Raw genomic sequence first — 63,040 nt, 5'->3', positions numbered from 1 at the left:
AGAGACAAGGGAACTTTAAAATCCCCTTTCACTGTTAGTGAAAATGGAAATTAGCATAGTTGTCACCGGGAAAAGCAGTACTGAGGTTCATCCCAAACTTAAAAAAAAAACATAACGAGGGTAGAGCCGCCCATCCCACTAGTGGGTAATTCAAAGGAAATAAGACACTAATGTTGAAGGAGACACCTTGCATGCCCGTGTTCGTTAGGCATGCAGACTGGGCATAAGCCTAACTAGCTGTCCATCAACAGACACATGGATAAAGAAATGCCACAGGCTGAGCCTGGTGGCACACGTCTTTAATTCCAGCACTCAGGAAACAGAGGCAGAAGTTGGCAGATCTCTGTAAGTTTAAGGCCAGTCTGGTCTACACAGAGAGACCCTGTGTCAGGAAGAACTGTCCATATACACATTAGAATACTGTTCCATTTACTTTATTGTGAAATAAACCATCAGATAGTTTTGTTTTGTTTTGTTTAATTTTAGGCTTGGTTTTTATTTTTTATTTTTTCTTTTCCAGTAAGTAAGACTTGTAGGAGCCAATGCCCTTCGCTTGTTTCTAAGCTTGCTTTGCTGTAAAGAACAAATCTTTGGGACGGGAGCTCAGCGAGGCAGGAAGACTGGCCACATACTGATGACTGAGACCCTGCCTCTAGTGAGGGCCCAGCCTGCAATTCTGAGTCTTACATGCAACAAATGCTTATGCTTTTATCTTAATCTTATTCCCAGTGCTTTTCTTCCGATACCTTTTCAAACCAAGTATTTGATGACAGAATTCTGCTGTGCCCTGTGCCCTTGTCTTGTTGCAGGAGAAGGTGAGTTGCCATACTGGCCAGTAGCTGCTTAGGCCTTGTGGCAGCTCTGTTAACTAAATTAATAATAATTAATCCCATGGCACAGGGCACGGCAGCGCCCAAGTTGTTTTTCTACACTTACAGCTCTTAGGTAACAGGGAATTTTCTTTCTTTGCCTTTGGTTTTGTTTTTGTTGCAAAGAGGGCTCCTGTGTCTCCTGAGCACCTTCCATTGCCAGCCAGCCACAGCTGTGCGTTCGACAAGGTCAGCTGGCTCCCGGAAGGCAGAGTGTTCAGCAATGTCCAGAGAGATAAGATCATCTCCAAGTTTCTCAAAGGAAGTGTCCTGAAGAGAGTGTTTGGCTCACAGCAGCTGAAATGGGAGGGCCCCAACTCCCAGAAAGAGGATCCACGCTCCGTCAGCCCTAGCACCAGAAAGTAAGTCCTTATCGAAAACTAGACCCAAACTCAAAGTAAGCTCATCCCAGATGGCCAGGAAACAGTTCTGTGCCAGCATCCAGAGAACCAGAAAGCTTAGGAGGAACTCCACACCCAGGTCCAGAGATAAGAGCAAAATAAAATAGGAAACACGAGACTGAGAATGTGTTCAAAATACCAGCTCTAACACCCACATAGGATGTGGGCCTCACCAATTTGTGTATGCTTTTGCTTATGTGGGGAAATGTTTTTAAATATGTCCCCTGTCATCGAGGGGTGCAGGAATAAGTAGATTCAAAACAGAATTTCTTGTATATTGGAAATAAAATGGTAGCTCCCCAAATAAGATAGTATTATTAAGGAGGCAAACATTAAAGGTTAATTTTGTTGTTGTTGTTGTTGTTGTTTGTTTGTTTTGTTTTTCCAGACAGGGTCTGGCTGTCCTCGAACTCATTCTGTAGACCAGGCTGGCCTTGAAGTCACAAAGCTCCACTTACCTCTGCCTTCCAATTTCGGGTTAAAAGCCTGTGGTGCTACTCCCAGCAAACGTTGAGTTTTAAAAATAAAACTTTAAAGTAGAAAAAGAAAAAAGAAACCTTTTAAAGTAAACAAACAAACAAAACGCACCAAAAAAAAAAAAAAACCATTTTACTCATGTTTCTTTAAAAGGAATTATGCAAGTACAAAAAAGCTAGGATGCTTATGATTAATGATCACAAAAACAAAGACCTAAGGTGGGATGAAGAGAATCAGCTCCTACTGAAAGGTACAGCAGATGGTTGGATAAAATCAAGCTGTTAATCTAAATCATTTGCTAAATATCTGTCCACTGATTTGACATGCTTCCCGCCGGTCAAATATATTATTTTTATATTAATGTGTGTGTGTGTGTGTGTGTGTATGGATGGGTGTTTTGTCTGCAAACATGTCTATGCTCACCACATGCATGCCTGGTGCCAGAGGAGGCCAGAAGAGGGCATCCAATCCCCTGGGGCTGGAGTTACAGTGTGAGCTGTTGTATGGGTGCTGGGAATCAAACCTGGATCCTCTGGAAAAACAGCCAGCGCTCTTTACTGCTGAGCCATTTGCTAGCCCCTGATTGAATAGCTTATCTAATCATCATATCTTATCTAAGCATATTGTTAATTAGAAAATACTGATCGACTTAGTGACAATGTTTACTTAATCCTGCTGAAGGAGATTCTGAAATCATGCATGCCTGCAAGGTGAGTATCAAAATATGAAAGGTACGGTGAGACGAGCAGAAATGGAAATACTTACCCTAAAGCATAACTAAGGAATGCTGTGCTTGGCATTCCTTTGAATAACCCAGGGCAACAAAGAGACATGTAAGTTGAGGTGCTTTCCACAATAACATCATCTTCTCTTCATCATTGTCATCTCTGTCATAAGGGGAGAAGCTAAGGCAGGCTTAGTAGACCTTCTTAAGTACCTGGCCCGAGGCTTGTTATCTTTTCCTCTGATTCGAACCTTCTCTGTTGAGGGCTGGAGAGATGTATCAGGGTAAAGGGCATGCATCGTCCTTGAAGAAGACCTAAGTTCCCACATCAAGAATTCCTAGCACCCACATCAAGAATTACATTATTACAACTCCAAGGGATCTGACACTCCTTTAAACTCCTCAGACATGCATGTATATTAATCACAAACTTTCTTTGTTGTACTTTGTAGAAAATATTGGTAAATACTATCAGACAGAGATCATTCTCCTTATTTTAGTTCAGTTTTGAAAAGAAAACAAAAGGCTCCCTTTGGATTAGCTAAAACGGTACAGATTTAGAGCGAAGCCATCTTGAGACTACTTCTGAGAACTAAATGCTGGCCACGGTCTTCAAGGCAGGTGCATTCTCTTTGGTTGGCCAATGATTGACAGTGATGCTAAGTCTAATCTACTAAGAATATGGCTTGCTGTCTTCCCCAGCCTGGACTAGAGCCAAAGCAGAACCAGGGATTGGAGAAGGCACCATTCTCTTAGCTGGTTTCTTATACTTAACTACAATGTTACACGTTTAGTGGTGAAAGGAAAGACAGCCATGATTTGGATGCCATCAAAGCATGAAAGAAAAAGCATAGGAGTAGGGATGATAAACATGGGAAAGAGGAGCTACTAAGATTAGGCCATGACCAAGAAGATAAGAGGGAATCTTAGAGAAAGTACAAAGCTCAGAGAGATGCTTAGGACCCTGGAATCTGTCCTAAGGAAAACAAACAAACAAACAAACAAACAAAAACAGAACCAGAAAGATAAGACAAGGAAGATGAGATTATGTAAGCCAGATACATGAACATTGTTTATGTGTAACACACACCTGTGCACAGACATGTGATCTCTGTCTCCAGAGGAGACAGAAGAAAAATCCCCAGCTAGATACACTTAAGAAATGATTAGCTGGGAGTATATGGCCCTGAATTCACTATTTTTCAAGTGATTGTAATTTGAGAAAAGTTGATATGGCTACAGCTTGGGTTTTCAGTGACCAAGTAAGGCCAACTAGTAATGTCTGCTTCACTGGGTTGAGTATTAAATAGGTAATTCATATAAGGTGTTCAACACTATGGCTGGCACCCTTAATATACCATGCATTCTGGTAATTATTGTTTGGCAGTAATTAAATTGACTCACACATTTGCTGAATGCCCACTATATGCCAAAACTTCTGCTAGATTTAATAAAGGTAGATCTTGTCTTCAAAGTGTGGAAAAGATAGATTTTGCAGATGAAAAATTATGTTAATAAATGACTTGAGCAAGTTACTATTCTACAACCCAAAACAGCAATCTTGGAGTGAGTGGATAATTTATCTTTCTTGAGCAGTCAGGAAGGATGACAATTGACCTAGAACTATATGACTTTCAGTTTAATCCTGCAGGTTAAAAACAAAACAGAAGAGCTGATAAAAGGGAGATTTCTGCAAAATTGTAAAATTATCTGATGTGATTGACATGTAGTGTAGAAGGAACTAGAAGGGAAAAGTGAAAGCAATCAGTTCAAGTTGCACTGAAAAATTCCTTCTTTGGGCCTTGGGAGAGCATCTGACAGCGCTATATGTCAACGCTCCCAGATAGAAAGCAGCCTGAAGACAGGGAGAGGGTAGAGTTCCAATAAGCCTGCAAGGAAATGAGAAAGACCTTAGTCTTTCTCTTCATTGACTGATTGTGCTTCCACTGTGGGTTACATCCAGTTTTAAGTAAGGTGGGGGATAATATAACGGACCAAGTAGGCAAGGCCCTTCCCACGTGACTATGGATAAACAGATGATTTTTAAAGCCAACACATATACAGGGCTCATAAACAAGACCGAGTTGTACAAAGAAGTAAAAAAATGGAGGGTTATGACATAAAGTAAGGTAGGTGGGAAGGGCTTCTTTAAACCTTTTGGGGGGGAAGGTACTAGAGTCAGAGGAAAAAGACAGACATCTATTGGGTGGGGTTGGGGACTCAATCAAAGATCTTTGAAACTCTTGAAATCATGTTTACTTTCCATATGTACATGTGAATGTATTTTTTTTCTAGAAGATAAAAGGGACAGGGCTCCCATTCCTTCAAACATTAAAGAGCTAGTGTATTTCAATGCTTATTGAGCCTTTGAGGATTTGAATATAGATGTTCATCCAGAAAATATTATCATCAAGTGATGAAAGAAATCTCTCTTCAAGGCTGGACACGGTAACATATCTCTTTAATCCCAGCACTTGGCAGCTCAGGAGGCAGAGATCTCTGAGTTTAAGGTCAGTCTGGTCTACATGGCAGGTACCAGACTGGCCAGGACTAGAGAGAGAAACCCTGCCTCAAAAACAAAACAAACCAAAAAATCCCTGAAAGTTTAGTATTGACACTTTTAGTAGTCATTTATTTATATATAGAATTAGTCTTTAAAATTTTCCCTATACCAAACTGTTCTGGGAAAAGGCACTTATATGTATAATATATAATAATTTATATATATTATATAATTTATATAGATGATTTTTCTTTTCACTTAGCTTGTGGATATGGCAAGAGATACTCATTTGGGGTTACAAAACTTCTTACAATATAAATGTATCTGAGACGGGGGAAATTAGAGGTGAACTTAGGGTTATATAATATCAACAAGGCTATTATTTTCTGTTTAAGTGTTTAATGTATTGTGTATTAAAGCATTGGTGTGATGCCCGACACCTATCTGGTTTAGTGTGTGTCGGGCAAACCACATGGCTCTTTATTTGAACAGATTTTGGAATGAAGGTCTGTGGGTCAGGATGTGGCTACCACACAGGCCTACTGGCCAATGCAAGAGTCCTCAAGCCCACCCCAGAAGATCTGTGAAGCTTTGCCAGGGCCAAGAAGGCCCAGAGGTCTCTAGGAAGCTGAGGAGAACCTTGGGAAGAAAAGCAATGGAGGAAGGCCCCGGGAGGCCATAAAAGGCCTAAAAGGTCCTAGAAAGTTTTAGGCCTGAGAAGGACTAGGGCTAGTCTAAAAGGCTCCAGAAGTTTCACAGAGGACTTAAGGCCTAGCAAGGCCTGACAGGCGTGGAAGAGGAGGGGGTGGGGAGAGAGAAAGGCTGCCTCGAGGGTCCCTTCAGGGGTTCAGGCAGGCCTGGGTGGACCATCGCGGTGGTTGCTGGGCAACATGTCCTCGAGCAGCCCGGCCTGGCCGGGGGTGCGACCCCGCTGGAGGCACCCCCGGCCTGCAGCTGCTGCTGCCCCTCCCTGTCCTCCCGCCACAGGAAGACTGAGGTCCGGCCGGCGACCGCGGTGAAGCTGTTCGCGCAGCATGAGGAGCCCGCGCCCCCGGCTGGAGGCAACGAAAAAGACAACGACGGCCAGTCCACGTGGGCCTTTGAGGCGGACGAGTAAGAGCCCTAGCCACCCTCGAGGACTCTGATGTCCTGGGCCAGGATGCCGGCCACAGTCAGGAGGGAAGGGTGACCTGCCTTCCCGGTCCACCGGACGCTAAGGCTGCAGAACCCGCCACGGAAGGTCCCCTAGTTTCCAGCCCTTCCTCCGGACCGGTGTCCTGCCTTCCTGGGCGGGACACACTTGGGTGATCCCTAGCTTAGCAGCCTGCTGCTTTCTGCACTATCGCAAGTGATCACTGCCTGTCGGTTCACAAACTACCTGAACTAAAAATATTTCCTGGAGACAAGACTTTATAAACTATCAGCAGCTCTACAGGCTACTACAGTGATTTCTAACTTTTCTGATTATCCAGACCTTAATCCAGTGATTGCATTATATAGCTCTCTATCGAATATTTTTTATCTTAAAGACCACTGGAGATTTTAGACACCAAAGAGTTTGGTATTAGAAAATGCCCGGCCCTCTGAGCTTTTTAGTGAAACATCATGGGATTCTTGCCCTGCCTATACATAAGGTTAGTTTTGCTTTTAGGTGGGGCCCGTTTTGTTTTGAATGACTGAGAGTAGGCTTGGAGTCTGTTTTTAAATTTGAGATAACTCACTTTTGTTTCTACAATTTGTTTTACATTCTTACCTGACATCTAATCTCTGGCATTCATTTCCTAATAATTGGTTGATTAGGTCTTGCAATTTATTTATTTATTATTGTTATTATTATTTATTTATTGTTATTTATTATTATTTATTTATCATTGATATTTATTTATTTATTTATTATTGTGCCTGGACTGGTCTGGCTTGCTGTTTGTGTCTGGTGTCACGTGGCTCCCTGCTCTGCTTTCTAAGCTGTTTGTGGTTGGTGGTGGTTGTGGTGGGATTAGAACCCAAGGTCTTTGACACTCGGCTACACTTCTAGCCCTTCTGTAAGCATTATTTCTTAAGAAAACTCGGGCTTCTTTGTATATAAATGTCAAACCTTCCTCTAAGTGTACCTGTTCCACCACCTTTATAGGACTTTAAGGGGACAGAAGAGCAGCACCAACAAAATGGGAAGAAAAAATGATGAGAACGGTGGCACCAACCTGCACATGTCAAGCACCTTTCAGGAGGTATGGCAGTGCTCTTGATTTGGAGACTTCGGATGGCAGGGACATAATCCCAGAGTCTTACTGTGGAGATAACCCTCTGCCTTTCCTTTGTGAAGAGTTTCTGCTAAGCTTTTTTCCCTTAGCAGGGTTTGACTTGGGGGGGTGCTGTTTTTCTTTTAAAAAATGGAAACAATCTCATTAAGGATGGCACTTTGTGGGCAGAGTACAGGGAGTCTTATGAAAGAAGGGGGAGATAGAAAGACCTGGAGAGGAGAGGAGCTCCACAAGGAAAGCAACAGAACCAAGAAATCTGGGTCCAGGGGTCTTTTCTGAGAGTGATACTCTAACCAAGGACCATACATGGAGATAACCTAGAACCCCTGCTCAGATGTAGCCCATGGCAGTTCAGTGTCCAAGTGGATTCCCTAGTAAGGGGAAGAGGGACTGTCTCTGACATGAACTCAGTGGCTGGCTTTGATCACCTCCCCCTGAGGAGGGAGGAGCCATATCAGGCCACAGAGGAAGACAATACAGCCAGTCCTGATGAGACCTGATGGACTAGGGTCAGATGGAAGGGGAGGAGGACCTCTATCAGTGGACTTGGAGAGAGGCATGGGAGAAGAGGAAGGTAGAGTGTGATTGGGAGGGAGCTACAGCTGGGATACAAAGTGAATAAACTGGAATTAATATAAAAAAAATGATCGCACTTTGTTATCAACTAGGCAGTGCTCTCCTTATTTTCTCCCACTTATTTTTGTTACAAATCAATAAAGGTGTTTGGGATACCAAAGACATAGACGTGTCTCAACCCTTGAGACACTGGCAGTCTATCCTTCTTTACCATCTCCTTCCCATTTCAACATAAGGATAGGTTTTTTGTTTTTTTTTCCTTACATGTGACATTTCAGACACCATTGTCCTGGGAATATATAGCAAAAAGAAGCTTGAGCATCTACTGGGCTTTTTCCAAAATGCCAATAGTTGGTTGGTTCTCACTTTCTTTCTTCTCCTTCTCTTCCTTTTCCTCCTCCTCTTCTTCTTCTCTTCCTCTTTCTCCTCCTCCTCTTCTTTGTTTTTGAGACAGGACTTCTCTGTGTAGCCCTGACTGGCCTGGACTTGATTTGTAGACCAGGCTGGCTAGAACTCACAGTGATCAACCTGCTTCTGCCTCCTTAAGTGCACAACCATACCCGTCTGCTCACTTTTCATTTTCTTAAAGGGAAATTTTACTCTCTATTTTTATGGGTATGTGTATTTTGCCTGCAAGTATGTCTATGCAAATGCTTGCAATGCCTATGGAAGCCAGAAGAGGCTGTCAGATCCCCAGAAGTGGTGTGACATACAGTTGTGAGGTAGGAATTAGGGTCCTCGGGAAGAGCAGTCAGTGCTATTCATGCTGAGCCACCACTCCAGTCCCTCACCCTCATCTTGATGAACTAGAATCTGTAGTGTTTTTTTTTTCCCCCAAGTGCTTAAGGCCAAATAGAAATCTTAAACGTGATACTCAAGTGCTCCAATACTTATCCACACCCTTCACTCTCAATTATTCTTTATGAAAGCTCCCCATTCAGGCGCTTCTCCTGAAGAGACTAGACCTTACTTATATTATTCCAGACATCAGAATATTGTCAGTTTTATTTTCAAAATCTCTAAAGATGGATAGTCTGCTACCTCCTTTACACCTCCAACTGTCCATCCTCTCTGTGGGTAAATTAAATCTTCATACTCTAATGAAGTGTGTTTTTCCTTCCATGGTACAGAGATGCTGCCTAGTAACGACTAACATTTCATTTGCTTAGAGATTCGCTGGCAAAAGTTTTTGTCAGCCAAAGACCCTCACCTCTGTCTCCTTTGCAGAAGAAATTATTGGAATCACCTTCTACACTCACCCTAGTTTTCTCCCAGAACATCTACCCAAGAGTAGATAGATGTTGGTACTTTTCACTTTTTTTTTTTTTTTTTTTTTGCTTTCAAAAAATATCTACTATGTGTTTCCTAACACCTGAAATCCACAATCAGTAATAAACTGCTTAGCACTGACTATCACACAAGGACTGGAGATTTTCTGTGTTTGATGGACGACGCTGTGGGCTCTCAGACCTGGCACTCAGTCTCCAGTGCTTGATGAATGTGCCATCAGGCACCACCATGCACGGGGAATGCACTGAATAGGATGGTTTGTTGTATTTTAAAAGTCAGTACTGAAGACCTACATGCCCCTCCTTTTTAACAAAAGCACATGTCGTAAAAGCGTTTCCACTTCTTGCCTGACAAGCTGGTGATGGTTTGGTGACAGGACGCAGACACTCCTCAAAGAAGTGCTGGTAGCCTCTAAGGAGGAGGCAGAGGGAGCCCCGTATCATGCTTTTTACCCAGAGAACATGTAAAATTGTATGATCAAACCTTTAAACATCAGAACTAACTTTATCCATAAACATTGTTTTAGACTCTCTGTCAGTGCAACTTGGAATCAGAAGAACTCCTTGCTGAAAATGAAAGGTTCTCACCAGAAGAGGATGGTGCACCAGGTAGTAAGAAGCCCTGGATGTGTACATTATACACAAGACTTGCACAGATTAAAGGATTTAAAAACTTAACCTATTTTACATAACTATTAATTGACATTTTTTTCATATACATTCTTTCAGGCAAAAGTAACAAGGTAAGGATGTTTGGCTTAAAGTAATTCATTAAATATACTGCTTGGAATTTTTTTTTTTTTTGCATGCTCTTTAAAATTTTTCTTTATCCCAAAGCTAAACTTGAAATTTTATTTCCGGAGAGTTCTTTAAATGTTTAAGTCCAAACCTTTGCTATTTTACAGGGTTGTAAACTGGTCATTAAATGGCTATTTTGGATGGGTCTGGTAATACAGGCCTGTAATCCCAGGTATTTGGGAGGATGGGCAGAGGGATGTCTGTGGTACAGTTACTTCAGGAATGCTTGAGCGACCTAGTGAGACCCTGTCTCAAAGTAAGAATCAAAAACATAGCTGTAGGTAAAGCTCAGTGGGAGAGTACTTGCTGAGCAAGCGCGAGGCCCTCGCGTCAACCCCCAGTGTCACAAAAGAAAGAAAACCCAACATCTTCTTATTAACTTTTAGTATAATGCTGTAAACTGAACTTGGCAGTAGTAAATGAAGTTTTCTACTCCTTGTCAAAAGTTTTAAGTGTGTACCCTAAAATGTCTTGACGTGTTTGAAATAGTCAATATGCGCTTTTTTTGTGTGTGTGGTGAAAATAATCTTTCCATGTATCCTTTATGACAACATGTGAAACATTTGACTGTAAAAGTAGTATCAGTGGTATCTAAGTCTCACTAATTACCAGTGCCGATAACAACAGCAAGTTGGGAGTACATTGGATTTTACTTAGGATGTGAATAGCAAACAGGACTGTGCTGGACTCAGTTCTCCCGTTGCTTTATAGAACCATCTGGAAACTCCGTCAGAACAGCTGTTGCTGCAGTTGACCGTATCGGAGCATGCTCACAGTAGAGCGCAGGTGTGGTTTCCTCCTCCCCTCTTTGTAACTGCTGTTGACATCCTCACAGCTTGCAAACACTGTGTGTATTTTCTTCTATTAGCAGAACACTAACCAAGGGGTATTTCATATGTGGAATTCTCCTGTTAATAAAGGAAGTACCATGGATAGCAGGTAAGAGAAATATCTATATATTTATATATGGTTTTTGTTTTTTTTTGTTTCCTTTTGTTTTGTTTGAGATAGATAAGGTCTTTACTGTGTGGGCCTGGCTGGCCTGAACCTTGGAAGTCCTCCTCCCAAAGGGCTGAGATTAAAGGCATGTGCCACCTAACCCAGAAGGAAATAGACTTTTTTAATATTCCACTGAAATAAATGTAAACATACTTATTAAGTACGTGAGATATAAGGATCAAGTACAACCAGGAAAAATATCCTATGCAAATAAAAGGAAATTACAGAAATTCACTCTATGATATCGAGCGAGTGCAGGCAGCCCAAGCTGGCCAGTGTCTGTGTACAGCACATGCATTGAGCTGGGCTTCTTATGTTAGAGGGAAAGGAAACGTGACACAGAGGTACAGTTCGCTATGCTGGGCTTGACTTAACTCCCTACATGGAAACTCTCAACTCTCCTGGAAGTCTGGCAAGATAGACGGCCACCGGCTTTCCTCTTTTACAACATCGGGGTATGGTGACCATTAAGAAACTTGTCAAAGTCACACATTAATGGTGGCAGAACAAGGTGTGGACATAGCTTACAGCAAGCCCACAGTCAGGACAGCAGTATCCTCCTCTCATGGGTTTGAATTCTTAAGACCTTTCGCTGGGCACTATGTCACTTCACACACAGGATATCCTAGTTAATGGCCATCCTAAGTTGTGGTCCTCTTCAATACATGTGTAACAGTAGAGTGGCTCATGGGGGAGTGAACATTGTCCCCTGGTCAGAGCACTTCCTGCATGAGCCCCAGGGCAGAGCTTGCCTTGTGTGAAAGCTCCAGGGCACAACCACAGCGACAGGGACTGTAGGGACTAAGTCCTAATGGAATAGCGGTGCTGAAAGAGATAAGGAAGTCTGCTTTCACCAGAAAGAACTCTGCTGGGAACCAGGACTTCAGCTTGGCCGACAAATGAAGGGCACTGCATTTTATCAAAGGAGCAAGCACCAAGTGTGGCAGCATGGTGCAATGGTTAGGATACAGCATGAAGTTCTACCAGTCACAGCTGTGTGACTTAGCCACTCTCTACCAGTGAATGTGGACATTCATCTCACTTTGGCATGTTCTGAGGAGTAACTAGAAGAGCGTGTTCAGTAGCCACGTTTTAGATATTGTGTAGGCTTTGTTGTAGAGACAGGAGTTTAGTATCAATGAAGTACTTCACCAGGAGTTTTCTCCTCACTATATTATCAACAGGAAGTAACAGGAACTTACCTTTAGTGGGTATAAATGTTTAGAGTTCTGTCCTAAGAAGAACCTACTTCTCAGAGCACTCTGAGATGCGCTTTGCCATCTCAATGGGGGCTCTCACTCATGCCGAAGGCTTCCCTTCCTGATTTTCCTCTCTTCTCACTCACTACATGGGCTGGTCAGTCTGTTCACAGCAAACCATTTTTTCGACAGTGTTTCAAAAGGAAGGTGGGCATTCTTGGTATTTAGCTAAGTGAACATTTTAGTCACTTTTGCTAGAAATGAAAGTATTTTTTAAAGACTTAAATTGTTATTTTTATTAAATGTTGGACATGAAAGAACTAAGAACTAAGTAGGTGCACCAAATCTTTCAATGTTAGTATTTCTAGTTATCCTCCCTCCCTCCAGCTCTCTCATCTTTCTTCCCTTCCTTCCTCCCTAGTCCCCTGCCTTTGTGTGTGTGTGTGTGTGTCTGTGTGACTGCTATCCAGGCTAGACTCAAACTCTTAGGCTCAACCTGTTTGACTGAGTGCCTTAGTTTCCTGATTAGCTAGCGCTACAGGTGCTACCTACCTGCTCTCAAGCTATCTTTAAAACAAGCAAACGTACAAACAACAAAATGAAACCTAACCAGAAACCCAATGTCCTATGGTCTGGCCCCCCCGCCCCATTTTCTCCATTGCATTTTCAGTATTACTTTAATATAATGTCTAGAGATTTTACTCTTAAGAGGACATCATTAGAAGAAAATTACCAGGGACGACATCTAGGATGAATTTTGATTGACAGAATTGTTGTGTTCATTGACAAAATAATTTTTAAAAACCAGTTCTTAACATAGACATCTTTTAAATAAGTAACATACATACATTCTTTAAAAGTTTCATCTACCTCGAGGTCAGTAAGTATTTCACTGTAATTTCAGTGCTACTCAAAGCTACAGGGAGCCATTCTCCAGTTTCCTAGCCATCGACAATCACTTTAGTTGCTTTCTCATAACGCAGTTAGTCATTTTAAGGTAGCATAAAGGACTTCATTGTGTTTGCAGGAGTTGCCCATTAATTTTCTAAGACATTTATGTAGTTGCATCTAATTCAAGCATACTTGGAAACTAACATTTTCTTTAGAGGTAGCTCCACACATGAATGCTATTGGGAACGAAATAATAACTTATCTTTGATAAAGGTTACTAATATTTTTAGAGGTTTTTTTTTTAACATCTATGAGTATATTTGCCTGCATGTTTGCATGTGTGCCCTAAGAGTTCCTGGTGCCCATGAAGGTAAGAAAAGGACACTAGGTCTACTGAAGCTAGAATTATGGGTGGTTGTGAGGTACCATGTAAGTGCTGGAAACTGAGAACCTAGGTCCTCTACAAGAGCAAGTGCTTTTACTTGCAGAGCCATTTCTCCAGCCTCACCATTTAATAGCATTTTAATTCTAGTCAACAAACCACTAGTTAATTAAGTCTTTTTTTGTCTTAAAGAGAATTCAAAAAATCTTCAGTGGAAACCAGCTTTAATGCAGCCAACAGTCCCAGGCTCTTCACTCTAAACCACTCATTAGCAAGTATTCCGGGTTTGATGAACAGCAAGCAAGTTAGTTCTTATCCTGGTCAGTCAATGCCGGCAGGTCTCTGCTGGCCTTATGCTGATGGAGACTTTCTTAAGGATAAAAATGAGTTTCGTATTAACTCATGTTCAGCCATGGAAAACAACATTAGTGACCCTTTATCTGCTTCAAATTGTTATCTCAAAGGCAAAAACAGCAGTGTGGAGGAAAATGTCACAGATGAAAGTGACTTATCTGAAAATGAGAAAATGAATTACTCTTTGCTCAACTATTTTAAAAAGATGGACCTGAACTTAAAGCCAGAAAATATCGAACATGTAGAGAGATCTCTCACAGAAGCAAATGAAGCAGCTGTATATGCCGACTTTCTCCCTACTCCTTTCAACACTCTGGACTTGCACAGATTTGCTCTCTCAAAATGTGAAAGCTGGAAGTCAGTAGTGGACCCTCCAGAAAGCTCCATTGAGCGTTTAATAACTCGTTTATTGGAACTGGAAAGATTACAACATATGACCATACAAAAAGAGAGGCCAAGGCTACAAAGTACTTTCTGTAGCTCAATGTTTTCAATGGCAGAACGACCCTCTTCCTCTAAAGCCATTGCACTGAAAGCCAGGCCACCAAAGCTCCCTGACACATTGACTCTGCAGACTCCTGGCATAGATAAAAGTCGAGACAAGAGAAAAAACAATTCTGGTTCTGGCAAGCCAGAACAAAGTGTTTCCAAATGGAACTGGAGCAGTGCTAGCAAATGTAAGTCGAACTCTAGATCATTGCTAAAATGTCCATCTACTGCAAAACAGTGTGCTGTGACTCATGATGACTTCAAGAATTCTAAAAACTCCATTTTAAACCCTTGCCAGGAACTCCCACCCAAGCCTACTACTACCCAAGTAACTCAACCACTGGCTAAAGTGGTCTCAATAAGATGTCTCCCGCCAAGGTCCCCAGTGCCAGTTTCACCCATACCCCTGTCTTTTCCAGAAAATCCGAAAGAAGAAGTTAGAGCGTCAAGGACCAAAAAGAAACTTCACCGAAAAAGCATACTACAGAGTAGACCTTTCTACATTCAGAAGCGAAAGTGCTTATCACCTCCACTTATAATCAAGGGCAAGTGCTCACCCACTGACCAAAAATAGCTCCTATACGTCCCGATGTGAGCAAATCTATTCAATGAAACCCAGCTAAAACACGGTTCATCATTGAGACACAGGTATTAGAAACAAAAACCTCACCCTTACAAAGTAACTCCTTGATATTATATGGGGTAGAACTTGTGAATGTCACTGCTGTCTCTATATACAGTCAAGGGCTTCCTCACTGACACTGACAATCCTCTCTATGTTATTCTTTGAAGAAATATCTCATTTAGTAAAGCAAACTATCAGAAGACTGTTCTTTTGTTGTAATTGTTTTCCAATATGATTCCATCATCAATAAATGGTACAATTGATTTATTCTACTGAGGTTATTGCCTTATTCTAATATATATAGTCAGGTAAGAGTTGCAATTCCCTGAAGTGATTTTCTTAGTCCTTTTTGTATTACAGTTCTAAAAGGAAAGGTGTCCTAGCAGTAGGGAGCCAAAGAATACCACGGAGTCACACCACACAACAAACCACCCACAAAAAAGATTTACTAAGAAAAAAAAAAAAAACCTAAACAAAAAACAAAAAAACCCAGAAGGGTGGCTTCCTCTGCTGGGGAGAGAAGCAGCCTAGAACTGAGTGAAAGGGAGGCTTTTTATGAGGGTTTGAGGGAGGAGCCTTTCAGGATGGTCTGGGTTTGTTGGGATTTTGGGGCTGACCCTGGGGCAAACTCAGGAGGGGCTGGATCTAGTCCTTAAGGCTTGAGTATTCTGAGGCATGGGGCCTGGCCACTGGCACTTCTGGAGGGCCTTAGACTTTTTTCCTCAGCACCTTTCCCTTTCCTTCCTCATCTCCACAAACCTACCATTCTAGCCTTTTGGCCTTTGCTTGGCTCTGCAAAGCTGTTATTTGGAACTGAGGAGATGGCCTGATGACTTGAGTTTGATCCCTGGAACCCACATTTGAAGGAGACAACATGAAAGTCTCCACGTGTGCATGTACAATACTGATACTGCTAGAAGTCACTTTGCTTAGTTAATGTGCCAGATCCTTACAGGCATGGCAGTCCAGCACTTTGCACTGACACTCTCCTTAGCTGCAGTGCAACCTGCATGCTATATATTGCACTTGCTTGCTGCAAGCTTTCCATTTCCCCTCCACCATAGACATGAGAGTGGTATCACTTCTCTTTTGAGCCCCAGTACAGGCTTGCATGTGAAATAACCCTTTCCTACTTAGACCTTATAGCTTTGAAATATTGCAGAAAAACTATGATCATTCATAGCCCGCATAGTAACCAAAAATAACATTGCTAGAATTCTCTCCTGAAAGGCTCTGGATGCATGTGTATTGGCTCTGGTTATTAGAAACTAAACAGCTAAAATTTAACTCATGAGCTGGCAAGACAGGCAGATCCTGAGGTTGATGATATTTATTGCATCTAAGTATCAGGAAAACAAGTAGAGCCCTGGCTTCAGCTGCAAGCTTCCTGAAGAATGTCTGGGAGTGGGATCCACGGACAATTCAACTGCCCAAACAACTTGAGAAATGTAATGATTTGGTATCACAGTCAGGATGTATATGAGGAGCACCCTGTAAAGTAGATGAATTCCAATCAGTTTTTCTTAAACATTAAAAAGTAAAGTGTACTTTAGATACCATCAAAGATACAGAATGAAGTAAAAGCTGTGCCTCATCCCTTACCTACCATTGCTATATGTAAATAGGTGTGTGTGAGAGAGGGATTACTGCAATGCGGATGGATGGGTGAGGTGAACTGAGTGGATTCAAATTTATGCTGAAGAAGCTTAAGGGTCCACTGTGTCCTCTTGTTTAGTCAAGGAGTTAGGTTCAAATGGTTTCCTTAAGCACAGGTCACTAGGCAGCCTCAACCTCCTGCCAGCCTAAACAGAAAATTACAACAGGAACCTTTACAAAATCACTTTGGAGCCTCTGCTGCTAGACCGTTCCACAGCAAGACCCAATGAGATTAGTTAGCTTCAATTCTACCTTAACTAACCCAGCTGAGATCAACACACTTCACTCTTCTACACCACCCAATCCTGCATGTACTATAGACTTATTTGTTCCTTGTTTTTAAAAGCTGTAAACATTTCCTTAAAAGAAAATGAGGAAACAGAATTGAAGGGTAAGAATGTCCAACAGGTCTAGTTTTCACACAGCTGTTGGGGGTTGTGCTGATACTTGTATTTCGATGCTAATTACTGCCCCCCCAAGATTTGTTTACTGCCCTATCCATGTTGTGTAAGCCTGCCAAGGACATTATTCCTGATTGGTTAAATGGCCTAAAACCTGGGCAGGGCATAGGCGTGGCTAAGGTTCCCTGGCTTTGGGTTCAGGAGAATCATAGGAAACAGATAGGAAGAAGGAAGGAAGGAGGGAGGATATCATGATGTGTTAGTATGGAGAAGGTACCTTGTGGGCCAGAAAAAAAAGATTCCAAGAATGGTGAGGATGGAGAAAACATGAAGATGAAAAACATAAGCAAGTATTTATAAGATTACGAATGGAAGGTAGCCCAGAAAGGAATGGTTAAGGCAGATGGCATTGGATGGGGGCTGGGAGGTGGATGGAGAGGTTATTGATAGCATAGGTGGAAATACTTGCTCAGTCCAAGGTAAATAAGGCAATTATAAATCTAACAGGTGTCTGTGTCTTATTATTTGTGACAGCAGGTTACGTAATAGCACCCTAATAATTACAGGGCAAATATAACTTTATATAACCTGACAACAGTAATGAGCCAAGGGACTATACCTAACGCTCTGAAGACTTTTGGATGTTTATTTGCGTGCTCACACATGTAAAGGGCAAAGGTTGATGCTGGGTGTCTTCCCATGTTACTTTCCAATTTATCTCTGAGGCAGGGTCTAATTCTGTAAGACAGCAAGTCCAGAGGGTATCCTGTGTCTGCCCTCCCAGCAGCACTGGGTACAGAAACAAACCAGTGTCCAGCTTTTATTGTGGGTGCTGGGAAGGTGAACTCGGGTCCTCATGCTTTTAAGACAAGCACTTTACTGAGTGAGCCATCTTCTTAGGCCCCTCTTCTGCAATTCCCATTTAAATTTAATGAACAAGCATGTCTGAGTAGAGGTTCTTTTCAAAGCACATCTGCCATTAGTGAAACAGGAGCTTAGAAATAATACCAGGTAAGAATGGTGACTATGAAGAAAACTTCAGTAGACAATATGATAGCAAGAGGAACACTTTATTAAGCTTCCTATTAAGTTGTTTGGGATCATATGCTGCTACAATACAAGTTACAACTCAAACGGTATTATGAACAATTAGGATACACATCAAGCATTTTCTGAGAGCAGCTTCCGTATCTTGATCACTAAATGGAATGGTTCTTCGGAAGCACAGTCCCTTACCCTATATACAGAAGAAGAGAAAGTAAGGATGCCACAATACCTCCAAGTAACCAAAACCAAACCCAAACTTTATAGTCAACTTTGTATACTTCACTGGCATGTAAAAATTACAAATGGATTTGCAGTGAACATTTATATTTTTATATAAGTACACTATGTAGGAGAATAAATTCATGTTGAATATATAATGGCCACAGGCAATACTAAAAAAAATTACTTAGTACAACTGCTAATGGTGTCATAAGAAGGGAAATCACATACTATATAATCACATCTCATTATATACAATCTTGGCCAAAAAATAAACATTCATTCCCTAAATAAAAAAAATCTAAATATTAATGCATGTAATTCTTTTGTTTTATTTCAGAGTTTATTTCTACCTATGCTGCTAGAGCAGACTAGGAGAAATAGAAAACTGGGGCCAAAAATGAGAACACTACATTTAAACTAACCCTGCTACATACCATAAAATATGCATTTTGTATTCCAAAAACGTCCTGAGTATTTAGTTTAGTCTCATTAGGAAAAAAGGTGGTAATTGCAATGGTAAGATTAAAAAAAACAAAACAAAAACCACAACACACAATTTTATTTTAAAACAAAACACCTGAGAAAGTAACCACTGGGAATGAAGAAACAGAATGATGTTAATCAGGACTTCAGCACAAATATAAATACTTGAGGTTGCTGTTTATAACATGCTGCTCCTATTCAGAATTGCCAAACTCCCTCACTTCTGACAGTCCTTGAGAAAAGAGTCTCCCAAGAGACCTAGCATCCATGCCTCCTCTAACCTTAGAGAAAATGCTTGAGTTTTCGAGTTTTCTGAAGGCTCAAGGTGTGTGCATGCACTGCCCAAATAATGTTAAGAGGTCTCTGGATAGACTACCCGTATATATAATGATTACAAGAATATCCAGGATTTTGGTATTTTTAATTTCCTAAAAAAACACAACTGCTTTAAATTTTTTCCAGAAGACAGTTTTATGAACCTCAAGCTTCATAATCACTTGTCATTTCTGCTATAGAAAGCCTAAAGTTCATGTCAGTTTAATCTGAAAACTATTCAGCTACTCAGGAAGATGAACACAGGTTTGTTAAATAGGATCATTCACCAAATGATCCCACCCTAACAGTGGTCCTATGCAAACTTCCACCTCAGCAGTTAATACCTCCAATAGAATGCAGTGCATAACTAATACAGTTTACAAAGGTCCTGCAAGGTTGGGAGAACTGAGAGTACAGTATGTTCTCACCTCCCCCATGTCCTCTATTACTATTTGAAGTCTTTGACATTAAAAAGCTGGGCATGAAGGACTAAGACAAAGTACAGCTATTAAAGGAATTGAACAGCTTATTAAAATTCTAGGCTACTCTTAAAATTTAGGCACTGGTAAAGCTAAAGCATTGAAAAAAAAAAAGTGTGTGTGTGTGGGAGGGTCATATAGGCCAGGTAGACCTTTAACTTCAAATCCTTCCTCCTCCACTAGCCCAGTGCTGAGATTACAGGTGTGGCCAACACACCCAACTTGCAGATTACTTTCAAATGTACAGTAACTTGGCAGCTTTTGCTTTCTTAGTGACCTGTAGAGCCCAATTTTGATAACTATGAAGTGTGGGCTTACTATCTGATTAAACTTGATTTTTATTTTAGAGGGTGTAGCTGCAGAAAATATGATAAAAAACAAGCACTTTACAGATGAGCACAACAGTACTACTACTCTAAATACCACAGCAATGAAACCCAAATTATAATGCTCAAACTAAAACTTAAGACACACACTAAATGAGAACTGAAAAGATCTTTTATGGGACAGAAACCTTGGCTCATGTCTTCTGGCTGCCGTCATCTTCCACTGAGCTGCACCTAAAACACAAAGAACAAGTAACAAGCAACTTTGTTTTTTTTTTTAAAGAGCAAGTAACAGCTTTGAAGGCATAAGATGAACTGTTTCTAGTGGAAATTAACTTATTAAATAACTATAAAATGAAGCCATGAAAATCAGCAGAAGCAAAGCATTAACTATTTTGAGTGAAAACAACTACAAAAGACTTGAATATGCAGCATACTAGCACCAAAATAAAGTAAATTATGGTGGGAAAATCACTACCCGTATCATTAAGGTGGACGCTGCACTGTGATGCCTTATTTAAAAGGCTTCACTCTACCTGCAGATGAAAATCACCTTGTATTTACTTTAGTAAGTCTAACCATGAAGAGACGGGGTGTAGGTTCCTAGGTGGCTTATTATCTCATCTATCACCTTCCTGGCTGTGTAGTTCATTTCATGTCTTTAAATGGAGCATAACCCACCAGGAGAATGCTGCTATTCTGATATTCCATTCTTGAATGCACCAAAATGTGCATGCTTGTTGTGATTAGGTGCCTGGGTGAATAAAAAAATCCCATTTACAATGTAAAAATATTATTTAAACCCCCAAAATTTTTTGTTCTCCATAATCCTCAGGGAGAAAAGCAGTAAGTTTACCCACTCCCAAACAGAAAATATTTCATAGGACTTTGAAATTTCTCTTCTACCACTTTAAAAATACAAATTCCTTTGTGTTGCAAAACCAAGTTGATTTACATGATTTTGTTTTAAATTGTTGCTAAATGTTTATCTACACATGCTGTCAGAAATAACCTTGTTAAGAAGGTGAAGCTGGTGTCTCAGCAAATCAGACCCCTTGGAGAAGGCGTCGAATGGCCTGTGCCCCGCTTTCCTTTTTCTCTTTCCGCACCATCAAAAGGAAAAGTGAGAAAATAGCAGAAACATTAGTTAAATCCTGAGTTATACCCTATAACCTACAGGAATAACCTCACTACACTGAAAGCTGACAAAATTTGAAGGATTTTTTTCTGGATGAAATAATTAAGACCCTAATTATTAAAACAAAATTTAAAAATCAGGCTATACTGAGTTATATATTAGCAGGTAATACTTTCAGGAGAAAACAAAGACTGCTTTTAACTATTTACAGTTTACCTGACTTACCAGCACTGAAGACAAAATCTTTTAAAAATGGCTACCAATGCCTTGTTCACAAAAGACTTTATTATCTAGTGATGCATACTGAGAACATACAGAAATCTGCATGGTCCACTTCCCATGCAGTAGAACAATCTTCTCTTTACAGTAAGTGAGTGTCAACTGTTTATGCAATAGACAACACTTTAAAGTCACATTTTTAAAGAAAAGCTTCATTTACAAAAGAAATAAAAGGTAAAGAAGCAATTACCGCTTTTAAAAAGCAGCTGCTTTGTTCAAGAGTGGAAGGTTTATGCCTGTATTGAAAGACAACATGATCACAAATAATGCAGACAATGAACAAATGAAAAACACTTTTACCATAAAGCAGTACACTCTCCAAATGACATACAAATAGTTAAAAAATCTCATTATGTTGTCTATCTTTTAAATATGAGGACTTTCAGAAGTAGGCCTCAACATTTTAATTAGTAAATGAAAACTGCAGTTTCTATGTCACTAAGAACTGTATTTAACAAAATGTATATAAAGTCTATAGCAAGTTGATTTAAAAAAATTAAAGTTAATAAGAAACAGTACACTGAAGGCGCTCTATCCATCAAGTGCATACGCTTCAAATTTTAAATGTGATGAACAGAACAGAAACTGTAACTATGCCACAGTTACGATGCCAAAAATAAACAAGATCAGTTATCACACATGCAGGGAATTCTGCCACAAAGCTATCCCTCATTTTCAATTATTCCAATAAAATAACATCTTAAAACACTGGTGATGTTGATGGTTTAGCTTACCTTCAGTGTACTGAATGTTGTACACAACCTGCTTTAAAAGAGGAGACATCCCTGCAGGCAGGCTCAAGAAGGAACAGATTCCCTTCGGCACTGACTACACCAAGGGCATGCTGCTGTGGCCTGCACTCACACCTAGGAAAACGTGAATATAAACAGCATTTATGCTGGCCATTGCATCTGAGACCAAACTGAAGCCAAGTCTGCTAAAAACAAGTCAACCACCCAGCACTGCTACTCATAACAGATGCTTTTTGTCTTTTATGTGAACTGCAACCATATACATTAGCACTGTAATTTTGTGCAGTCTTGGCAATTAAAACATTTCTACAGTGAAATTTCACATAAGACACAAAACAGATTAACTAACATTTCTAAAAGAAATATCACCCTTGGTGTTAATTCAAATATATCATGCTTCCTCAAATTTGCTGCAGAAATATTTATAAGTTTATATACATTAATAATAAACTGCTGTGAAATTTCTTCAGTCTTTGTATTTAATTACTCAAACCCTTGGAGTTTCTTCATCTCGTTTAAATTTTTTCCTGGATGAATGCATGCTGCAGGGCCTGGTTGATGCTAATTCGCTTAGCTGGGTCCAACATTAGGATCTGGTCCAACAAGTCCTTTAGCTGGTGCACTTTTTTACGTTGATCTTCAGGAAGTCGCTGGCACCCAATCAAGTCAGCCAACAGGTCCTTAGTTGGATTAATGGTGCTCATGACAGTAACTTTCTCCTAAAAATGATTTTCACAATGCATAGCTCTAAGTTACATGTAAATCAGACATTGTTTTGGTTTTTTTTTTTGTCTACCAAAATATTAATATATAAACAGGAATACTTATGATCAATCAGTTTTGGAATTTTCATGTGGCTTTATACTCCACATCTTTTCAAAGAGCAATCAAGAAACTTAAATGGAAAAGCTCCCCAAATTAGCCATGAAAATGCAGCGAGCATCTGCTGCCTGAACTGGGCTATCTTTGGCTTCACTCTTCAGGGGCAGGAGATGGTCGGAACCATGTCAACACCAGGACATGTTACTCAGTGCTCTGATACAGCAAGGCTGTGGTATTGAAGGCCAAACATTAGCAATTCTTACTCCAGCCTGTAGGTTTCAGAAAGGCTGATAGAGAATGCATATGTCAGCAATACTGAATAAAGGTGTTGAGGAGAGGAGGTCACTCAGGACATGACTCAGCCCAAGGAAGTCTGGGAGCAAAGGCAGCGAGGCTGCCTGAACCTGGGCTTCTTGGCTAAGAGTGGATTTACAGGGAAAAGAAAAATGCCGAAGATGGCAGAGTTCATATGATAAAGACCTTGGCTTGTTGCTGCAAAACTCAAAATATACAGAGAACTTCCAACAGCAATATAGAAGATACATGGGAAACCAGACCAAGGGAGAGGTGGCAAGGACCCACACATGAACTATTATCACCTTAGAGAAATGTTTTAAATCCCTTTATTATTTTCATAGCCTGATATACTTTATTCAGAAATCAATAGCAAAATGGAATGGCATATTTTGTTGCCATTTTAAAAATAATCACAATTCCACCCAGCACACATTACTCAATTCATGGGTAATAAAGCATATAGTGTCATGAATTTAGCACAGTGGTAGAGCACTGACCTACTTAGTGTGAACCCCCATTTCAATCTCATACTTCAAAGACAAAACAGCAACAACTACTACATCACATATAAGCCAGACTTACCCTCTCTGTCACTTTATCAACCTCTATGTACATGAAGTTCAGATTTTGGTCAAAATGTTGATCTTTGAATACACCTTTCCGAATCATCTAAAAACAAAGAAAAAAATGGCTTTGAAACTACTACGAAGCTTGCCTGTCACATTACCAACTCTAGGTAATAATTCACCCAAACATTATTTAGGACCCTCTTGCAGTGCTCAGAACCCAAAGCACTTTCAAGTCTGCAGTGCTCAGCTACCCTCTGTTCTGACCAATGCAGCCCAACATGCTAATTAGCTAACCAACTAACCAACCAACCAACATGCAGTTCCTTCCATTCTGTCTCCACACAGCTGCAATCTTTCTCATCAAAAAGGGCATCACCTTCCTGTTACTGAAAAGGGAGTTCCCTTTGATAGCTCTTGGCTGGTGAGAACCATTTAACGAAAACACCTGCAACAAGAAAGGAGCTAAGGTGTCAGCATAGCCACCAATTCACACCTTTGAGAGGTTATTTTACAGCTACGTCTACATGAGAGTGATAGGAAGTCTACAAGAAGGAACTTATCCTACCTTATTTGGCATTTTTCCTTTGAGGTCCATGGCGAGCTTCAACATATGGTTATTAGTTTTGCCAGGAAATAAGATTTTTCCAGTATAGAGTTCATATAAGGTACAACCTACAGACCACATATCGATACCATAGTCATAGCTTTTACCTATAACTGAAAACAAAATGGAGGCTTTAATACATGAAGAATAAGCAACTCCTTAGTTTTCATTTCCAGTAATGGGGGCACTACCTTAGCTTCGACTATAGCCACATCCATGATGGCGTAGTTTACTTTCATGTTCTTTCCCACTAATTCTTAAAGAGATATACTTTAAAAAAACAAAAAACAAAGCAAAACAACAACAAAAAATGCCAACAGGTTTAAAAATATGGGGAGGAGAGGAGCTGGAGGGACAAGTACAGATGCCTTCTTTTGCCTTTGACCTTTGCTGGAGGTGCTAGTCAACCTCAACCCAGGCAACAGGAAGAGAAAAACCAAAGGTCCCACACAATCCATAAACGTGATAATCAGACCTTGAACAATCAAGAGCAGTCTTCTAAAGTCGAGGGTTTTCCACAACTGTTTTGCTACTCTTGCTCGACATGATCAAGACTCCTGCCACAACTACCTTCATTCCACCTGAGGAGGATGAACTTGCTATGGTTCCCTTCCTCATGAATGAACTCGTGCAGCTGCTGAAGTGTGATGGAAAACAGTGCTTAGACATTACACACGCTGCTTCCACCACAGAGGATGGCCCAGGGACAGGGACACTCTTAAGAAACTTACTGATCTCCGGAGCACGATAAAATCTACTGACAAGATAAGGCGTTATGTCATTGTCTGCAACATGTGAAGCCGATCCAAAATCACAGAGCTTTAAAATTGTTTTTGATTCATTAACCTGCAAAACATTTTTTCAAGGAAATTCAATTCATGACAGGAATAATCAGACAATTTAAAACTGTCCTTTAAGAATTTAGGTTCACCACAATACTAAGAACAAGTCATTCATTTAAAAATTTATTTTCTATTACACATGTTCCTAATTATGAAAAACTGCTCATACAACATTTAATTACAACTAGTAAGACGTGAGGAAATATGAGGGAATATCAAGTACATTTGATTTTACTTATCGGTATTTAATATAGAATTAGGTAGTGATATGAAAATCTCATTTCATGAGGCAAAGCATTTCTAAGCCTCCCTTGAAAACCTAAAGTCAAGTTATTCTCTAAAAGAACATAAGAACACTTATTAATTGAAAAAAAAAATCTGTCTAAGTCAACTACCATTTGCCAGAGAATCACAGTGGCAATGCAAAGAGGATGACACTTAGCTAACACTACATGGTTCTTTATCTGATTACCTGGTTTACATCACCTTAAACTCTGCAATCACTTTAAGTCTAAAAAATATTAAATCGCTTCAGTATAAAGTATTAGTCAAGAAAATGTTAAATGTATCTAACCAGACTGATAAACATGAGATCTGTATTAGTCATTTGTTCTTGTTTCCATGGTAAATACTGGTAAATACTTCTACATACACAGTAACAGTGACATCTGCTGAGAAAGACTGGAGCTGCTCCCATGACTGTTGCCACTCATAATCAGAAGCATGTTCAGAATTACCAAGTGAGGATAATTCATATTCCAGAGTCCCTTCCCTCCTTCAAAGAGACATATACAAATTCCAAGTTGGGACCTAAACTTGGCCCAACATTCCCCTCCCATGACAACATTTTAAACAGCTCTAACACTCTCTGGGGTAGGGGTAGTTATCATCACAAAGTGGAATCAGTGTAAACTGGACTGTCACTGGGATCCAGAGAATTAAGTTATAATAGTTCCTGGCCCCAGTCCAAGGCAGAATCTCTATATAGCTCTGGCTGGCCTTGAACTCACAATGTCTGCCTGCCTCTGAATACTGAGATTAAAGGGATGAGGCACCAAGCCCAGCCAAAAAAATTATTTAAAACTACAACACAACATCAACACCAATTTTCTTTACTTTGGAGACCAGTAGAAAGGTGTCTTAAAATGATAAATATATATAAAAACAAACGCTGGGTATGGTGGTGCACACCTGTAACCCTAGCGACTCTGGGAGGCAGAGCAGGCAGAGCTCTGTGAGTTTAAGGCCAGCCTAGTCTACAAAGGGAGTCCAGGACAGCCAAGGCTACACAGAGAAACCCTGTTTTGGGGGTTGGGGGGAGCAAAAACAAAAAACAAAACAAACAAACAAAAAAACCAAACCAATCCAACTACCGAAAAAGTTGTAACACCAGAAAAAAAGATGGAACCATGTATCACGAGAACTTCTAAGCTAGTTACAATGCATCTACACTCACTCAGACTGTGGGGATTTTACATGGTGCTGGGGTAGTTTTGGGCCCTCACCCTCATGCACACTTTAGTTTGCTATGCAATGTCTATTCCCCATGAGGAATGCTGTACATCAACCACAATGTAGCTAAAACCAGGCTAAAGGCATTCATTTCATTCACTGTCAGGAAGGAAATCAGTTCCAGGTATTCTCTGGGCTATTTCTGTTCCAAGAAGGGATATTTAGTTCCCCAAATTCATGTGAAAATCTAAACTAACATGGATTAAAGAAAAAGGTGCTAAAAACAAAAGCTTCTAGGGCACTGCCAAATAGCTTTTACTGCTGTAGCACTGCACAGGTATTTGCTGTGTAATCATCTTCTAAACTGTGGGTGTTTTCTCTATGTATGCTGTTTTTCACAAAAGACCAACAGGAAGTAAAAATAAGTATAAATTGGCTACTCAATTTTATAATCCACTGACAATATACCTACCATTTCACTAATTTCTTAGCAATCCTACCTCTAAGTTGTATAAAACAGATGATATATGATATGATATAAACACAAACCAAGTATCATTACAGTATGTGCATCATAATTGATGTAACACTCTAGAAGGAATTATTTTAAGAAAGATGGTGTGTGTGCCTCAGTGGGTAAAATTGTGGCTTTTCAAGAGGACCAGAGCTGAGATCCCAAGTGCACACATAAGCAATGGGAGTGGTGGCGAGCACCTCTCCTACTATTTATTACTATTGTCAGCACTAGGTTGGCTGGACACAAGACATTCTCAGGGCTTTCACTGGTTGGTTAATCTAGCTAATGGGTGAGCTCCACATCCAGTCAGAGACTGTCTCATAAAAATAAGATGGAGGACACAGAGGAAAGTCATTCTATGCTGACCTTTGGCCTCTATATGCTCACACACGGGCAAACAGCTTTGTGCACATGTGCATTTATTCATGTACACCTACAGAAAAATCACACAAAATAAATGTGATTTCAATTTGATGAGATTACAATTTTAGGGGTACGGTACTGGTGACTGAACATAAAGTCTCATGCATGTATCAAGCACGCCAACACCAAGCTTCAATATCCCCTGCCCAGTCACAATCTCTTTAGAAATTAGTTTGTCTCAGCTCCAACATGAGTTCCCAGTAAAGAAAACATTACCTATGTGGTTCTTCGTCTGGAGCATTATTCCGAACCAATTAAAAAAAAAAAAAGCATGCATTAAACAAACAAACAAAAATAGGGGTGCTGGGAGATAGTTCAATTGGTAAGAGTACTGGCTTGTGTTTCCAGAGGAACCAGGGTGGGGGAGATGTTTGACTCCTAGAAGACACAGGACAGCTTACAACTATCTGCAAGTCCGAAGGGATCTGGCCTTCTTCTGCAACCTGTGGGTACTGCACTCACCTAGTATGTATACATACATGCTGGCAAACACCCACACACTTAAAAGTAAAAATAAAAAGGGGAAAAAAATTAAAAAAGAAAGAAAACACATGTTGTAGAATACATCACTGGCAGATGATCAAGCAATTCACCAAGTTGTGAATATGCTTCAGACTGTGACTACCACAGAAAAGGGACCAAGGAAGGGAGGGCTATGCTTGTGCATTACTGCTATCACCATGATGATGCGTCTCCAAATTTCAAAAACATCAGACACTGTGAAATATGACTGCATCACACCAGCAATCACTAAAAAGAGAAGTCACAACTTCAAAGGAAGGCCTTTCAACAATACATAGCCAAGCTGAACCTTGCTTGTTTGGATCCCCAGAAGACAGTTGTTTTTTTTTTTTAATTTTTATTAATTACAATTTATTCACTTTGTATCCCCCCCTGTAGCTTTCTCCCTCCTCCCCTCCCAATCCTCCTCTCCCTCCCCTTTCTCCAGCCATGACCCTTCCCTAGTCCACTGATAAGGGAAGTCTTCCTCTCCTTCCCAGAAGCCAGTTTTAAAGGGGAAGAAAAAAGAAAAACAAAACCAGGAACCAAGTGTAGTAACATGTGCCTGTCATATCAACATGAGATTTGGGGAGCTGGGGCAAGGGAACAGTGAGCTTGAGGCTGCCACAGAACAATACTATATCTCAAAATACCAAACAAAACCAACCAAGCACCCTTTAAACTGAATTCCAAATAGCTGCTAAGAGAGCAATTTTTTCATTGTCTAAAAGACCAGAGTGTACTTCAACATGCATCACTGCACAGCTTTCTTTAGCTATTTAAGGAAATATTACCATCATGTTTTTGGGGTCACTGTATACTATAAATCTATCAATCAAAATTTTAAAAAGGAACAACAATTCATTTTCTCTTTCTTCATAGTTTTCTATGAAATTCCTGGCTCAATTTCAAATGAAGATAAAATTTGGCAGTCATAATGAGTAATTAATATACAGATTAAATGTTATTTTGCAGTATAACAAGAATCCTATTATTTGGTAGCAGGAAAAGATATGGACACACACACAAGGTGGCCTGTGTGTGACTTACCAGAATGTTGTCTGGTTTGATATCTGCATGCAGGATATTGCATCTCTTAAGGAGTTTCAATGCCAGGAACAACTGCTGACTGTAGGATCTTACAGCTTTAATATGAAGACCAACATCTTTACCATATTTCTTTAACACCTCCCGCAAATTCATACTTTAAGGAGAGAAAACAAAACAACAACAAAAAAATGGGGTTAAGAAACAAATACAAAAGGCAAAAATATTTAAGCATAAAGTAAAATCAAGTGCAAAATAAAATTTATATAACTAAGAATCTTTATCCCCAATGCTTGATAAATTACTTGGCACTGAGATAAGAGAATAATATATCCATGATACAGCTTCCCAAAAAAGCTCAATTTTCAAAATAAACCAAGAAAGAGCTACATAGTAACTCCTACTTCACCTGAAAACAGAACTTGGAAGGAAGCCATATTGCTGAAAGTAAAACTGTTATCTTTCCACTCTACTTCTGTGAACCAGACTGCTGACCTGCAGGGTACCTGAGGTTATTCTGTCTGTCACCCAAAACAGAAGTCAGTTTATGTTTTACACATTAATGATTTTCAAGATAATACAGTTAACAGGAAAATTCGAAGCAGTTCCCCAAATCTCCCTTGCATTTTCCCAGAATGAGGCTGGTAGATAAACTATATCAACTTGTTCAGATCTTGACACTTTACCTGAGAGGCTCAAATACAAGACAGAGATGCTGTTTGTGGTAGAAGTGTCTGAAGAGTCGTAGGCAATGGAACTTGTCATCAGGATCAGCATCATTAAGTTTTTTTAAGAACTCCAGTTCTTTTAAACCTGTCTTTTGCCTGCAATGAAAAAAAAAAAAAGAAGCAAGGATTTAGGAGTAACATTGTTAGAAACAGCCTGATATACCATGGAAAACGTGCATAAGTACCTAAGTGTTATTTTTTTTATTAAAAAATTTTTAATCTCAAAGTGTCTTGATATAATTATTATTTGGTTCTTCTAAGAATGTAACTATTAGACATGTCTCCCTAAGTATAACTTTACTAATGAAAACCTGACTATAAATTGTCATAAGGTACATCTTAAAAGTGTCTATAGTACAAAAGGTTAGAGTTCCCAATCAAACACTGTTCAAAATTTAGGACAATCAAAGGCTTTAAGAAAAATATGTAACATTTCTAACATTTGAAGGGCAGTGAAAAGCTGGCTCTACCACCACTTTAGTATGTAATACAGATTTAAATATATGGGAATGTGGCTGGATATACGGCTCACTGGCTGGGAGCACTGGCTGCTCTTCTAAAGGACCTGGGTTCAATTTGCAGCACCCACAGGGCAGTGCACAAATGTCTGTAATTCCAGGTCCAGGGGATCTGCTAGTAGGAAAGTTTGTTTGTTTTTCTGTTCTTTTGAGACTGGGTTTCTCTGTGTAGCCTTGGCTGTCCTGGACTGGTTTTGCAGACCAGGGTGGCCTCAAACTCAGAGATCTGCCTGCCTCTGCCTCCCCAAATGCTGGTATTACAAGTGTGCAACACCACGCCCAGCCAGTTCCAGGGTATCTGACACCCTCATACAGTTATAACAAACAGGCAGAACAACAATATACATAAAAAAAATATATAGGAATGGCAATTATTTATGCTTATGAAAGAAAAAAGCTGAGAGATAAAAGATAAAATAATTCCTATCTATAGCTAATGAATCAGTTTGATTTGATGGCTGCTGTATGCTCAGTAACAATCCATGTACTTTCCTTTCCCCTTTCTAGATTAAGGCTGTCACAGCACAAGATGGCATTAGGTGATACAGAAGGAAGGGGTCTAAGGACATACTGGCGCAGAGAAGGTACTGAAATGAGTTCACTGTAACAGAACTCCCATGTAACACATGGCTGTAATTTAAAATTCTAGTCAAAATCTTCTCTAAATACCTCAACTGACTAAGATTCTTATCTGGGTGTTTTGGTGTTGCTGTTTTGGTTCAGTTCTAAACTTACATGAGTTCATTGTTTCTGATGATCTTTACAGCCACTTCCTGATTGGCTCTTGCATTATCTCTGGCACGTACAACATTGCTGAACACACCCTGGCCCGTGTAGCCATACACATTATAACGTTTATCTAGGACTTCCCCGATGTTCACACCTAAAACCAAATTTAAAAATTAAGTCTGACTATAAAAATAAAATCAAGTTGTTAACACACTTGAGTCATTTAAAAACCGGATCAAATCTCTTGGTTAGTCATTTCTTTCAGAATGTAAAAGCAACTGTGTGACTGTGTCAGACAACTCTAGGACCACGAAAGAGTGGTCCTATCAACTGCTGACAACTTTATAAATATGCTCACTGAAGGGTCTTCAGCTATAATACTGCATGACAAATACTCAGTGACTGGCACCTGAGTTCCTTTGTATGTTGCTTCTTTTGTCTTATAATATAAAGATGGTCAAGTGGTAAACCCCTTTCTCTAGAGGATTCACTCATGGCTGAAAATCTACACACAAATTTAAGCTTGCTTTAATTAATATGCAATGCTTCTGGGCTGCTGACTGGAATATGACAAAATTCATATTCCATGACCGGCTGTGCCATACTTTTCTATATAGAGTTCAACTGTGATTATATTGAGCACTGTGCGTTTATGAAGCTGCACCATGAATCTTAAATTGATGAGAAATAAAAACTTACGGTAATAGCCTTCTGCATCTGTCCAATTATCCCTAAGGTTGGGATTCTCTTTGAAATCTTTCCCGATGCCAGCAGCACGGAGACGAGCACTCTGAAATGAGGGAGGCAATTGAATGGTTACCAGGAGAATGAAGGAAGTACCTCCTTAGTAACAAAAAGATGGCAAAACTAGCATTTTATTAAATTAGTTGATGGTTACTACTGCTTACACAAATTCAAGATAGCCAAGGTATAATTATCAAAATGTCTTATATCTTAGTAATAGGAGAAATATTTAAGGAAAATTTCGAAAAGTGTTTGGGTATGATTAGGGCACTAAAAATAAAAACAAATGTTCAAAGTCAGATCTAGTTTCCACTAGCTGGTGAGACAGACTGGAGAAACTCCTACAGACTGAAATTCTGTTAACCAACCACAGTGTCCAGCATTACCTACCGATTTCCATCATTTCCTTCTCTGCCTCCCTGTCCATGGAGACATTTGAACCCTTACCACACAGGCATGAAATGTAGTAATATTCACTGGCTGTACTAGGTTGAGCCTGTGTGGAAAATTAAAAATAACAACATCTATCTAGTATTTATGAAGAACCCTATTCCATATTATTCTCCATGATACCCAGAAGATCCTGCAATAATGCTATACTTTGTTTTTAACATCCCCAACCCACACTCCCACATTTTGTGATAATGGCTTTCTGGTTTCCAGGCTGGCACTACTGAAAGGCAATAGAATCTTTTAAAGAGCTGACACCTAGTAGAAAATCAAAGGAGATTGTTGAAACCCAAAATTCTTCTCTTTTCTCCCTCTTCTTGACCAATTTTACTGCCACCTGCTCTTGCCATGACATGCTGCCTATTCATGGACCCAATGCAGCAAAGCCAACTGATTATGGACTCTTTTCTCTTTCTAAGTTAATTGTCCAGGTATTTCTTACAGTAACAGAAAGGGAACACAGCATCACCTAGGCAAATGATGTGTACTGATACTTCAATGGGAACAATATATTTATCTTCTCTTAATTCATCCTCTTCTAATGTGCCTGCTGTGGTCCATGTGACGCATTATAGATTTTTGGAAACAATCACAATGTCTTCCAGGTTTCATACACTGTTTATCCTACCTCACTTTGATTTTTCCCTGTCATATTTATCCTCTTATTTCTTCCAAAGCCTGTATTTCTTCTTATGACCCTTTAAATATAGACTGAAAATGGCCTCAGACTTTCAGGTGTGTTTATAGAAAAGACTTTTAATAAAAAGGCACCGATGAAACATTACAGCAAAACAAGAACAAAAATAAAATAAAAACAGAAAAAAAAAAAAAAAAGAAAAGAAAACCCTAGTGACTAAGATCACTTAACTAACCCCTCATGGTCTCTAAGTACCATACATACTTATATTCCTGTCCATGTGTTGAGGTGTGGTATGCACACAAGCACTACACACTTAGGCTTTTGAGTGAGTGTGCAACTTTGGTGAAGTTTTCCAATTCTTTTGTGCATCCTTTAAAAACTTTGTTCCTCAGGGAAAACAAAGCTAGTTCACTTTAGTTTTGAGGTGCTGTTCACATAGCCTGCCCAGATGTTAGCACTTCTGATACCGTTAATGTGGACCTCATTTCTCCCTGTAACTGCTAAAATGTCCTAGACATATAGACTTTTCCCCATGTCACTGAATTAAAACTACTCACATCAAAATAAGCAGCAAACATGTCATCAGATTCTGTAAACATATCAGGAGCCAAAAGCTTCTTCTGAGATGAACCTTAAAAGAAATATGCATTTATAATTGAAAAATTAAAATCCAAGTAAAGAGAAAAATCAGTATTAATCAAACTTCTTACATTAATCTTGAGAAATGAAAACAGAAGCTAAGTCAACAGAAAAGTCAATAGTATTAGTCAAACTTCTTTTCTCTCTTGCACATTGACCTTCTAGGCAACTATTCCAAAACTCTGGCTCAGGACTAAAAATGACCTGATAGCACTTTTATTAAATTAGTATCCAAAGGATGGCTATAACCCCCCACCACACACACTGTCATATGGCTGAATAAAATACACATATCCTTGACAAGAAATAAAAATCAATAGAGTTCCAGCCTTGCCAGAACCTGCACAAAAATGCAAGGCACCACAGCAGCATGGATTTGTTACCCCAGTGGGAGGGAGACAAAGACAGGGGCTCCCTGGCCAGTAACCCAGGGCTACTCAGCAAGTTCCAAACCAGCACAGGACCCTTTCTCAAGAAAAGGTGGCTGGCGGCTGAGAAATAAAATCTGGGTTGTCCCTTGACCTGCACGTGTACCACTACCATACAGACACATATATACAGAAAATAAGCGAAAAAGCATATTCATACAGACCATTACTTAAGCATAGTACTCCTACTCTCTTTTACTTCCCCTCAAATCTAATTATAAGGTGATACAACTAAAACTGCAGAGAAAAGCTTTGTTAAGATACTTTTACTCACCATTATTCTGTTCAACTGTCATTAGATTATGCTTGGCTTTTACTGAGGCCTCAAATGTGTCGACATTCTCCCGCTCATACTCTTTTACATCAGCAGCCACCCGCTCCAAGATGTCATCTGGCGAAGGCGATCGTGATCTTGTACTGCTCTGAGGACTACTTGGCTCAGAAGGCACAGATATGTTGCTATCTTCAGCAAGATATTTGTATTTCTATAGTAACAACAGAAACATCAGCTTCATAAATCCAGATAAACCAGAATTGCTGTTTTACAACATTGGGAGCCATGCAAATGTAAAACAAAGGTACCCATACCTGGCTTGATCAAGTGCACAATCTTTACAAAATTCCAAATTTCACAAACTCTGAAAGTATTTGTGTTTGGTTTACATTCATCAGGTGGTAAAACCTGACCCGACCATATGAAATTCTATTTATCACTGTTATTATCCTCTGGTATGACTACTCACGTATCTCATTTTTAAAATATTAGTATTGATTACAGGATCTGTTTTAGATTCCCCAGATGGCTCTAGCGATGTGCCTCTAGAGATGCACATCATACTACTGTCTTAACATTCAAAAATGTCTTATGTTTTGAAGCCCACCTGGTATATAAGGGATTGTGAACCTGTCCGAGGGCAAAACAGATTCAACCAAGTTTTCAGGGTTATCAGCTTAATAAAGATTCTACCACAGTGCCATTGAAACCTTCCAGGTGTGCCTTGCTTCCTCTGGAGTTGATCCTTTCCTCAGCTTCCTACCTTTCAGTTTGCCAAGTGTGTCATGGCTATTGTTGTCTTTATCCTTGGGAAGGCTTTATGAGGACTATTGCCCCCAATGGCTCCAATGGCTGTATCAGGCTTTTCTCTCAGGACAGCCAAGGAGATGTGGTTTGTCTTTCAAAGCAGCAAATCTTAATACCTCATGACTATTGAGATATGTAGAAAGACTGTTCTCACTCAACTTTCATTTAAATTCCAATTATGGGCTGGCAATACAGCTCAGTGTAAGGCAACTGCCATCAAGCTGGAAACCCAAGTTCAACCTCCAGAACCCACATATGGAGGAAGAGAACCACTCCTATCAAATCACCCTCAGCTCCATACTTAGGCTACAATGCATACATGCATGTGTGTGTATACGCGTGCACACACACACGCAAAAAGAAAATTAAAGCAAAATTGCAGTTATAAAACTTGCCACTCTTTTTAGACAGTAAAGTGGTTTTCTTCTGTATAGTAACAGATAATTGATTTTGCTAACTGAACTTCCAATTTAACCTACAATGTAAGAATTTCCTATGTGTTCAAAAAAGAATACTTCATAGTCTCATGTTTTACACAAGAAGTTTACATCACAATTCTATGTAAAACAAAACAAAGAAATGGCCATCTTTTCTAGTCTCATGTGTGTAAACTATTTTAGTGACCTGGTTGCTGTTACTAATCCCTTCCTTGCTCAACTTAAAAGCCTTTCTTGTACCAAGTCCTGAGCACTGGAAGGAACATCACATACCTGCACAATCGCCTGCCTCTGTATCCTTCTCTGCTCTATTAGAGCCTCTTCATCTTCTTCCTCCACATCAAAATCTTCAAGGCTTTGAAAAAAAATACTGTCAAACATCTTTACAGAATTCCAAACTGTTAACCTGTACATTTTAAAAGTAAAGCTGAAGCCATTCTAAACCATCACTACTGATCAAGGAAGGCTCTGAGCTGTCTAAGGGAAGCCTAGCAAACTTTACCTTCACTTAGTTCATGGCACCAAACTGGAAACAAAAAAAGATCTCTATATTCAAAAAAGCCAACAGTGACTTTTTGTGACCTTAGAAAAGAGTTCTTTTACTGCCCAGATCTGAGATTTCTTATCTCTAAAGCCAGACAAATAAGCTGTTATATTTTTTTTTTTCCGGATCACAGAAAGCTCATCGAAGCTTCTGCTCTATTTCCTATCAAAACTGCAAGCAGGCTCTGATGCCACCTGCAAATCCAGCAAAAACCGACATGAAAACAACAACACCAAAAGGATACATGTAAATACTTGACTCTTTTCAGAAGACTAACAGGGGTCAATGTCCACCACTACCTGGACTGTGCATTCCCATGTTCTTCAACGTCCACCCCAGTCTTGATGACCTACTAGGTACACTGTGACTGCATTGGACTCTAGGAAGAATGTTTCTCCTTTCCAGCTTCCCAGTCATAGAACCAATCGGGCTCCTTAACCCAAGTACTACTGATTTGGGGCACAGATTATTTTGGGAGGGAAACTTGGCCTGTGTATTGCAGCTAACAACAAAATGTCTTCAGACATGAACAAAATGTCTCTAGAGAGGCGAGAAGTGCTACTGAGAAATACTCAACTGAATCAGCTTTGTTTCTGAGATAATGCATTTAGAAGCTTGTATTTTAAAACATTTTCTAATACTTTAGAAAACTTAGTCATTGAAGTGTTTCTCTATCTCATTGTAACACATATACTGGCTACCAAATAGTTCAACCGAAAACCACACATCTGACATACACTGAAAAGTCTAAACTTTGTATAGAAACTTCTTCCCCTAAATTGGTCTCCTCTTTCTAATAAAAGCAAAAGGAAAACAATAAAATAATGAATTAAGTAAAACATTTAACTCAATCTAGACAATAAGCACAAAAGGTTAACTTTTAAATTCAACAAGAAATCAGGGATTCATTTGTGACATTTAGGCAGAAACTGATGCTCTCCACTACATACATTTTCCTACACTAAAACCATGAAATGGTGACAGTTCCATTCTTACTTATCATCAGACGAAGACTCCTGCTCAACTTTCATTCCTTCCGAGAGACTTCCTTTAAATTTATCTTCCTTTACTTTGCTTCTGCTCCTTCTCCTATGACCACCCCGTGATCGAGACCTTCTTCTCAAACGTGACCTGCTCCTTCGACCTCTATCTCTATTTGAAGAAAAAAAAAAGGTCACATAAATATTTGTTAAAGTAACAATTAAACTGAGCAAAGGACACCCATCTGTCGCAAGAACAAAGGGGGACTTTAAACTATATGCTCAATTTTTCTGTGAACCTAAATGATTTCTGTACTGACTGGTTTGTGTGTCAACTTTATACAAGCTAGAGTCAGAGAGGAAGGAGTCTCAGTTGAGGAAATGCCTCCTTGAGATCCAGATGTAAGGCATTTTTCTCAATTAGTGATGAATGGGTGAGGGCCCAGCCCATTGTGGGTGGTGCCACAATGGAGGCATATTCCGGGGCTGGAGGTCCTGGGTTCTGTAAGAAAGCATACCGAGCATCTACGTGAAGCAAGCCATTAAGCAGCACCCCTCCAGAGTCTCTGCATCAGCTCCTGCCTCCAACTTTCAGCCCTGCTTGAGCTCCTGTCGTGAATTCCTGATAGACTATGGATCAGGAAATGTAAGCCCAATAAACCCTTTCCTCCCCACCTTGCTTTTTGGTCACGGTGTTTTATCACAGTAACAGAAACCCAAACCAAGACATCTTCAAAACCTATTCTATTAAAGAAAGGCACCTGGGCATGGTGGTACACCACAGAATCCCAGGAGGAAGCTGTGGGGACTGGTAGAAATAGCAAGAATGAGAGTCATTAAAAATTTGTTTTTAAAGATTGTGTTTGTGAGGGTCTAAATTTATGTATGTATGTGTTCAACTGGTACCCGCAGACCCTGAAAAGGGTATTCAACGCCCTGGAACCAGAGTTACAGAAAACAAAGTCAGCCACCATGTGGGTGCTGGGAACCAAACCTTGGCCCTCTGCTAGAGTTGCATGTGCTCTTGAAAAATCTCTCTGGCCTCACTTAGAAATTTAAACAACTAAACAGTAATTTTTTTTTCTCGTGGAGTTAAACCTAACAGGAACAAACACTGTGTTTCTTGCTTCTTTAGTTGTTCCAAAGATTGTGAGTGCTAGTGAAGCACTCGACCACCGAGCTACACTACCATAACCTCTATGCTCTCACAGCACCAAGAGTTGTGACTCATATGCTACTGGTCCATACCATGTACATGCACATGTTTTCTTGTGTGTAGATGTGCATGAGGTGAGTACACACATTTATGTGTAAAAATGCAGACACCAGAGCAGGATGTCTTTCTCTATTGTCATCTAGTTTACTGCGTTGAGGCAGGGTCTCACAATGACCTGGAAACTCTTTCCAGCTAGTGTGGCCAGCTCTCAGGATGCACCTGTCTTATACCCTAAATGCCTGAGTCAAGGGTATATGTAGTCATGCTCAGTTTCTTATCTGCATGCTGGGCATGTGAACTCAGGTTCTCACGCTGGCATAGCAAATGTTCATATCATCTGAGCCATCTCTCCAGCCACACATTTATTAATGTAGTAAAAAATGATGTTTTCTTTGGATCTCAAGCTATTTACACCAGTTGTGCTCATTTTCAACTGTATTACTAATCAGATAAACTTCAAAAGTGAGAGTGTATAAAAGTTTTCTGTGAGCCTTAAGTTGAAACTACAAGGACAGGACAACAGAGTTGCTAACATCAAAATGGCAAGATCTTCTCGCCCGTGACTACATGTGCCTGTCAGAACTGAGGACTGTACACACAGGTAGAGTGTGTTACTTTATAAAGTCTTGAAATTTTATGGTGTGTGTGTGTGTGTGTGTGTGTGTGTGTGTGTGTGACAGGCACATGTGTGGAGGTCGAAAAAAACAACTCTTGAGATGTGGTGCTCAGCTGACACCTGTAGGATCTGGGATTAAACTTAGTCAGGCTCTGTGCAAGCACCTCTTCCCATAGTCACAGTCAACGCAAACGAACACTACTGTTTACTAGACATAGAAAAGACAAACATGTAAGTCTAATGTGATCCTAAGGCTTCCTTTTCAAAATTGAAAATATTAGTTACTTCATTTATTTACAGTGAGAGGGGAAAAGGGAGATTTGTAATCCATCATGTGGGTCCTGTGGATCCAGGTCTGCTGTGAAAACAGCCAGGGCTCTGAAGCATGGGACCATCTCTCCAGCCCAGCTTACTGTTCTTGCAGAGGACCTACAATCAGCTCTCAGCACCCACATGCGGAAGCTCACAAGTGCCTGTAACTCCAGTTCTGGGAGATCCAAAGCCCTCTGGCAATCTAGGACACCTGCACACATGAGAAGATGGCTCTACAAAGAGAAAATTGATCTGTAACTGAGAAAACAAGAGAGCTGCTAAGAAGGTGGCAGCAAAAACACTACTTTCCCTAGTCTGGTCAGGAAGAAGATCACAACAATTATACAAACTGGCAGTAGATGCTCAGTAAAGGCATAAATTTCACACTGAGCAGAAGCGCTCTGACTATGCAATTTCTAGGAAGATCATTTCAAAAAAAAAAAAAAAAGTAAGGTGGTTCTAATGTAAGCCACCTTTGGTGTATTGTCTTCCTAAACTATATTTAAAAGACGTTAAAAGAAAAAATAAAAAATAAAAAAAATAAAATAAAAAAAAAGACGTTAAAAGAATGTTTATTTACGTAAGTTCAGGCTAATGTATGCATGGATCTAAAGTCCTTTTTTAATTAATCTATAAGTAATACACACTTTATATAAAATGTTTTCTAACAATGAGTTGAGTTTATCGTCAGAAAACCCTAAATCAGAAATCAAGTTACTTACACAATCTTTAAAAAAAAAGTCCTTGATAGTTTAAAAAGTTTCTAAATATTATCAATTTTAAAGATTATTATTTATTATTATTATTATTGTCTGTGTGCATGAATAACATGTGTATGCAGGTGTCCAAGAAAGCCAGAAGAGGGCACTGGATCTCTTGGAACTGGAGTTACACATGGTTATAATCATGCTGGGCCCAAATGTGGGTCTTCTGGAAGAGGAGCTGAGCCATCTCCCCAGCCCTTTAAGTTCTTTCTTAGAGAACAATGTTTTGCATAAATCTGAAAGGAAACCACACTAAAGAAAACTGTGCACAGTACCACATGTTGGCAGAAGGGAAGCTATGGGATCACAACAAAAATACTTCAGAGAAAAATGGTCTTCAGGAAAACCTGCCAATGGACCTAACTGAAGCTTCAAAAGGAACCAAAGATCAACCAGTCCAGAAGACAACATTTGTCCTTATTTACCTTCTCCGAGGAGACCTGCTTCTTCTTCTTGGAGACCTACTGCGTCTCAGTGGGGAACGGGATCTCCTTCTAACGGGGGACCTACTTCTTCTTCGGGTTGGAGACCACCTATTGATGGGGCTGGCATCTTTTGATCGTTCACATCTACTGAGTATATCATCCCGAGGTCGTGTTCTTAGGGGGAACAAATTCAAGTTCAGAGAAAAACACAACAAACCAAAAGAATCTGTCAACATGTATAAGTCATAAGATTCACAAACTTAATGAGAGTAACTGACTAATTTACTTTGTATCACCATTTAAAGGCAGATGACTCCACTGGCATTATGGTATTCTAAAAGGCATAAAATAAAAGTTCATTTCCAATGATTTAAAAATGTAAGACTTTAAATACTATTTATAAGTTCAAAAGAAACTCTAATTTTGGATGTTTTTGAAGAAACTTCTCCAAACAGGTCATAATACTCTACTTCCTCATTCTGAAGTGTCTACGTATTGGCATTTCTATAGTTAAGAATCTTTTGTTTATTGGATGCATGTGTGCATTTGTGTGCCTTGGCACATGTGTGCAGGTCAGGGTTAACTTGAACTTTCTAAGATAAAGCTGTACCTATTAGGAGACCAGGCAAATCCACTTCTATGATTATTCTACGAAGAAGCTTCAAATATAACCAACAAACATCTCTGTATACAATAGTGAAAAATAAACCCATCTAATGTTCATTAGCAAAATATGAAACAGCTACATTTGCTGTCAGAAAATATTTTTAAATGAGCCTATATATACTGTCACCAATGCATTTTTCCAAAAGAGTATACTGTCTGTACTTTGAGAAAAAATGCAAGACTCTATTTATAAGAAAATGCTTCTATTCAACCATATGTGCATATGAAGTGGGCTAGCAGGATATAAACTTATTGAGAGAAGCTGTACAGGAATGGGGAAGCCAAGAACTTAGAGGCTTCTCCATTATTTGGTTTTTTCTTTAGTCTGTATGTACCTCATCTATTAATAAAAATCAAAACAAAAGAATGTGTTTTGAATAAATACTTTAAGTTTGGTCTTTAATAAAGCTTTCAAACTGGAATACCTAGGATGACTAAGAAACACTTCAGATAAAAACAATACGTAAAACTAACAGCCTAAAAGCAGAATGATAAAGGCAACAGGGAGATCTTTAATATAATGCTATTCACAAGTAAAAACTACAGAATCTTTTAAGATGGCACTTTGAAAACACTCTTGAAAATTCTTGAATATGATAACATAAATTTCAAGACCAACTTAGTTTCATTGAACATATAAAGAAAAATGAGTCAATAGCCTAGAATTCATATAATCTTTACAAGCCAACATCTTTTTAGTAAGTAGAACTTGGCAGATTAATTTCAAAATGCGCAATTCCTATATACACAATAAACCAGTTTCTAAAACGCCTCTATTTTCCCCAAATTTATTTCTATGATTCTAGTAAATCATTTCTTTGATTGTACACTATTCAAGAATTAAGGCCAACATGGTAGAATACACCTGTACTCCAAGCATTTAGGAGGCTGAAGTGGGAGCATTAAATTTGAGGAGAGTCACTGCTACATCATGAGACCGTATCTCAAACCATTCCCACCAAACAGAAATAGAAAGGTTTATGAAGGACTCCCTCTCAGTCAGCTAAAATAATCTCATACAGATTTTAGTAAACTGTTTAGATTGAAGTGGTTGACTGAGCAAATTAGGGGCTAAATTAAGTCAGAAATTTGAAAGAAATAGACAAACTATTTGTAAAACATACATAATTATCCAAAACTTAAGTGTTAATATAATTAATGTACTCAATTATGTGAAAATTATGACACTCATCACTAGCTCATTTAAAATTAGCTTTACAGTCTCTTTTTTCCTTTAAAATATACACCACTAGTAAAAAGCATGACTCTTTCATGACCAGGCTACCTTGGAGAAGAGAGTCGTCTCCTCTCTGGCTCTCTCCGTTTCCTTTCTAAGGACCGGCTCTTGGCCCTTCTGCTTGGAGACAGTGTTCGAGAAGGCGATTTGCTCTGCTTAGATCTTCTGTCATTGAGGAGCGGAGACCTACTCCTTCTTGACTTGTCCCGTGGTTTTGGAGACAAACTTCTTCTTTTAGGACTACGGCCAGGTCTTCTACTAGGTGACCTATTTTCCTTCCCAGAAGAAGCATCTTTTGAAGGAGATTTAATTGGCTTCTTTTCTTTGTCAATTTCAGACCGTTTTGACTTCCGCTCTTTGGACCTTGACCTTCTGTCTTTGGATTTATCTCTCAAGTCAACTGGGGACCTGGATTTTTTAGATCGATCTCGACTTCTTTCATTTACAATTGGTGATTTTTTCCTATCCTTTACTTTACCTTTCTCTTCAATCTTAATCTTCTCATCAGCAGGAGATCTTGCCTTCCCAATTTTCTCTTGGGACCGCCGTCTAAGGGTAGGGGACTTTGACTTTCTTGCTTGATCTTGAGACTTGCTTCTTTTGGATGGACTTCTGGACTTTCTCCTCTCCTTAGACTTGCTCCTATTTGCTTTCTCTCTTACCATTTCAACAGCTCCCTTACTTTTTCTTTTGTCCGATCTATGTCTAGTCCGTTCTTTGGATCTGCTCTTACTTCGTTTCTTTGCACTATTTTTGTTGTCCGTAATTTCAAGTTTACCCCGTGTACTGGAAGACCTGGTACTGGACCTATTTCCATTTCTTGCCTTTTCATGAATCTCACCTTCTTCTTCGGAGCCAGACTCATAGCCTTGCAAAATGAGCCCCATTCCAGACTGGACCTTTCCCTCCATTAACTCATTATCAAGCTCAGCTTTAATCAAGGCTCTCTGTTTTTCCAAGTCTTCCAGTAAAGCTAAATCATCAAGTTTAGTTCTTTTTGCAGGGGACAGGCCTTCTTTGTCAGAAGCATCGATAACTTCTTTTCTTTTGTGTTTCTTATGCTTATGCTTATGTTTGTGTTTTTTATCCCTATCTTCTTCTGAGGAATGTTTATGTTTCTTATGTTTACTTCTGTGTTTATGCTTCTTTTTTTTGTGACGACTGTGTTTATTTTGAGATTGGTCTTCTGATACTTCCCCATTTTCTTCATTTATACTCTTTTCAGAATTATCAGCATCATCCATCCTATAAATGCATAAAACACATTTTACAATCACAATTTTTATCCAGTATTCAGTTATAACAACAGTAATGATAAAATAATCTTAATGTACACATTAATCACTAAGATGCTGAAGTTCAGGTGTTTATTTCAAAGGAGACCTATGATGAGAGCTGGGGTGGTGGAAACATAACAACCAGTCTTAACAGCCAAATTAAAAACTATGGTGTTTAAAAACATCATTTAACTGAAAGAAATCCAAACCAGCAACAATAAAATCCAATTAATTTTACTCCAGTAATTTGATTTTAAACCAACATTTCTCACAGTTACTTAAACAAAAAGCCCACTTTCTCTTTTCATAAAGCACAGACACTAACATACTGAAAAGCTGAATCTTTTCCTCTTAATACTCAGAAAACTTAGTGTCTTGACAAAGAACCTAGCAGTTTACTTACTGTGAATACATCTCACCTAATCAGCCCTTCTCGAAAAACAATCACAAGGCTAATATTGACCAACCCCAAAATAAGCAGTCACTGTGCCCTGACAGCTTCTGAAGAGGACAATGACAATATAAAGAAATCCCTATGGGCTAAGAGAACTATCGGGGAGTGAGGACTCTTGGGGTCTCTAGCTACCTAGCTAAAACAACCACAGGGAAGGACATTCTGGAGGTTAACAGTAGTCAAATACCAGAAACTTAGGATTTGATCCAGTATTTGTTCAGCAAATTATTTAATCTCTCTGAATTTCAAACAGAAACTGTTATCCTAAGTTATGTTTGTATTCACAGGTGCTATGTAAAAAAGAATGCACTAAGGGAGCGTCTGTATTTTAAATGCTTGGGGTTTAATGAGTTTATGACTCTCACCTATCAAGGTAGAATGTTCAGTAATTTCAGATTAAGTACAGGCTCGACAGTGTGGCAGATGCTCCTTGACTTACAGGGGGTTGTCACTATAATTCAAACCACTCTAGATAAAACAACTTATTTAGCGGGCCAATCCTACCAAACATCACAGCTCTGACAACCAGAAAGAAATAATTTTTCCCTTTGAAGGCACTTCACCACTACAAGTTGGGACCAAAGGCAAACAAAAGGAAGTCTTGGGTTTAGGACACCACACTAATCTGGAGGAAGAGGTGTTCATCTGCCTTCATATTATATAGTCCTGGTATTTTTATTAAGTTTTTTATTTGTTTTTATTTCTTACAAAGGAGGAATCATGAATCTATTCACAGATCTATGAATATTTTAAAATTACCTGCTACTACATGCAGTATTCAGCAATGTGACTGGAAAATAAAAATGTGCAAGGACATATTTGCCTCCTTTAAGGAAAGTATGGAACGGTGGAAAAAACACCACAAAACAATGGAGAAGTACCAATGACAAAAGACACAAACAAGGGGGTGTTAGAACAAGGAAGAGCACCTAAAGCCATTTTTTAGAACAGTTAAGGGTGTTTTGTAAATCATAGGTAAGTGTGTGTGGGGGGGCTGTCAATCTAACCCAGTTGTTAAGTGGGTATGCTGAAGAGAAGATGTTAACTGAGAAGAAATGTGGGCTAAAAACTAAAGGTGAACTAACAGAGAGTGAGCAAAGATTTGGAGAGAAAGAGCACTCCAAACTGAGAAAGCTGACAGCAAAAGTCAGTCATGCACTCAGTCCCTGCAGCCAGGGCATCAGTCCCCTGGGAAACCCTGGTCTAACAGAGGTTAAGATCTCAAGTGAAACAACTCCAGATGAGAAAATATATGGGAGTCTAAGAATGACTGAGGTACAGGACTGCGAGGTGAGAGTGCTGGCTGGGTTCTCTATAAAAGCACTGCCATTTTGGGGGGTTGTAGCAGGAGCTGGGACATACAGTCTTGTCCTCTAGGCAGGTGTCAGTTTTCAACAACTTGGTAGGGGAGAAGGATCAGAATATTTCTGAGTGAAATTTTCAGCTGACAACAATGAAGTGTGAAAAACACACAGCCACTACATGGCATCAAACAAAGGGAACCCTAAAATATAGCAAGTCCATTTTTTGGAACAGTGGACTATAGGAAAGGAGAATGAACTGAAAAGATGTGCAGAGAAACTGTCCCATGAATCAGATTTTCGTGTGGGACAGTTTCTTGCTAGTACAGTATGAGATGATACAGGATAAATATAGTATGGTTTCCTGGATCACAATTTTTTTAAAAATCAAAGACCTGAAAGAAAAATACATTATCTTTGCACATTAATTAAAAAACATTTTAATGTTATACAGCAGGGGAGATGCACATGCACTTAAAAAGACTACGCAATGGTATTTCAAGTTTGCTCCAGATACAGGAGACACAGAGGATTCCTTTCCCGTTCAACAATCTCTCATCCAGAAGATGGGAGGAGGGTTTTTTTCCCCCTTGACTTTGCCTGATGGGGGGGGGAACGTCAAGAAATATACTAATATTTTTAAAGATAAAGCATTAATTTTAAATAGCATATAAAATATAAGTATCCACAATGCAGAATTTTAGTCATAAATATAACTGTAAGTCACACTACATAAAACAGCTTTTAAAGTAAGCAGTCCCCAAGCTAGATGCCCGGGTGTGAAAACTTGATTCCACTACTTTAAGGGTTGTGAGCATTTGGCAAGGGGGTAGTGCAGCGTGCCGCCCCTTCCCCCAACAGTGGGGTTTCTGTGTAGCCCTAGCTGCAGTGGAACTCAAGAGATCCGCCTGCCTCTACTTCCTGAGTGCTGGGATTCAGGTTTGGCAAGGTTAAGGAGTCTGTTACCACAGGCATCTCTTCTATAAAATAAGGAAAATAACTATACCTACCTTAAAATGCTTATCTGTAACAGTGTTTAGCATGAACTAATTGCCCCAAGTAAGAGAACATTATTGTGTATGTATAAACAAATACACCTGCTCAAACATATCCTGTGAAGATGCAGGGGTTTACTATATATTACTATAAGGAATACCATCAAAAGGGGATGATTCTACAATCAAACTATCTGACTGTAAACGCAGCGATTATAACCTTGAGCAAGGTACTCCTCAAATGCATTTTCTTCAGCTATAAAAACTGGATAATCAGTAACACGGACAAACCATAGGATGTGACAACTGGATTAAATTCCCATAAAATATAGTCACAGTAATTACATAAGAGCCCTGGTTTTTGCTTCCTTAGTACCTCATTCTTCCCAGATTTCTATGTGCACACACTGTATTTACTCCTTGATACTTAATAGCAATACCCTAAGTTATTTAAATCTACTCATTTCTTGAAAAAAAAAAAAATCTGTTGTTTTATAGTAGAAAGAGAATATTAAGTATAGCGTAGTAAATCAAATACCTATAGCCTAAGTGTAGAATAAGTTTCTTTAAGAATTGTGACATAATCTAGCTTTAAAAAAAAATCTACAATTTTACAAATAATTTTCCAGTGGAAAAAAAATATTACCTTAGGATCCACCAAAACAATCCTATGTACTCAGACAGTAAACTATCTTCTTCAGTCATCTTTTAAAACAAACTTCAGGAAATAAAAATTACAGTTTACGGTCCTAAGGGCACCTCCATGGCACAGTGCCTAGCACGTGTCAAGCGGGTTCTATACCAGCACCACAAGAAATGGGTATATAAAGTAACAAAAACCGGGTTCATTATCAACATTGTCCTCTTAAAGCTCAGTAAAAGGCTGCTGGCTATGATAAATAATGGTTTTATTTGTTTGTTTAGATAGCTTACAGGGACAACAGAAACTATATAAAGCTATTCTTTATATTTGTATTTTACAATGTAACAAGCGGAATGCATACTAGCCTGTCTACAACAAGTATGTCATAAAACAAGTATTTACTGACAACCTACTACCTGGTACTAGTTAATAGCTATTCACACGCAGGATTAACACTGAATCTAAAGTAGAGACAACAACAAGGTGGTTTGGCAGTTTGCTCATTTGTTAAGTTTTACCCTGCAAGCAACCAAAGTTTTGAGAGGATCCGGCATAAAATACAGGACACAGAACAACTTCAAAATAATACGCAGTCATCAATGACCAAGCACTAGTGTTACTTTAACTTTCTCTTGGCTTGGAACTCAGAGAAATTTGCCTCCCAAGAGCTGGAATTAGAGTTGTACAATATCATGCCTAGTTATCAATAGTATTTTGTTTGTTTTTGTTTTGCTTTTCAAGACAGGATTTCTTTGTAGCCCTAGCTGTATTCAACCTCACAGATCTGCCTATCTCTGCCTCTGGAATGCTGGGATTAAAGGTATGTACCACTACTGGCCCAGCTAGGATAGTCTTAATAAACTTATTTGGGAAGCATTCAACTTATGCCATAGAGAAAAATGAGCCAGACAATTTTTTAAGACAATTCTTGAAAAAAATTATGTTAATACTGTGCAAAGCCAATGTAAAGGAATAATTAAGTGACTTTCTCTTACAAACTGAAATACGTTTAAGACAGAATTGATGGAAACATATTAGAATGGTTCCCAAACACCAATAAGCCTTAAAACTAGCTTCTGTCCTTACCTTTTCCAAATCACATTTCAGTAATTACATTTTAATGTATTAGAAATGTCACATAAAAAAATACCTTTGGCTGGGCATGGTGGGGCTTTCTTGCAAATGCAACCCTTGAGAGAGCAGCCTGAATGACATAGCCTGCTCAGCGGTGTAGGGTGCATCTACTCAGGAGAGTTGAGCGCTTCCCTAGGCTACTGTAAGGGTGGGTCTGGATTTACTCCTAGTGCCAGGCCCTGCTCAATGATCTCGGGCCCTGCTCAATGATCTCGGGCAGGGAATGTGGCTCAGGGGTAAAGCACCTGCTTATTAACATGTGCAAAGGGTTCTGAGTTTGATCCTAAATCCTTCTCACCCCCTACAATGATTTTTCTGGGACACTATAAAAAAATATTACTTTAAACCTTAAGGGCAACTGAAAAAGGAGTCACAGTACAATAGTCAGAAGGTGGCCTTTAAAACCACACTGCACAAAGTTAAACGTGTCTATCGGAGTGTGACCTTGAGCAAACTACTGAATTTCTCTGTGTTAGTTTCATCATCCATAAAATACCATCAATAACAGTATCTACCTCCACGGGATTGTTAAAAGAATTAATGAGCTACTATTTGAATGATTTTAATAGTACCTGGTCCCTAGGATTGCAAATAAATGTTTTTTAAGTTATATAAATAAAGAAGCTGACAAATGTACAGGCCATTACAACAGAAGACCTCTGGGCCTTTGATGACTTTTAAAACTAAGTAATTTGTGTATTCTTTCTTAATTTTCTATTTTGAATAGCTTCCCTGTAACTACCAGCTATCCAGTGAAACTGCAAGCCACCTAGACACTGAGGACCGTGGTCAGCAACACACATCGTGCCTAATTTCCTATCAAATTGCCATTTTCTTCATTAATCGCTTTCAAATTAGTGAAAATTGGGCATACGGGAAAAAAATTCCATTTACACAACCTCTGTTGGGAAAGGATAAACAAAAAACTTCGGTTGTCAGTGTTATTTACAGTTTCCAGCGCCTAGACAAATGCACGTCTATAACAACATTATTTAAATATGCAAAATGCAATACGGCTGAATCTAAATGTGAATGAACTCTCCCCTCAAATTAAATAAATGGACACGATACCAAGAGCTCTTCAGATCACCTGAACACTTCGCTGTACAGCCGAAGACATCATCTTACTGAACATCCTGCAGCTGCCACACAACTCTGAAACAGTAAGCTATGTCTAGTTAAAACCCTATCTGTTCTCTGCAAAGCCAAACTGTCACAAAATACTGTGCAACCTTCAAGCATTCCTAATAAAAACAAATTCTCTGTCGAGCTGAGTAAAGCAAACGACAGGGAAACCAAGGATTAGACTCGCAGTAAGTCAGTCAGGCAGGCTATCTGGTGGCAAAGTTGCCCTCTGTCACAAGTTGCTGGAGACGGTATCGAACACTTTTCTAAAGAGGCTGGAAACATAGATAATGCGGATGTAAACGGGATTGTCTGTGTGTGTGTGGGGGGGGGTGCTGCTGCCACACTGCCTTCAGGGCCATTCTCTTTGAAGTTAAGATTTCCCAGTGTAAACACGAGAGACATAACACTGTTCTGACTCAAGCAACGGCTAGCCTTTGCCTATTCAAGGATGTGTTCTCTTGACCCCCCCAAAACTTTTATATGAGCTTAATCATAAACAGACGGTTATGGTTTAGGAGTAGCAACAATTCCTAATACTTCTCCCATGCCCCTTCCTAAAATACCATAAAATAGGGCAAAAATTGCCAGGCCTCAAGAGACAGGTCGTCTACCTTACTTTGTCTCAAGTTTGAAAGTTGGAGATAAGCTACTAATGGGCGAGAAACGCCGGGTTGTGGTTGGAATGATGAATAAAGGGCGAAGGACTTCGCTAGCACAGACAATTTCCGGGACAGTCAAAAAGTGTGACCCTAGCACCTCTGTCTCTGCTTTTATCCCATCAGCACGACCACAGGGACAGTGTATGCGTTAGGAAAGTGGGGCTTGGCCTGCCTGCCGCCACTGCCCCCTCGGGTCGCCCACCCGGAGGTCGCCAAGGGTTGAGACCTCCACGGTGCCCAGGGGAGAAGCAGGAAGGCGCGACCTCAGGGCAGCAGCCGCCGCCACGCTAACTGGACCTGTAGAGGCCGCTCGTGCCGCCGCCTCCCGGGGCAACGACGCCAAGCAGGCCGCGCTGCCGGCGCCCCAACAGCCACGGCCCCACGGGCAGCAAAGCCGGGGCCGCTTCCACGCCTCCCACCGCACCACCCACGGCGCGCGGAGAGGCAAAGTTTGGCTGTCGCCGTTAGGCCTGAACTTTCCCGCCCGTCGCTCAGATCGCCGCCGTGCCCTGCGCGGCGGCCCCGCTGACCCCGCTCGGGCCAGCGGCGCAGTGCACTTACTCCGGCTGCTCCCGCAGCGACGAGGGCTCCGCGGCGGCCATCTTGAACTTCCCGACTTCTCCGCGGCGCTGGCGGCGGCTCCGCGAACCGTGGACGGCAGCGGAAGCGGAGGAAGAAGGGAACAGCAGTCGCGCATGTGCAGAGCGCGTAAAGAAAAGCGGCGCTAGGTGTCCGCGCTAAGAATCCGGATAGGAGGAGAAAAAAAAAACAACCCACGTCCGGGGGCGGGACGCGGCGCCGTGACGTCACTTCCGGGCACAGGGGGCGGGCTCTGCGGAGATCAAGGCCCTGCTAACCGGAGCGCCGGCCCCTGGGGAAGCTTCTGACGTGTGGGAACGTGCCGGAGAGAGGAGCGGAGGGTGGGGTGCTGGCGCTGGGAGCGCGTCTTTGGAAGCGGATTCTCTGGGGGGCCCGGAGCTCGGTGAAGATCACTCTGTGTCGCTTAGCTACTGCCGATTGACCGGCTCGTAGACCTGGCCTAGTTCACACAGCCACAGACCCTCCCGGGTCCCCTTCTGCTCTTTGTGGTGTGACTTACGTGGGGATGAAAGCTTTGTTTAGGGGGGAATAAGCGGGAGATAACGTCTGATGCCGAGCCGAGACCAGTTCTAGATTTACGCCAAAGAGCGGAATAAAGCAGTTTAAGGAGCTGATGCTGTCAATTTTTCTTTTCCACTTAAGATTTTATTATTTTTCACCAGATTCATTTCCGCCCTGTTGTCAGTTTTGGAGCGAAGTGGAGACTTTTAAATACGTATCAAGCTCTTGAACTGTTACTGTTAATAAAGGTGAAACAACACTGGCTTGATCGTTCAGAAAACGTTTACAAAGTGGCAAACGAGCCAAAGTTCTTCCTCCTGTCGGAACGTCCCGGCTCTCCTAGCCCCGGTTTCCGCGGACCGGGACGGAAGTGAGCGCTCCGCGGCGAAACCAACTTCCCGGAAGTCTCTGGCCAGCTAAAATGACGCTTGCGCGCTTACGTCCTGGGAAAGGCGTGGGCGTGTTCAAAGCCCGCCGCGGTGCCCGCTGCCGTGGTACTGCGGTAGGCAGCTTCAGCCCGGCCTTCCCGGCTCCTGCTCGGAGCGTCTCCGCCTCCCGGCCTCAGCAGTCCCATGCGCAGAACGTCAGCGGAGCCGCTTGCGGAGATTGCGTCTGCGCTTCCCTGCGAACCTCAACTTCCCTCGAGTAAAGGTCCACCCTGTTCGGTGACCCTGGAGACGGCAGCGCTCGGCACGCCGCCGACGGACAAAGCAAAAAGTTGAGGCTTCGGAGGCAAGCGTGTCTTTGTGAGCGCTGCGTCTTCTCCTGCCAGCTGTGCTTGCTTCCATTATAATGCCAAACGCGGCATGCACATTCCTAAGATAATGGGAAGTAACTTTAAATTATGTCCCCCCACCCCCCCGTGGAAAGCCATTAATCTCGTACCTTCTAAAAGACACGGTTGTCATAGGTCCCAGCGACCTCTTAATAGGTTTATTGTAACAGACTACAAACAAATTATGAGCATCGTAAAATCCTTTGACTCGTGTAGTTTTCCAGATGCCTTTGAAAACTGTAGGCCATTTGGACAGCACTTGAGTTTAGACTTGGAACCTGCAGCTTTGTGGGAAGTCATCAAGCTGGTGTTAATACGCTTGAGGCATCATGCCTGTCATAGCTTTTTTGTTGTTGTTGGTTTGAAGCCGTTCTGATGCATTTGTGAAAACTGGGCAAACGCAAAGTAAAGAAAAATCCCCCTTCATTATCCACATTGAACCAACAAGAACATGTTGGTTTATTTTTAGCCTTTTTCTGTATGAAATATTAAGTCTTCTCATGTATACAATGTCAGTTTCCTTTCTCATGTAACAGTTCGCAATTTTTACTTGATTCTGGTTCGGCAAACATCTTCTAACTAGACTGTTGTCTTTGTTACTAGGTGTCTAGATTGTATCAACTTTGCACCACTTTTAACTATAAAGAGAAACACCTGGGAACAGTGTTTAAAATAAAGTAAGGGCTGGCAAGTGAGAGGACTCTGGGAAAATATGCCTGCTAAGAGGCATGAGGAGCTAGGTTCAATACTCAGACCCTCCCTCATGAACTGTCCTCTGACCCCTATTCATGCACACACAAAATAAGATGTAATAAAAATGTTCTTAAATGAACATGGAATTTATGTCAGCAAAAGGTTTCATCATTTGCTGTGTAACTAAGAACACCTCAATTTTTCTTTCTAGTTTTACCAACCAATAATATGGGGATAATTACTGAATAAACATGATAAATGAAATAATGAGCAAAAATGCCTACATTAAGTGGTAGTTACTAATGTAAAAAGTATTTCTTTTGATTTATTTTGGTGACATGATTTATTCTATATTCTATGTATATGTACTAAGTAACTCCACCAAAGAACATGAGGACATCTTAAAGATGAACAGAAAGTCTGCCTTGCCTGCTGGTGACTGCGCAGGCAACTTGCCCAAAACATGCAGCCCAAGCTTTGCCACTTTTTTGTCCTTTATGCAAAACAAACAAACAAACAAAACCCATCCTGGTTGACCCACTTCAGTTAGCAAGAACTAGTGAGAAGAACTACAGAAGCCAAAAAGCAAAGAGTACATTTAGGGACTTTCCTGGATCCTAGAACTATGGACTAGGTCTTTGATGGATTTGGCGGTTGTTTCCATTTTGGCAGATGTTGGGGCCTGTGTGCTCGGTTCTAAGGTCAAAATGGTGCCTCCAACATGACAACAGTTGTGTTAAGTAATAGGTTTTTCTGCCCCTCCCCCACAAAAATAAGCCAATTCAAGCCAAATTAAAAGCATAAAAGCATGTTTACTTGGGGGCTGTTCTCTGACTGGTTCACTGGTCTCAGAGAAGGAGATCAGGGAAACTGTCATTCAGAGAGAGAAGTGGCCATACCAGGGAGAGGGGGTGGGAGGAAGGGTGACATAGAGGGGGAGAGAGAAAGAGAGAGCACAAAATGTCTGAATTATATAGGGAAGAATATCTAGCGGAGGAGAATACTAGCAGCTGGGCTGGAAAGTTCAGTGCTGAGGGCAGGGTATGCCAGCCATACTCTGTAACAGGTATGGGATGAGGCATGCTGGGAGAACCTGGAGCCCAGGTCCTCTTTGATATCTTAAATGGGCACCTCAACCACTTATCCTGGATCTGAAACCCAGCACTAGGTCTGGGGGCCTGTTACATTATTGCCACACTAGATGTAAGGGATTTGATGGCTTTTCTTGTTTTGCTGTAACAAATATTGAAACTAGAAATTAGGTTTTTTTTACATTAAGAAAAAAATTAATTGTAATCTTTTTACCCATGATTATTCATGTATGAGAATATCCTTTCTTGGGTTTACACATATATGTATTGTTTTTCAAAATAGGATTATATTTTATATTACAAATTTGGCTTAGTAATTTTCTGAGGACAGTGGAGATGAAATTATGGCAGAGCATGATGGCACAGGCATTTAATCCCAGCACTCAGGAGGCAGAGGCAGGCAGATATCTGTGAATGTGTGGCCTATATAATGAGTTCCAGGATTATGTAGAAAAAAAAAAGTGAGGATGGGGGAGCACTATTAAAGGCATGGGAATGCAGGCTAGAAAGACAGCAGGTAGAATTTGGATTCCATCACACATTTACTGCATGAACTTGGGAGTCAAAGGATGATGTGGTCAAATTTGTTTTAGAAGATTTGTTTGGCTGCTTTGTGGAGATAGATTACAAGGAATCTGGGTCTCCGTGAAGAAGTAATCTAATTAGGTTATTCTAGTAATCTCACTGAGGTACAGTGGCAGCTTAGATTGATATACGAGTGGGTGTTGGGGCTGGAGCGATGGCCAGTGGTTAAGAGTGCTTACTGCTCTTGCAGACTACCTGAGTTCAATTCCCAGCACCCACATGGCAACTCTGTAACTCCCCTTCTAGGGGATCTGACACCTTTACACAGATACTCATGCAGGCACAACACCAATGCACGTAATTTTTTTTTTTTTTTGAGAGAGAGAGAGAGAGAGGGTTTCTCTGTGTAGCCTTGGCTATCCTGGATTCACTTTGTAGACCATGCTGATTTTGAACTCACAGAGATCCACCTGCCTCTACCTCCCCAAGTGCTGGGATTACAGGCATGCACCAATGTACCTAGTAATACATTTTTTTTAAAGAGTGGGAATGTTGTTGGCTTTTGATATATCTTGAAGGGACAGTTTATGTCCTTCACTAATGGATTGGATATAGGAAAGAGAGTGCCACTTAGAAGTGTTTTTGCTTGAAGATTGATAGTTCAGTGCTACAGCACACGGGTAGTTTGTATAAGGTTCTGGTTTCTAACCTCAGTACTGCATTTTAAAAAATGCCTTAGCCCTTGGTATTTAACAACAGTTTAAGAAAAGAGAAGCAGATTCTAGATGCATGGAAAGGGTGGAAATCATGCTCTAGTCTTTTTATACCTTCAGAATAGAACATCTGTACAGTGTTACGGTTTTATGTAACACTTAGTAATTTTTAGTTAATTCAGTAAGCATTTGTATAACAGCATTGGTACTTGTTCTTGTTACACGGTATATAGTTTATATCAGCTTTGCACCATTTTTATAACTAATGAGGTAATAGCTAGAACAGTGTTTAGAACATGGGTGGCATTTAAGACATACTTAGGCCTCATCATTTACACTACCAGTCTTACAAATCGGTAACATGAGAAAAGTTCTCATTACATGAAATAATTATAAGAATTAAATGAAGTAACAGGTGAATTAGCGTTTATATCTATTTAATCTCAAGCCAAATTTCTAATTGAAAATTAGCTGGACTATAGATCAGTGGTAGAGCATTTGCTTAGCATATATGAGCCTTCAGTTCAATTCCTGGTACCACAAACAAACAAACAAACAAAGGAAACCATGCAAGAAAGAAAGACAGTTGAGTCTTAGAACCAGAAACAATAGTTAACACGTATGATCCTAGTGTTTGGGCAGTGGAAGCAGGTGAATCGGGTGTTCAGGGTCATCCCTTTCTATTTGGTGAGCTTGGGGTAAGCCTGAGCTACAGAAGTCTTGGTTTCAAACAAACAAATAAAAAAGGTCAGGTCTCAAAGACTTCAGCTCTTGTTGAGGTGTCGTTTCCTTTTCATTTATTTTTACTATATGTGCCATATTTGATTCTGTTATTAATGTGAATACACTTGCTAGTGTTATATCTTTGTAATAGTTCAATCCTTTTATCATTATAAAAATGTACCCATGTGTCCTAGTTAGCTTTAATTGTCCACTTGACATAGAGCCACCAGAGAAAGAAGTCTCATCACATTTCCCAGATTAGACTGGTTGGTGGGCATGTCTTAGTTGTTAATTCAGATATGAGAGCCCAATGCTGGCAACTCCATTCCAAGGCAGGTAGCCTTGGACTGTACAAGAAGTCTAGCTAAGCATGAGCCTATGAGCATACCAGCAAGGACCATCCTTTCTTGGTTTCTGCTGTACTGCATTGGCTGTGAGTGAGTTTCCTGATTAAAAGTAATGGCATGTGGAACAGCAAGCAGGCCTCTCTGAGTTCATGCTTGAGTTCTTGCCCTGACTTCCTCCAGTGATGGATTGTGACCTGGAATTATCAGCCAGATAAGCCCTTTGTTCTGGACTGCTTTTGCCTGGAGTATTTTGTGACAGCCACAGGATGGAACTAGACCTCTGTATTTACTTTAAAGTTACTTTTGTCTGATGCAGGTACTGGTAGAGTCTTCACTCTGGCTCGTGGTTACATAAGCAGTGCCAGTGAGTCTAATGGGTGTCTCTTCTAGACCGCATTTTATTTAATCTGGTTTCTAAAAAGTAAAATCTAGTGCTACAATCTGTCTAACCCAATGACATTTAACATAGTATGCAGTTAGATTTGCCTGCCATATTTTGGTTTCTAATTTTTTTTTTTTTTTTTTTTGCTTTTCTAACCACTTTTTTTTTTATGGCTTCATTTTGCATCTAATGACTATGAAATAGAATTGAAATTTCTTTAGTGATACTTTTTTACTTTTTAAAAGCTGATTTCCTTCTTAGTTGTTCTAGAGCTTACTATAGACATCTTCCCTCACCAGAGCCAGAGTGGTTCCTGACTTAGTTCCAGTGAGCTATGGAAATCCTACTCCAATATAGCTTATTGTTCTCTTACTTCATATGGTAGAAGCACAACAAACTCACCAATTATAAATTATATAATTTAAGTTATATAATATAAATTATAATTTAATTTATAATATTATATAATTTTATGTCTTTTGAAGAACTAAAGTCAAATGTGCATTTATGGCTCCTTTTATGTTAACTTTACCCTACCAGATTCTGTTTTTTGTTCTTGTGGAATTCCATTTGCTATCTGGAGTCATTTCTAAACCTTTGGTCTACTGTGTAGCAAATTTATCATGGATGGAGGCTCCATAAGCCTTAGGAAATTCCTGGTGTGGGACATGCTCTTAGTCAATCAATATACAGGAGGCAGAGGCAGGAAGATCTTTATGAGTTCCAGGTCAGCCAGACCTGCATTAGTGAGACTGTTGTCTCAAAACAAAAGCAATCAAAAAACTCAGACAGTTCCAAATTGAAAAGCTTAGAAGAAGGCTTCTTAAAAGTCAGGAAGTAAACAACTCACAAGAATCTTAAGATTCACCCCCCAAGACACAACAAGCAGTATTAGCTGCTGAGGCGATTCTCTGGCCTGTTCACCTGTCTAGAAGGTCGGTCAACTTATTAGTTTGTCAAGTAGGGTTTTGATGAAATCGTTTCTTCGCTTTATCATTGGTTCCCTATCTGGGATAAGCAGACATTTGTTCACATCTCAGGGAAAGCCAGTCAACATAACCAGCATCTGAACAAGGACTGACAGAGAGCCAAAGGAGCAATTAGATGACCCTGCGATGGGTGCTGACACATGCTCAAGTAGCTGATCTCTGTGAGGGAGGACCATCCGTGGGAACAGTCCCCATGGCTGTCTCTTTCTGTGTGGCTTGTGAACGTATGCATCCTTTGTACAGTGGTGTTCCTGTGCTCTCTGTAATGGACGATGGACATGCAACCATGCATGAGCTGAGGATGAGGTGTCCATAGAAAGAACCCACTACTCTCTTCCATGAGGTATGGAATGACACACCTGCTTGATGAAGGGAATCACTATTCGAATATTGAAATTCCTTGAAAATTATTAAAGGATAAAAGAATGCATTCCAGTCTCTGAGAGAGGTATACATGGGTCGAGGTTGCCAGTAAGCTATACTGGCTAAGTGGCCACTACTCCTGTAATACAACATGGAATTTATGCTGAAATCACTGCCCAGAGATAACTTGATTGTTTAATGGATGATTACAAATGGGAAGGGATTATGCACCTGCATAATGTGCTCTTGGCTTTCCTCTGACCTGGGTCTCCATAACTCTTCCTCTTGCTTTCGCCACTTAAGTCACAAGCTTCTTACTCTGAATATTATTTTAAATAGTCTCATCCCTTTCAAGTTTTGTTAACTCTGAGTTCTTGATATATTTATTGACTACCTTATAGAGATCTTATAATGAAACTTGGCATGGTAGGGCATACCACTATTCCTTGCATTTGGTAGGAGAAGACGGGGAAATCAGAAGTTCAAGATAATCTCTGGTTAAGAAGTGAATTAGGGACCAAGCTGACCTATATGAATCTCAAAACACAAATAAATTGTTATGCTGTCAAAACCCTGGAGCTAACACTGAAATGTTACAAGGTAAAAATTTATTTTACAACCAGGCAAAACTTGCAGTCTCCTCTGAAATAACAGAGAGAAATAGCCAAGACTAAGAGCAGGGGAGCCTTTTTATAGCAAGCAAGCAGGTGATTACAAACAAGAAAGCAGAATTTTGCAGTTATCTTTATAACTGGGAAAAGTATGCATGGTGGGTTCATAGTAAGACAGTTCCTGGAACATACCAGGAAACAATGGAAATAATTTCCGAAGTTTATATCACAAGATTAGAGAGGAAGAATCAGTTAGGGCACACAAACAAACAAAAAACCAAGTTGACCTGTAGCTCGGGACATGATTAGTGAAACACACCAGAGGGAACAATATAGAAATAAATCAAATTCTAACACTATGTTTAACTAGGAAGGAAAAAATGGAGTCATCTGAGCCTTAACAAAATGAAGGGAGGAGGAAGGAAGGTTGTGCGGAACTTGGCTAAAACTAAACTCTTATTCCTCCTCCACCAAACTGTCTCCTGTCTTCCTTATTGTTTGAATAAAGAAGCTGTTTAAATAAATCTTCAGGGTCATTAGTAAGCACTGGTAATTTCACCACTAAAACACGGCGACTTTATTCCCCTCTCCACATCCAAGCAGCACAGTCACAGTCTGCCCCTTGGCTGTGTCACTCTGTGCTGTGTTCCTTTTCTCTGAGGAGATGCGAATGTGTCTGTTTATCCACTCAAGGCATCCATAACCAACGAAGGAAACAATTCCACCAAGTCTAGCTTGTAAGCCAATGAGTTTATTGGGTTCACTTGCTGGAGCATACGTAAAGGAGTGTGAATGACCCCCAAATGCTTCACCACTGAGAAATCCTACCTGGGCATACTTGGAGTCCTTTCCTTTTTATTCACCTTCTGCCCTCTATGCCCTCTAGCACTCAAAAAAAAAAAAAAAAAAAAAAAAAAAAAACCATGGAATTCTGGGCAGAAATTTCTGAAGAACTGGGGGAAAGTAGGTAAGGATTGGCTGTGATCTCAATTGAAGGTTCAGTGATCCTTCCCACCCCCAACTGCACCCCAACCCCTACTCCCATTCTATGAGGGAAAGTCAGCAGGCCCAACTTTGTTGAGAACCTCATTCAGGTAGTTGCAGCTCTATTAAGATGGTCCTGGCTATGCTATTCCTGGAGGACAGTGTTTGCGATGCCTGTTCTTGGTTGGCAACTAGACCACATTTGGAATGAACTAAAACCCAAGTGGCTGGTTACAGCTGGGAGGGATTTTTCTTAATTACATAATTTGAAGTGGAAAGACCCAGCCTACATTTTGTTGAGGCCTGGTCCTTTTGGTATAAGTACAGGCATTTTTGTTTCAGGCCCACCAGCCACATCATCTCAACTTGTTGCTGACATAAAAGAATCTCTGTACAAGGTCAGGTTGACCAAAAACGATGTTTATATTCAGCATACTCTGGCCTTATTGTTCCTAGAAATTTCCTAAGCATAAGTGCAGCCAAACCTAACCATAAACTTTACTTGGGACCATTCAAATTAAAGGTCAGCTAGAACTGCTTGTCTAGTTAGTAAAAATAACTTGAGTCAGAACTGACCACCCTGTACCACCATCCACCCCCCTGTATGAGCTAATTGCGGTTTTGGCCTTTATAACTGACCCTGGAAAACAATTCAGTGTCACAGTTAGGCTCCAAGTTTTTCTGTAGCCCTGATTGCAATCAGCTTGGAAAAGGCATCCAATAAACCATCCGTATCTAACCGAGACCAGAGTCTGAGTGGTTTGTGCAGCTATTCTTGAGCTATAACAACACCAGATCTTCTGAGATGGAAAGATCCACCTTAAATCTAGACTGCATATTCTGGTGACAGCCTGTATAATAGATGTAGAAGAAGGAAGGAAGCACATGCTCTTTGCCTGCTTGCTCTTGCTGGCAAGTCTTTCCTTCACTCTCATCAGAGCCTACTTCTTCAGCATTGGAATACACTGAAGACCAGCTGAGACATCCAGCCTAGCCTTATGGACATAATAACTACTCCTGGATTCTTGGGTTTTCCTTTGGTAGGCAGCCATTGTTGAATTAGCTGGACTATAGCCTATAAGCTACTATAATAAATAAATCACACACACACACACACACACACACACACACATAAATATACATATATACACACACGTGTGTGTGTGTATAATAATGCATTCATACTATATGTTCTGTTCCTCTAGAGAACTCTGACTAATACAGTGTTCAAATTCATTGCTGCAGTTATCCCCTCTGTGACTTTTCTGCTTCTGTCTTTGCTTTGCTCAAAACTATGTTCCTCCCAGGAACCAGAGTACATTGTCAAAGCATAATGTGACCATGTCATCCTCTAGCTTCAAATTATGTGCCAAGAACAATAATACTTCAAATAAAGTCAAGCTTTTTAACACGCCTTGTCTTGATGATTTAAGGCCTGCTGATGCTCTAGTCTCAGCTTTCAGCCACAGAATTCAGTGAAGCACAAGTGTGTGCTTATGGTAAGCCTAAAATAAGCTATACTTTTTCTTCCATGAAGGCATATAGTTTTTCTTATTTCTCTTGCACAAATTTCTCTTCATCATGACCAGTGCAACTCATTCTTCAGACACTGTCTTAAACACCCGTTCTATCAGAATTCCTTAACATGTGAGCCTATCTCGCCTGTATTTTCCTTAAAATAATCTGTTGCTTTCCTAATAAAACACTGTGCTGTAGCCAGGGAAGTCAGTTAAAGGAAGTGTGTGTGTGGCAGTTAATTTTTATTGGTAACTGGACAATATTTAGTATCACTATGGAAACAAGTCTCAAGACATGACTGTAAGAAACCGTATAGAGGGGCCTAGAGAGATAGCTCAGAGGTTAAGAGCACTGGCTGCTCTTCTTGAGGTCCTGAGTTCAATTCCCAGCAACTGCATGATGGCTTGCAACCATTTATAATGAGATCTTGTGCCTTCTTCTGGCCTCTAGATGTACATGCAGACAGAACACTGTATACATAATAAATAAATCTAAGAAAGAAAGAACAAGAGAACCTATAGGTTAGGTTAACTGAAGTGGGAAAGCCCACCCTAAATGTGGGTAACACCATACCATAAACTGAAGTCCTGGACTGAATAAAAAAAGGTGAGCTGAGCACACATTTCTCTCTCTCTGGTTCCTGACCACATAATGCAATATGGCCAGCTTCCTTTCCTCCTGCAGCTATGCCCTTCTCACAATTAACCCTTCCTTCCTTGAGATGCTTTTACTAGATATTTTGTCACAGAGACAAGAAAAAAAAATCGATTCAAGAGGAAAGATTTATTTTGGCTCAGTCAGGATTTGGTCTTTGGCTCCTTGTTTCTGGGTGTGTAGTGAGGCAGAACATTATTGCGGAGAAAGTGTACTAGAACAAAGGTGCTTATCCTTCTGTAGTCAGAAGCAGGGGAGAAAAAGAGTAGAGAGAGAGAGAGACAACGGCTAGGCAAGAACAAGAACAAGAAGATTATCCAAGGATCAGCTTCCACCTACACCCCGCCTCTTAAGAGTCTGTGGCCTCCAACCAGCCAATCTAGTTATGAACCCATCAATAGATTAATCATTTGATGAAATGAGAGCCCTCAGGATCCTCTCACTTCCCCCAAATTCTCAGCTAGCAACTAAGGCTATTGCACATGGTTTCAGGGGACACCTTACCAATCAGTATATTCAATTATATGTTTATTTCTATTTTACAAGACTACAAATGATTTTGTGATTAGACCATGTGTGTTCCATCATTCTGTACCTATTTTCTGGCGATACTGAACTGAGCTTCAAACTTTTCTGACATTTGATATTTACTTGAATGAATAATCACTCTATAAAAGCCTATAATAATAATCACTCTATAAAATAGTCTTTGCAGGGGCTGGTGAAATAGCTCAGCAGTTAAGAGCACTTGCTGCTCTTCCCAAAGACCCAGGTTGGATTCCTAACATCCATGTGGTAGCTCACAACCATCCATAGCTCCAAACAGCAACAGGTATCCATAAAGTACATTTGGTGAAATCATTTAAGAAGAATCTTGATTATTATGATGTCATGAAAACATGGAAGACTAGAAGTAATAATATATAATATGAAACTTCAAAAAAATAAAAAGTTAATTAAAAGAAAAGAAACTAAAAAAAAAAAAAAGAAAAGAAACTAGACAGGAGAAATGAGTAGCAAACAAAGCCCTTGAAGGGGCTGGCACAGACTTGCCAGCAAGGACTGAAGCAACAGACTCAGGAGCCAAGAAATATTTTTGATGATTATTCCCAACAAGTTGTTTGCTTTTGTTTTTAAATTCGTGGTAACTACTTGCTATATTGATTATTCATAGATTTTATTGAGAACTGGTTAGGCCTGCTCATTCCCAAGTTCAGGTTACTTGATCTTCCCTAAGAGAGATTATGGGCACAGCCAACAGATTAATTAAAGAAAAGGCGATTAGAAAGCCTTCATTCATTTTTACTATTTGTTCAATTTTTGGCTTTTAAAATATTAGAGAATGTTATCAATTTCTACCTTCCTGTGTATAAACTGGCTAGATAATGTAATTTAATATAGTATCAAGTAGATGCAGTATGTGCTATATGCTACAAAGATTATTTTTAAGATTTATTTTACTTTATGTATATGAGTATTTGCACGCACGCGTGCATGTCTGTATGCTATGCTTATGAAATCCTGGTGGAGAACAGAAGAGGGTGTTGGATACCCCGGAAATGAAACTAGAGATGGTTGTGAGCTTCCACATGGATGCTAGAAACCCAGCCTAGGTCCTCGGCAAAAGCAGCAAGTGCTCTTCACTGCTGAGCCATTTCACCAGCCCCTGCAAGGACTATTTTGTAGAGTGATAACTCATTCAAGTGAATATCAAATGTCAGTAAAATGTGCAGCTCAGTTCTACAAACACTCATTGTAACTCTCATATGTCTTAAGAGCATTGTTAAAACAACTTCTACAAGTAAAGCTAAGCACAG

General features: G+C 40.1%; 2 protein-coding genes across 9 annotated transcripts; one reads left to right on the top strand and one right to left on the bottom strand.

The window, feature by feature from the left end:
• The first annotated feature begins 3,267 nt into the window (after positions 1-3,267).
• On the top strand, positions 3,268-15,086 carry Fam217a (family with sequence similarity 217 member A). 2 transcript variants are annotated; one of them, XM_060372434.1, is made up of 7 exons: positions 3,268-6,087; positions 7,106-7,202; positions 9,628-9,712; positions 9,830-9,843; positions 10,610-10,684; positions 10,770-10,837; positions 13,562-15,086. In XM_060372434.1, exons 2-7 carry the CDS (start codon positions 7,140-7,142, stop codon positions 14,784-14,786), a joined length of 1,530 nt encoding a protein of 509 aa, XP_060228417.1. In that variant the 5' UTR covers positions 3,268-6,087; positions 7,106-7,139; the 3' UTR covers positions 14,787-15,086. The 2 variants fall into 2 exon arrangements, with proteins under 2 accessions (XP_060228417.1, XP_060228416.1); XM_060372433.1 differs by lacking the exon at positions 9,830-9,843 and having other exon boundaries at positions 9,628-9,709.
• A 2,859-nt stretch (positions 15,087-17,945) lies between these two features.
• On the bottom strand, positions 17,946-50,503 carry Prpf4b (pre-mRNA processing factor 4B). 7 transcript variants are annotated; one of them, XM_060372661.1, is made up of 20 exons: positions 50,316-50,501; positions 42,212-43,408; positions 40,261-40,434; positions 36,944-37,099; positions 35,677-35,758; positions 34,160-34,370; positions 33,376-33,449; positions 31,684-31,774; positions 30,991-31,138; positions 29,696-29,833; positions 29,013-29,166; positions 24,959-25,073; positions 24,189-24,340; positions 23,637-23,723; positions 21,918-22,654; positions 21,374-21,419; positions 20,779-20,865; positions 20,448-20,520; positions 19,955-20,000; positions 17,946-18,131 (listed from the first exon to the last, which is right to left on the bottom strand). In XM_060372661.1, the coding sequence occupies exons 1-15, from the start codon at positions 50,354-50,356 to the stop codon at positions 22,451-22,453; spliced, it is 3,024 nt and encodes a 1,007-aa protein (XP_060228644.1). In that variant the 5' UTR covers positions 50,357-50,501; the 3' UTR covers positions 17,946-18,131; positions 19,955-20,000; positions 20,448-20,520; positions 20,779-20,865; positions 21,374-21,419; positions 21,918-22,450. The 7 variants fall into 7 exon arrangements, with proteins under 7 accessions (XP_060228644.1, XP_060228647.1, XP_060228646.1 ...); XM_060372664.1 differs by lacking the exon at positions 20,448-20,520 and having other exon boundaries at positions 21,918-22,049; positions 22,374-22,654; XM_060372663.1 differs by having other exon boundaries at positions 20,779-20,863; positions 21,374-22,654.
• Positions 50,504-63,040: the final 12,537 nt, after the last annotated feature.

Source organism: Meriones unguiculatus, chromosome 19 (genome assembly GCF_030254825.1).
Source record: "Meriones unguiculatus strain TT.TT164.6M chromosome 19, Bangor_MerUng_6.1, whole genome shotgun sequence".
NCBI lineage: Eukaryota > Metazoa > Chordata > Mammalia > Rodentia > Muridae > Meriones > Meriones unguiculatus.
The sequence above is the reverse complement of the archived record's forward strand: the minus strand, read 5'-3'. Positions and strand labels throughout refer to the sequence as shown.

Bases quoted from the DNA above. Each gene is read 5' to 3' on its own strand.
- Fam217a (XM_060372434.1), top strand. From the start codon at position 7,140: ATGGGAAGAAAAAATGATGAGAACGGTGGCACCAACCTGCACATGTCA. The intron at 7,203-9,627 runs GTATGGCAGTGC...ACATTGTTTTAG, and splicing joins TGTCAAGCACCTTTCAGGAG to ACTCTCTGTCAGTGCAACTT. The intron at 10,838-13,561 runs GTAAGAGAAATA...TTTGTCTTAAAG, and splicing joins GGAAGTACCATGGATAGCAG to AGAATTCAAAAAATCTTCAG.
- Prpf4b (XM_060372660.1), bottom strand. From the start codon at position 50,356: ATGGCCGCCGCGGAGCCCTCGTCGCTGCGGGAGCAGCCGGA. The intron at 31,775-33,375 runs GTGAGTAGTTTT...CCCTCATTTCAG, and splicing joins TGTTTGCTGCTTATTTTGAT to AGTGCTCGTCTCCGTGCTGC. The intron at 25,074-29,012 runs GTAAGTCACACA...AATGTTTTGCAG, and splicing joins TCAAACCAGACAACATTCTG to GTTAATGAATCAAAAACAAT.